Raw genomic sequence first — 72,089 nt, 5'->3', positions numbered from 1 at the left:
TCATTATAAGTGGTTTCATCACTCGACACAATACTTGTATTACTTATGTTTGTAAAACACTGGTTGTTACAAGCTGCTTTATCGTTATTTTTCTCTCTTTTTTTCCATAATCATGTACTTGATTACTGTATTTTTTGCCTGATGTTGCCTGATAAAATTTAAAAGATAAGAAAGGCCTGTTGGTTAATGCACGGCTCGATTCGGAAAAAAGAAACAACTTTGTTATCGGTAGCATTAGTAACATTACCATTGTAGTGTAGTCTTCATAACGATAAAGCCTCTCATCATTTCTCATCAACATCATGATAATTATTACGATCATTACCCCGATATTATGATTATTCTTATCACTTTAGTGGGAAACATGTATCCAATTCAGTGTCAGCAACATTGTCTTTTGATATTTTGCACTGTACAATCGCTTTTTTTTTTTCACGTCCAGATGGGAGTCAGGTCGATATAATTGATGAGTAACTTCCACAACGAAGGTCGTCGTGCAAAGACTTACCGATTGCAATTGTCAACTTTTTGCATCATCCGTGTCGATAACTGGTGGTCACATTAGCCGATCGAACACATATTCCTATATTCCCTGCAACACACAGACACTATATAACATGAGTACACACACACACACACACACACACACACACTACACTTACAGACATGCACATACATTCAAGAACTCACGCGTACACAGAAGTTTGAACAATAACACTTATTTCTATCACTGCTTGAAGGATATTATAGTCAGTAAAAACAATGATAATGAAATAAGGTTCGTTATAAGGCACCCATGAAATAAGGTTCGTTATAAGGTATCCAAATTCCGAAACACACAAATTCCGTATACTAGATCTTCGTTAATCTGAAACTGAAATTCGGTTCGTTAATCCGAAAAATCTGTGGCGTTATTCCGAAAGTTCGTTAATCCTAAAATGAAGAAAAAGGGTGCCTGCTAATGAACCTTCGAAACCATCAAGAACTCTATTGCGTTTTCGGATTAACGAAATTTCGGAATAACGAACCTTATCGTATTTTCGGAATTATGAGCCTTCAGAATAACCAATTTATTTTATTTTCGGACTAACGAACCTTCGAAATAAGGAAACTTCGGAATGACGAACCTTCGGAATAACGAACTGTAACCGCTTAAACAATCATGGAGTAGGTACAAATTTGAGTGAAAAGTTCAAGCATACTGTGATAGTCACATTTTTGAATGGCGCTATATTGCACACTGTCCACATGAGAAAAGAACTAACAAAGATCACGGTCTGGTTTACTTGCAGACAAGACTTGGGTGGATATTTACCGTGCTATGGGGTTCTCTTTACAACAACATATTATTATCATGCAAATTTTTGTCAGTTCATGATACATTTACGAATCTTTTTTTTTTTTTTTTTTTTGCCGGGATGTATTAGATATTTGTGAACAAATATTACTGTCACTCAAAGGGAAATTGCATCCTGATGCATTATATCATTATGCTCTATATGAAAACAGTTTAATCAGTGAAGCAAATTTGTGAACATTTTTGGAAAAATCGGAAACACACACAAAAACGTTATTTTTTTGGGGGTACGCAATTTTCACGATCTTTTTTTTTTTTCATTTTTTCTTAAATCTTCAGCAACAGAACGAATTCATCTGCTGAGGACCTAGGACAGGCAAAAAAAGTCTTATAGTTATCTTAATACCCAGAAAAAATAAATATGTATAGAGACAGTTTTTCTTTGGATAAAAATGAACATTGGTGTTTTTTTATTTCTTTACAAACCGAATGGAGAGTTGGTCAATATTTTTTTCGTAACTTTTTCTTAAGAAAATCCAATTTTCCCCATTTTTTTTTTTGCAGATTTACTTCTCTGATTTTTCTGTTTTCATACAAAGCAACATAATATCAGGCTTGAATTCCCATTTAACGTTTCTTTAGCGTCTCTGTTTTGAACACTGTATGAAATCAACTCTATGTGGGACATTGATCACCACTGATTAGATACTTCTGCTTATTATAAATCTAGGCCAGGGGAAATGATCTTTTTCATATAGTTCACAACAATGAAATATGGACGTAATCCCCTTGTTTGTTTTATATTGTATGTGGATGAATTCACATAATATGAACATCTGTTTCTCGGGAATCGCGGTCTGTAGATCGCTTTGTTTGTTGTCGGGCTTGTTTGTTTGTTTGCTTCAAATCGTATTCGTTTCCAGCGAATATAATTATATTGTATAGTATAGAAAAGATGGCACGAGGTTTGAGCCTTGTGGGCCACCTGTGTCTACAATACACCTCTCTCCTCCCCCCCCTCCCCCTCCTGAGATGTGCTGTTTAGACATGGGGAGGAAATTGAACCTTGCGGCCGATGCGTGTGTAGCCATTTCACCCATTCCATACTGAATTCTGAAATCCCCATAGACTTAATACACAGGCTACCAGGTTCTCGCATGGAACGGGTTAATATGGTTCTCCCTCTCTTTCCCTACCCCCCCCCCCCCTCTCTCTCTCTCTCTCTCTCTCTCTCTCTCTCAATGTAAAGAGTCATTTCTAAATTTGTACTCGTGACTTTCCACTTCCACGATCCTCAAACAGTGAGACAGTGAAACAGCCGAATTTCAAAAGAACTGACTAACATGAAATATATTTCTAGAAATTAATTTTGAAATACCCGTGCACCCAGCTAGTTGGTTTTGAGCACGAACTAAATTTAGCCCTCTTACTGTATTAATAGACCTTATAGGCTGTCATCCATGGCGGGCGATAGTATGAGCAATTGATACTGTTTTGTGTGAACTGTGTTATACGAAATCAGCTCCTGGTTAATTGCTATTGTTAATAAGCATTAAAAAGTGAGTCACTGGTATGTTCGGATGACTCACTGGAGAAAAGCAGTAGCATGCGATAACATATTTGACACCAGATTTATCATATGATTATTTCCAGCTATATTTTTGTTTCAAGGTCTAACTTAACTGTATATTTTATGAGTCACAATACGTGACAGGCCAATATTTCGATATGTGAATATGATAGAAAGTCTTCTGAAGATTTAATTTTCAGTGTTAATTTAATGAACCCTTGCCTTTCCTATAAAATAACGGAAGTTTGGATGTAATAGACAAATCATAGTTATGATACTTTTGTCGACGTATGGCTAGAATAAATGTCTTTTTAAAAAATCCATTATATGACATATTATCATATAATTCGCACAATTACTATTGATTCTTAGTCCCTCCAAGGTCCTGCTTAAAGTGCGTCTTAGTTTTAATACATTAAATCCGAGTGTTGTCTATGCTTTATTTCTCCTGTCCAGTTCATTGGACATCTTAAGGCCACCGCACATCACCACGACTTTGCCACGATTTACCGGTTGTATGACCGACCTGAAAACCGGCGATGTGACGTTACTGGTCAGCCTTGCCAGTTTCCAGTAGTGCTATTGGGTCGCAATTTATACCAGTCGTAGAGATCTGACATATCGAATCTATACGACCGGTCGTGGACTTTCAGCCAATCACCCCTCAGTATAGATGTACTTACTCCAGTGCAGTCGTGAGCCTAGCTATGTAGTCTGATCGCATAGGTGTGTGCGTGGCCGTATGACCCGGCTTGCCTACGACCGGTTGGATTATCACAAGCTCAAGTTCAAGTTCAACTTTATTTCCATTCCCATTGTATAAACAAAGAAAATAATATACAATACATTAACAGAACATACATTGTATTTGTGACAATTTCAAAGAAAACGTACATGTGATCACGAGTACCAACAGGAATTCCTTTTCTAAGGTATATACAAATACATAATGCAAAGACCAGAATGGAAATGGAGGGTCCCACTAAATAGCAAAGCTTGTGGGGTATGGGACCCTCGGCAAATACATACACAAAATGAAAGAAACCAATGTCAACTGACATTAAATTAACTTAGGAAGGAACAAAAGAAAAAAAAGGGGAAGAAAAAAAAAGACAGGGGAAAATGAGACTATGGTACAAGACGCGCCATCGTGGACACAAGCATGACTGGTCTTCATGATGATCACATGGACAATCACATTGTTTATCATGACATGATTAAGAATGTATGTTGATATTCTCATTAACATGTGTGTGTGTGTGTGTGAGTGTGTGTGTGTGTGTGTGTGTGTGTGTGTGTGCACGTGTGCATAAGTGCACATTTGCACATGCAAAATTTATATTACATTATAATTATTGTGTGTGTGTGTGTGTGTGAGGTGTATTATTGATTTTTTCATACACATTATTTTCTTCAAGATATAAAAGTTAGAAAATTACCCTCCGTTTGTTTCCCATTATGGCCGACAAAAAAAAGCCTCTTCTGCCCAAGAATGACCAGACCCTCGGATGGTCTGTGGTTTTAAATAGCGATATAGGCTCCTTTCGCATTCCTCCTTGGCGCCCGTCCTCTTTACCCACCAGCGAAGATTTCAACCTGTACAGCATTTACGTAGGTCCCTCTTTATGTTAGGCTCTGTGCCTTTTTTTTTCACTTCGTGGAGATGTTATGAAATAAAGCTATGCGTTGACTGTCTCTTAAAATAAGTTGCATAGAAATGCTTGATATCTTGATAATCCTAAACTCTTCCTGTAAGTCATATAATAAAATCCTTTTGCTCAGCTTAGTGAGCGTTAGGGGCTTCACGAAGATATGAAAAAAAGAAATGAATTGACGATCAGTGAAGAACTTGTGAACTGCTTAACGTCAATTGATTTTGTCCCGATCATCTCCAAGCCACGTAGGAACAACTCAACCAAATCAATGCTATGAACTCAGCACAGACATATTATTGCCGCATACAGGTAGTCGACTCACTTCCATGCTGCTTAGCTAACCTATCGCAAAATAAGCGTTTCACGCCAAAGACTTCGTTACCGCCACAGTGATTTCCGAGTTCCCAACTGCAACCTCGTGAAACATTAATTTCCTGTCTATAGGTATGTGTGTGAGATTTGTACACATTTGACTCATTGGCACAGATTGTCGTGACCATGGGAATGCGTGTCTTCTTAGGCTATGCGTGTGTGTGTGTATGTGTGTGTGTGTGTGCGTACGTGCGTATAGGGGGGGGGGGGAGGGTGCATGTTGGCATTGTGTGGGGATGTGTGTGTGCATGTGTGTATGTTGTCTCGCAAATGGCCTTGTTTGTTTTGTTGTTGTTGTTTTTTTCATAGAGAAACGGTGAAATATGCCCTGTTTTGTGTCTTAAGCAAATGATCTTTATGTTCCCGTTTCGCGGACTTGTGCGAGAATATGTGCTAAAAAAAAGCGGATTTCGTTTCCTTGATTTTAGAGAGTTACAATGTGAAATTTGATATTAGTTTACACAATGGTGGTGATAATGCATTTTGTTATTTATGTAGTGTAAGTTTGACGTTATTGTGTACAATGTTTGTGTAAAAAGCAGTTTGTTTTTGTATGATGTTTTGATTCTGTGAACATTTCTGTCTCTGTGATATGGAATGGTACGAAATTCGAATGAAGAATTATCAAAAAAAAAGTATAGGAATTGTACACGTTGATATTGGGAAGATGTGTGAGTGTGTGTGTGTGTGTGTGTGTGTGTGTGTGTGTGTGCGTGTGCTTGTGTGCGTGTATATTATAGGAAATGTTCGTTAATACTGAATAGAAATGTGTGTGTGTGTGTGTGTGTGTGTGTGTGTGTGTGTATGGTTTGATTTTTTTTTTTGGGCAGGTTTATTGATATTCATGTTTGTGTCTTCCCGATTCGCGGCAAAACGATGCCTATTTTCTCTCCAAAATAAGATGTCAATCGATTAATCATTGCCGGTCTTGGAAAGCAGATATCCTCTCCGTAATATTTTCTTCATTCTTGTCCTTCTTTTGTGCCAGGGTTATATCTTGTGCATATAGGTATCAGCATGAAATTAGTGCACATTATTCTGACTATTTGGCACAGAAAGGGTTAACTGACTGGAAGTATGGGTTGGGCGATAGTCGAGCTGGTTCTTGAACGATGCAACATGAAGACTTGTTGACCGCAGATTTGGAGGTATTCGTGTAAATCATCAAATAAACATAATGCAGGATATGAAATAAAGATCACTGGTTACGGTGCCTGACCCATTGCTTTATCGCGATTTTCCCAAAATTTGACCTCTACGTAATGCCAGTGATGACACGCTTGATACACTCATACAGTTTTAAAAATACATTTGGAATAATCGCCAAAGAAAGCATTTACATAAATCTTGAAACTTTATGTTTCTAAGAAGACCGATCTGACATACAAACAGACAGACACGCTCACAAATATTTGAACACATCTGGACTGTACATGTAACACACACACACACACACACACACACACACACACGTACTGGTAGTTTCCAACTCAAACAGATATAGTTCAAGCCGTACGTCGAGTGCACACTGTGCGCCATTCCACGAGAAGGGAAGTTCTTAAAAAAAAAAAAAAAAAAAAAAAAAATCAGCGGATTTGAAAACATGATCAGCAAGCAAGGCAAAAACTCGCAGGCAGCCAGGGTCCACCGGAGGAAATTCCTCGGCAAATATTGAATGTTTGTCAAAGTCAAGACGTCACGAAAGCTGTTTGTTTGTCTCCTCCAGGTAATCCAGGAAAAATAGCTTTATGATAGCAAAAACATCCGATCTGAGCCAGCTTTTGTTTGCCGATCAGATCTCGTCGATTACTCGCGACCCGCGGGCGCACTGGTCCTTCACCCGTTGACATGGTTTCGGCTCCGAGCAACTCGGAGGAAATTGTTGAATGAGGCGAGAAAATGGGGAATGCCTTCAAATCAGAGGAAGACATTGTACCACGGAGCACAGGCTAGTGAAGGAAAATATCATAGTACTTGCGCATTCTCCGCATAAAAGAGATTAGAGCCACAAAAATTTGAAACTGAGGCATGAATGCAGCGTGTATCATAATCGAAGACGGAGCCATTTCATATGTGAGAGACAAAATACAGAGATATATTCCAAGTTTTTGGAGAGTCATTGCATGTTAATGAACGGTATGAATAAAAAAAAAAATGCATGTTAAAGTATTTTCTTATATTCTTCCTCCTGTTCATAGTAAGTGTGAAGAATGATTGTTATTAGGACCTATTCTATCTGCACTAGTCTGCGTGGAAAATACGCAGTTAAGTTATATTGGGAAATACATGTATATTGTGATTGACTTGAATAAAATTAATGATATCAGTTAGCTTTTTCATACAGATGACAGAGTCGCATTGTATGAAAATTATTAGAAATATATATTTTACTCTGAGTTTTATTGAAAATATACAATTCCTTGGCAACAGGTTTATATTCCGTGTCGAAGAGGTGTATTGATTTCAATGATTTATCAAATCCCAAGTGTAAATGTTGCGTCAGTTGATTTAAGTTCTAACGAGCTTGAACAAACAAAATAGCGTATCTGTCACGCAAATGTAAATGATTATATAGATCTCGTACGATAGGATCACTGTCACTGTATTGGGTCTGCTGGATACACACGCGTCTTCACGACTTTACAATCTTCCTTTCAGAATTGAAATATTTTGATGATGTTGTTTTAGACCACACTAGTTTTCAGCTATGTCTAAGAAACCTTATACAATGTATGGTAAAAGTACTGTCATATTGTAATCGAAGAAATAACAACTGGATATTGACCATGAACATAGGGAAATTTTTAAATTACAAGTCGTGTAACCCATGCCAAACATCATTGTGAAGTTCCTTCATGATGTTACCCTTTGAGTCCTCAGGAGGATATTAAATGAATAATTGAAGATTAGGAACGTGAGATTATTCGTCTCCCTTTTTACCCCAACTTTTTAGAATTTAGTAACGTGATTTTCCTCGAATGAAAATAGATGATGTCCGAATACAAAGATACTGTGAAGCACATAAGTGCATGGGGAACCTGTCGAGCATCGGGCAGGGATTATGCGGGAAAGGGCTTCTTCTGAGAGGGGTAGTGACAGTCAAAATTCAATAGCGATGGGTAACGAACCAAGGTGGCAACCACGATTCCGAGCTATTGATGGTATCAATTACGGACCCCTGTTCCTCCCGCCCACACCCCCTTTTATTCGTCTCTTTCAATGGCAGGCTTACTACCTTCCCATTGATCTATTGGTTCCGGTACAAGGGCTGGCTTACACTTACAACAAATGTTCGGTTAATTGGACCCAGTCAGAATCCTTACATACCCCTATTGTCCAGTTAAGGATAGAAATACCTTGGGACGGAAATCTTGAGGAACACTTTCCTGAGGTTCTGTTAGACCGAGGCCCTCCTCCACGGCTTCCTGTTTAATAAGCCAGTTCGGAGTCAGCTCATGTGCACATGGGTATACAAATGACCTTTAGTTTTTTCTCAGTTGGTTAGCCACTTAACTCGTTTACAAAGTGACATAATGCATACGCTTTCCCTACGTAACAATTTATAGAATTCATCAATCCCATTCAAACAAAAGATGGAATTGCGCCGATCAGGTGACCAGAATGGTCCGTCAATAAATTATCACTTGTGATAGGATCTATTTCATTATTTTGCATCGAATGATTTAACAATCTTGTATTTTTCTGTAGTCTATCGATATTACCAAACACCAACTTCGCTGTCAGACGGATGTGCTGGCAATCAGCATTGATAAGGATTACTTAAATGATCATTAGGCCCTACATCACAGATGCGTATCTCACTGAATTTAATAACCAGCATGCCTTGTTGGTACAAATGACCTTTTTCTGCTCATGCGCAAAGTGGAACCCCGACCTGGCCTATTGACAATGTTGCTAGTAAATATGTTCAGGGCTCGAGAGGAACCAGATGTCTGAGAAACTGGCTCACTCCTATTCAGTTTCCTAAGTTACGCAATACCTCACGTTTTTGCCGAAGGATGTTATCAAAACAAACTATTAAAAATGTTGAAAAAGCATATACAGTAAAAAATATTTCATTGAATGTTGGTATTTTGAATCTAGTGCGATCATTTATCTTACGTGTTGATGCAGATTGTTTGGGCCGAACGTTTTGTCTTTCACATAGATTCAAAGATACTTCTTTCATTCAGGTGGTTTCATGTGCTTTGATTTATCTCATATCGTTCGTCGTTTCTTTCTTCTTATTTTTCTTGACATTGAACTCTATGTAATTTTAAGAAGATTTATCATTTTGTGTTTATAGCTTCATCATTTTGTGGCGTACATTAGTGTTTTGTATTCAGGCATCCATACACAACGTGTACGATTTTAGTATTTGACTACAAACTGCATTTCAATTTGTGTTCTTTGTATCATTAATATCTTTATTATTTTCACAAGCTGTGCTTCCTTATTCCATGTGGGATCCCTTCCCCACCCCCCCCCCCCAAAAAAAAAAGAAAAATTTAAATCAAAAAAAAAAAATCAGATTTTCTGGCATCATTAGTCTGATCAGTGAAGACTATAACATTGTCGTGAATTTTCGCCGTGGCGTCCCGAAAAAACAAGACCACCAATTTAAAGCCTTTTATTTCAACACAAAGGATGACTGGATGCGAAACACCAACAAATCCGCAATACCCATCGATCTTTCTATACATAATCTCCTTCAGTGCTCAGACCCTTTAAAAAAGCTGTATATCCGACCAAGGACTTAGAAAGAGGGCTACATTGATTGCAGTGTATCCATAATACCTTGGTAAGACTGGTGGTGACACTAACAATTCTCCGATGTTAATGGAGCAGAAAGAGAAGGCCGTTCTCGGAAAAAAAGGACAAGTCGGTCGGATAACCGACTAATAAAAGACAACACTAACAACACACATCCGTTTTCGCCCTGTCAATGATATTATACATACGTAAGCATATATTAGTATGGATATTTACATGAATATACCTCTACATCTAAAAAAAATAAAATAAAATACACCGATAATAGGTTTATGTTTCGACAGATATGTGTTTGTGCATTCGCATACATTCTCTTTAAATAATACAGACAACTGACGTTTAGATATATAAGATAGACATAGACAGACATACACATAACTGGAGCGACCGTGTATGCACTTTTGATAGTCAACCATATTGCATGATTTATAATTGACCCATTATGTGCAAATCAGTTAAATGTGCACAAATTTCACACGCAAACCTATGCACAGGTTATTAATGTGACACACAGAGGATTAAGAAATATAATGGTAGATGTTCTGCTCTATCTCGCGACCGCCTTTTTTAATGTTTTTTTTAAAAGATATCATGCATATCATGATATAATCATATTCATACAGCCACATTTATAATCATGTTTTAAACTTTTTGATATAGAGTTCATAGATACAAGTCACTACAGTGCTCGAAAATCTACATCATTCTTGGTTAAAAAAATGAAAAAACAAAACAAAAAACAACCACGACAGCACAACATTCTTGTCATGATTCATTTCCGATTTTGTCATTTCAATTCATTATTATTGATATAAGTTTTAGCACAGATTATTTGAATGAAAATCTTGATTTTTGTTCCCCCCTTTAACACCACACAAACAAACACAACTTCTCTTAACAAGAGCACCCACATGTGCATGTACTCATACATCACACATACACACACAAGCACATACTACAGTACATGCCAACCCGCTGTCGATTTCAAGAATACACACACACACACACACACACACACACACACGCAAATTAATACATTAAGAGCGGCATTATGTTCGAAAAGTGTCATTTCGTTTATTGAAACAGTGTCATAATAATATTGCTTAGATAAATAATCAGGTGACATCATACGTTTATTCGAAATGCATGTTTGCGGCATACGGCACTCTCTAAGAATACAGAAAAACATCTGCAAAGACATCCGCAAAAACATCTGCAAAGACGCCAAACCATATGCTACGTATACTGCTCCTTGAATGGTGTATTCTCTTCAGTGACAACCATTCCAAGTTTCTATGATGAGGTCTTTCATGGAGGACATTGCCATCAAATTCGCATATAATGTTGAAGTAAACCTAAGAATACTCCTTTACCTCTTTTTTTTTATTTTTTTTTTTTTAGCCGCTTCAATACTATTGCCATTGTTGTAAAAATAATCAAATCATACTTTCTATGAGAGGGAACCTATTTAGCTGAAAGCGAAAAACACAAGAGTAGCATTCATTTGTATATCAAAAAACGTTGCGGTTGTTTGTTTTCAGTGACAGAAAAAAACAACAACTAAATAATATCCACTTCCATTATAAAATTTCTGCTCAAAGGATGGTACATTATTCTATGCAAAACACGCTGTGGTAAGAATATAGATTGTATCAACTTCCGTTATCAAATTTCTGCTCGAAGGATGGTACATTATTGTATCTTTCAAAGCACGCAGATTCAGTCTTGACGAAGTGAAGCGAAAAGATGGAGGTGAAAATCCGCGGAGCCCAAATATTGTGTTCAATGCGCCTTTCTCAAGTATGGTGCAAAACAAAATCAATTTTTTGTTTTATATAGCGATTCTCTCATCGAACGTAAAAGTCAGTAGGAGACCATCACCTTATCAAACAGCGACATCACAACGTACCGTCAATGACACAGATTTTAAAATTTGGAGTTTAAACCTTGGAGAGGGGGAAGAAAAGGGGGAATTTTAAAGGGACATTGCATGGAGTAGTAAAACGGTTTAAATGCGACTTCCTGTCCCCATTGTCATGGGGAAGAATTGTTTCTGCATGGTAGAATTCTCTCATTCTTCGAGGTGATCATGCGAGGTAAATGAAGTCCGCTTCGCAGCTTTGATGTGGCGGTTAGCCACAAGTGGTAGGTATAGGGTAAGTATCCGCTAGCCTGCATTGGTGGTAGTCCAAGCAGTATTACATACAGTGTAGCTTACAATGTGTATAGACATGTGTATGTGTAGCTTACAAGGTGTACAGACAGTGTGCCACACAGACAGTTGCAATTTTCTCGACCAACTATAGACATTATGCTTTTCATATTACAGTTTGCTGCACTATAATGATGTCAGTTGGAATCAATTCCTAGCCTTAAATTCTGCCCTATTTTTCCCATCTGTTAAGCCTTTTTGCATCCATGTATTGTCATAAGGCGCTTTATTGTAAGCTCGGTCTAGTGCTAGAAAAGTGACTGACAATTGATTTTTATTTTGATTTCATATAGTTCAGCGCATAAATAAAGATTTTCAATATTGAAAACAAGGAGATATACTTATGAAAGGTACAAACGCACTTACTTATTCTATAATTGTCATCTATTTCTATCATTAAAATCTACTGCTTTCTCCAAATGCTTAATCCAAACTATAAATGTTCAGAAAAACTAATGAAACTGGTCTTTAATGAAAATGTAATAGTAAAATTCTATCAAGAGCTTATTGTAGATTACAAACATTTGAAGATTTTTTTAAGCCTACATTTCGAGATTTTCAACATGATTATATAGACCCGAAAGAAAACCAATGAAATCAATAAGTCTTTCATATATTTTTTTAACAAAATAATGTTTGACACGTTATCGGGAGTGTAAAAATGCTGATAAAATTTAGTCAAACTGTCTAAAGAATAATTGTCAAACAAAACATTTTCTTTTAACCTGTGAGGAATAGACGCATTTACCGCCGATCTTCAAAACGTATGTATATAATATGCAATGATAACAACAAGTTAGGAGGCTTGTGATGGTGTAGACATAGGCCAAGCAAAGGCGCAGATGATTCCTTTTCACAAAATAAGTGAGCCAGATACGTGCGTGTTTGGAAATTTATGGAAAATGTCCTCATTTTACATCTTGATAAACGCCTTCATCATCTCTTTGTAACAATGTCACCGCACGAGTTTGCAAGTCTGAAGGGTTGGTAAAGTTTTGGTTGAAATGAAGGATTCAGATTTTAAATTTTTGCGAGAGACCTAGAAACCACTTGACTTATATACGAAAATATTAAAGAGCATATACACTTCAGGCACTGTCAGGGGAATTAAAAATTTATTTGATGAAAATGGGTTTTGAAATGGCTGACATATCCAAAAACAAAGTAAAACAGAGTGATTGTGGTAAAAGATGGGGTCTATATTTTATTAGAACCTCTTTATTTTGGATATCTAGGCCATTTCAAAACCAATTTTCATCCAGTAAACTTTGAATTCCTCTTGGAATTGTTTTTTTTTTTTTCATATTTCATGACAGGCTTCTTACTGTCTCACAAAAAAAAAAAAAGTTGGAAACCTGAAATCATCATCTCAACCAGAACTATACCATCTCTTCAACCAAAAATAGAGAAAGGTTATGAGGTGTTGTGAAAGAGGAAATCCAGTCCAAAAACAAGTTAATCTCATGAAAAGGAGTAAAATCTTACGAATTCAATGATAAAAATTTGACTAAAATCGGATGAAAAATAAGCAGGTTATGAAATTTTGAAAATTGGCTTATTTCTGCAATAACAGTGATTGTACAGTGGATATGAATATGCTGCATGCAAGTTAATGAGCTGACCATGTCATAACCTTATAATTTTCCATTGATCGTGTACAAAAAATGACGAAAATTCAATGTTTCTGTCATTGAAGTCTGAAAAATTATGTTATTCCTGGTTGAATAACTTCAGAATAGTGATCAGTCAGATGTATCTGGATTTGATCCTCGGGTTTATTGCGTTTGAATAAAAAACTGGAAATTTCAAAATTTTATGTACAAACTATGTGGCTAGTTGTGAGGGTATGACATGCTTACTTTGCCATTTACGTATTCATATTGATCGTCCATGAACTGTTTCCCGAAACATTAGCGAGATTTCAAAATGTCATACTTACCTTATTTTTCACCCGATTTCAATCAAGATTCTACCGTTTATTAAAATTTTACTCTTTCTTATCAGACTAAATTAAATTTGGACTGGATTTCGTTTAAGTTAAAATGCCGAAAGTGAGGAAGGCCTGGGAGGACATACAAGTTTGTTTTCATTCCACATTTAATGAAAGAACGTGAAATGTTCAATTCTATTTTCAATTCAAATATCCATTCAGGGTTTATATCAATGGAATATTCTCTTACTGTAACTGATAAATTCGCTTGTTTTTGCCCTCTTAAAGATCACAATAATATCGGACTTTGGGGAAACAAATCATATATAATTTACTATACCTGCCATTGAAACGAAGTGAGAATTGAAACGAATGATAATGTTTTTAAGCAAGGATCGTTGATCACAGGCTTGGATAATTATAGTAATTGCTTACAACTCTACGAAGTTTTTTGTTGTTGCTGCTGCAAGAGAGAGAATGAACTGAACGTGTCCTACACATGTTCAGTTTTGGACCATTTCATTTTAACCACCTAATGACCACTATATAGGATACAATCATATCTGTATTATAGATTTAGTTTGTTTTGTGATTTCAGCTTTGTTTTCATGAGGCATGGCATAATTCTTTTATGTTATGATACCAAATCTCCCAAAAAAACAAACAAACAAGAGAGCAGAACACATTAAACCCATAATTTTTTTTTTTTATTTTAGAATTGAATTAGATATTTAGTACTCTTAACTATAAACTGATGACACTGACACGTGGCAGAACTAGAGAATATTACCACCTCTGATATTTGTTATGTTACAAAAATCTTGCATTAAAAGACTTACACTATAATTAGTAGATGGATAAAAAAGCATGGATAATGGACCGATTGATAATAGATATGTAAATGTGCACCCTTACTCACAAAACTTTTGAAATAATAATACAGACTACAGCGTGGGTATAATTTACGGACCAAGTATTCAAACCGGTTGATGTTCATGATTCCGAAAATGAAATAAGGTTCGTTATTTCGAAGATCCGTCATTCCGAAACACACAAATTCCGTATATCGATGAAATAGGGTTTGTTAATCCGAATGATAGCGTTATTCCGAAGATTTGTTTTTCTCAAATTCCGTTGATCCCAATATGAAATAAGATTCGTTATTCCAAAGGTTCGTAATCCGAAATTCTTCCAAAAGGTTTTCCAGTCCAATAATGAAACAAGGTTCGTTAATCCTAAAATGACAAAAAAAAAAATGCGTACTAGTTAACCTTTGGTATTACGAACTGGATACCATTTTCGGAATATGAACCTTAGGAATAACGATCCTTTTTTTTTTTTTTCATTTTCGGATTAACGAATCTTTGGATTAGCAAACCTTGTTCCAATTTCTGAAATACGGACCTTCGGAAGAATGAATCCTATTTCACTTTCGGAATTACGAACCTTTGGAATAACGAAACTTTGGAATAAGACTCCAGAACCTTTGGAATAACGGACCAACAAAAACCATATCGTTGGATCTGTGATCAAATTACGGAACTTGGGGAAATATCTGTTTTTCCCTGCTTATCATGTTCAGGGGAGAGGTCTTGTATGGATGACTAAGACACCCGTTGCCATATTTTGATATTCAAACGAAGTTTGGGGCTTTTTATGTCGATGGCTGGATTTCAATGTTTGTCTCATTAAGTGTTCTCACTATACGTACATCCAAGCGTCTTTTGCAAGAACAATTTTTCAAACACTTCAAGCACTTCTCCAGGTTAAAAGTACAATGTACAGGGAAGAACAGGTGGTGTGCAATTGATTATTGTTGTGGTACCAATCATATTGACGATGGTATTTCTCTGTTTATTGCTTTGGTTGTTTGCTAGCTCTGTATGTCAATGAGTGGCCGAATCCACTGGTTCATTTGATTGCCAGGGCATGTCCTGTAAAACGATTGACATTGATCTGTGTTTGCAAAATAAGTTTGATTGACAAGCCTGTCTATTGATGAAAGGAAAAGAAAAAAAGAAAAAAGAAAAAAATAGCTAGAGACCATTGAAACATTGAATGAAATCTGACAAACCACTAGGGCATTATTTAACTTGTGTCTATTGTTGTAATATAGATGAAGTCCCTTTGTATAGTACCTCAAAATATTTCCTCCCATACAGATGTGTCATGTAAATGATCATATTGCTGTTATCCTTTACAGATGGTATCGTGATGTCCGTTTTCATATGATGATAGAATATAAGCGAAGCTTTCAATATATCAGCTCTGTATTGTAAAAAGAACTGCTATATTGAAAGTAAGTAGGCTATACATGTATAAAGCCATATAATCTTCGGTGATTTCGGTCTATTCGCTTAAGCGATACAAATCATCTTTTTAATTCCATACCCTAGATCTTGATGCGGTATTGTTTATACAAGTCCTGGGTGTCTTTTTTTTTCGTTACGTCACACTTTATTTGTATCCAATTCTATATGAATGTTCTGCTTCATTTCATTCTGTCATAACAACTTTCTGTGCAAGAGAGAGTTAGATGTTGATTCTGAAAGCTAGATGTGCTGTACGACATATTACGGGTTCATGTAGGTCAACACTCAATCAGTTCCTGAATCATGTAAATGTGTTTGCATATATTTGTGTTGTGATGGTTAGCAGTGTGGTTGGTCTAGAGCGGATTCGAAGGCAATTATGGAAGAGGAAAAAGACATCATTTCATTAAATCTTGATTTAATAAGGACAGAATACCAAACATCTCAAGGTTTTTCTAAATATTCATGATCAATTCATATCAAAACATGAATCAATGTAGCTTCGTATTTGGTTTCGCGCATAATGTTCTCCATCGACTCAATAATAGCAACAAAATTAATATGCCATTCAGTAATTAAGAAAATGCAAACATCATGCAAAACAACAACAAACGCAGTTAACACAATTACATATTTCTTCATATAATAATAATTTTCGTTCATTAGCCTTAATATGATGATTACGGAAGTAATGTGCGTAAACAAAGACAGTATCCTGGATCAATGAAAACCAATAGCATATCTCTCTCTCTCTCCCTTTGTAAATATCCTGTTAAATTATCTAACCCTTCCATTGCAGGGCTACACTGTGCCTTCAGTAATGTACAATTACGTCTGGTCATTTGAATATGCTGGGGTTAAACACGATGGTTAATCAGTCTTTGATATACGGTGAAAAATGAAGCCTTTTTAAAGTCAGAATCGAAACATCTGTCTGTCCGTGGCGACTAATCATCACAAATGTATCGGAGATTCCTCGGGATCGAGCGATGATATCGATTTGACCGGCGTCATCATGTAACACGCAGGGGTACGTCAGTTGCTGTGTATAGCCACGCAAAGCTCAACGGTTCTCGCTACGCTTCGTGGAGGGGATGCCCTGGTGGCACCGACCCTTCTCAAACCTTTGCTTCATAGCAGTGATGAATTTTGCAGTTACATACGATAGAGATCACAGCAATATTTTATCACATACGCATTAGGTATGCTGAAGCCATGTTACATTCATTTTGTTATACAGGCCAGCGGCCCGTTGCATAAAAGTTACTATTATGGTAACTTTGCCATCCAATGGTAACTACCATGGCAATAATACTCAACAGCCAATCACAATCAAGATTTCCATGGAAGTTACCATTGGATGGCAAAGTTACCATAATAGTAACTTTCATGCAACGGGCCCCAGATGAGTCATACACACACGCATACACACCCACACACACATAAAAGCTATATGCATGGTGCGCCATATTGTGGACCTCTGCACTATAAAAAGTAGTTATTATTATTACATTTTGGAGGAGTTATCAAATTGTTTTGTTTTCGAGATATACCACCAGGTGCAAGAATACCAGTTGACACTGACCTATACACTAGAGCTAGAGCAAAGCGACAGAAAATCAATTTGTGACCTCTACAGAAAAACAGAAACAAACAAGAACTTTGTTTCGACTGACGAAAAAAAAAAATCAACTCTAAATAGACTGATGCATTTGAAGCGTTTCCAATTATTTCGTTATAACAATCATGTTGTTTGTTGTAAAGTTTCATTGGTCAGCAAAACGGGGGTTAATCCGTTTTAACGGGATCATCTCTAATTGTCTGAATGCAACTGTCGTCTGGTTAGCCAAAGACAAGAGAAAAGAAAATCTTTCAACTAGTGGGGTCGTTGAACCAATTTGACTGGTCCTCGATTGGTATTTTTAGGAACAATTCTATTCGAGAGCAGTAACTGATGCATGTGGACTACACGAAGGCTGTACAGTGCCAAGTGACTGGAAAAAAACAACAACACAAAAAAATCCGGCATACCGAGAATATGTCTTCACGTCAGACTAGTCTACATCTAATCAAGATTCAGAGTACTTCATTTCCATTGGGGTTTTTTTTTTTTCTCGGTTGAAAACAGAGTATCTGAAATATATGGGTCGATGTGAGCATGTACCAGGGTTGACAATAAATAACATAGTGCCTAACATTCAAATCCTCCAACAATATTTATCATCCCCATTATAGATGAAAGCTGTTGGTGATTTGTCAGAATCAAAAGAGGGTAGCTAACGAGCTTTCACAGAAATACATATACATAATATGATATATCATTTGTGAAAGCTGTTTGGTTCTATTTTCTTGTGCAATTTTCATCAGAACCACTAACATTTTTCTTCCCTCATTTCCACTGTGAACCAACAAATCATCCATCTCTCTCTATATATTGTTATTGTATAGTCCAATGGCCGATACCTCAGGCTAACCACCCTACGGCCCATGCCCAAGCTAACCTCAGCTGAAGACCATTCCCAAGAGAAGCAGTATTCTATCTAATGTCTCATGATCGGTCATGTACCCGTAGGAAAAAAAAAATGAAAACAAAAATGTAGAACGTCATGCAGAAGGAAATCGAATAAGCAGTTAGGAATGGATTACAAATGAGTTATTTCATTTACTTTATATCCACTCGATATTAATTGAGGCGACCAATGAATCGTTAAAAAGAGCTGGTATTGGAGCCATGGTGTTGGCGGAAGAGGAGACTCCACTGGGGGTGCAATTGACGTCAACTGACAAATGACATACCTGGGAATTAGCCTCCCATCAAGACTTGTTCAATCTATCCTGGACTTTGCTACAGTCTTGCGAGCCCAGAAAGAGGTCAATAATTACAAATCCTGTGATCATGATTTTTCTCGATAGGAATACTTTGCAAGACAGGCAGCTCCTTACCAATTTGACCGGTACTTAGAAAGTTTGCATGATGAAGTGGCTCCTCAGCGAGTGGTTGTAAGAGCCAGCTCCAAGGTCTTTTCCAACTCGAAACGTAAATGGCGATCATTACGGGGACGTCGATGGAGGCATAGTGGCGTAAGCCGATATTCGGAAACAATTAATTGCAGGGAGTGCATACCGTTTCGCCACTAGGTCAGAAGAATGATATGGCCAAGTAGGTGATACGCTCTGTGCTGTCGGGAAAGAGACAGGAAGATAAAGAATGCTTGAGTATGTGAAAGGTTACGAGGAAGGAAACAATATGGGTGGTACAATATTGGACACTTTTTGAAAAATGAGCAGGTGCTTGAACATTTTCTAACAAATGAGGTAGTGCTTGATTTATCCACAATGTACCATGCATTTGCTTATCAGTGAACTCATCAGGTTTTGTTTTTCTCAGATCATAGACTTAAAAACCCTACGTACATGCATTTAATTTGTTAATTACCACTTGCCTTGGCATATCTTGCAGTGTATACTAACAAACGTATACCCAAGTTCATTTGTAACTTCATATTTCATGTTTTGTAGAAGTTTGTAGAAATTGAATAAATTGTAATTGCAAAAATTGAAATTTGAAAGTCTGAAAATTTGAAACAGTCATAACATTGAAGCCTAATGAACGTCGTCTCTATGCTGAGTATTATGAGCCAAACTCAGTACATTGGGCAATGAGTGTCAGTCGGTGTAAAGACCTGCATTGTTGTATTTTGCCTGCAAAATTGGATATAATGCATTCAAAATCAAATTCCACGAGAGCCAGAGAGGAATCAACATACCGGTAATATAGAGTGAACATCTTTTGAGAAGGAGCAAAATGAGAGGCATGTTGTTACTGTTTTCCATTACAATACAGGTAAAAATGAAACATTCTTCCGGATAAACGTCTTATTGCTAGCTCTGTTGGTTTCCGGTGCGCCACATAGATTCTTTTATTGGAAGAGCGTAGTCCAGAAAAGATGAGCAAGATAGCTACCCGAAGAGCAACATATAGACGTAAGCGGGGTTTTCACCACATGAGAGAAATCCATCGACCATTAAAGTTGGCGAAGTAACGTACACCTGGGCAACCGGGTGTGCAAGTTGACTTAAGTCGGTGCATTTGATATAGATCAATTCCTTGTAGCAGTCCAAAACAATCTGGTGCAACCAAAACACAGCCAACGACTGACATTGTGAACACATCTGTGCTTGCTGCTTTCGAAATAGAAGAAGAGCGATAAGAAATGAATAACAAAAAATAACCTTATGTCAGATAAAGCTGCTTCATGTTATTGTGTACAAACTTCAGTCCCGATGTTAAAGGGTGTGTACAGTTCTGGTCAAGGTGAGGATTTAGCTTTTAACGTTTTGCGAGATATTCAGAAAGCACTCGATGAGATGTCAAAGAGCATGCAATTCTAAGGGGTATCAAAAGTTAATTTGATGAAAATCGGTTTTGAAATGGCTGAGATATCCAAAAACAAGGTCAAACAAAGAGATCCTAACAAAAGGCTTGGCCTGTCGCCTTTTCTCATTATCACTTTGTTTTGATATCTCAGCCATTTGAAAACCAATTTTCATCAAATAAACGTTGAATCCTTCTTAAAATTACATGCTCTTTCATATTTCATATAATGTTTCTCATTATCTCACTTAGGAATGTTCAAAACATGAACCCCCACCTCAACCAGTACTGTACAGTCCTAAACTTGCAGATGAGTCTAATTATTGCGTCTGAATCAACAACATCGTACCATAACGCGTTGCACATGATTGAGTTGTTACCTGGAAAATAAATACAGATATATATTTAACCAGCAAATAGGAGGCCATTGTCAAAGCTAATTTGGTTTTCGTATATAATTTTCAAAACATCTATTGTTCAAGTCGTTTTAATGATTACAGAATCAACAAAGAATTGATTGTTTTCTTTCCAGGGGGCTGTATTATAGAAAATGAGTCATATCATCACAGTCAGATGTAGCATGATTGAAACTTGCAGAGATGACACCAAGTAATTTTAAAATATTTTGCTCGAGACTAACACAGGTGATCACGAGATTTAGTTGCTTAAACGCCGGAGACGGAATGCGATCTAAGGAAACAAATAACACCTACTATTGTCACAAATGTTGTTTTAAACGTTCTATACATTTGGAGATGTAGATTTCGTCGGTTGATCAGTCAATACCCGCTTTTAAGTTTACTAGGATGATTAATAAACTCTTCTAATTTTGGGGTGCCCCATTTTTTTCCCTCCAAAACAAGAAGTCGTCCGTGTGCACCCAAACGTTGAACGCGCAGACCGATTCGGCGCCTTTTACTTATCAGTCCGTGAAATGACTGGAATACTAGCAAGGTGATTGCCTGAAAATCAGAGAACGGGAGAACAGAGTTCTTTGATTCGTTCTTTAAATTGAAAGAAAGAATGAAGGAAGAAAGAACACTTTACAGTACAGTCATTCCAGTCGCATGTTTTCAATTCTAGTCGTCTTTTTGTAAAGTTCTTTCAAGAAGAAAGAACACTTTACATTATAGAGTCATTCCATTCTTCTCTTTTCAATACTAGCGTTTATTGCAAGAAACGGAACTAACGGAAGGGGTGGAGGCGTTTATAAGTTATGCATCATCATTCATGTTATGAGGAAGCAAAAGCATAGAGTTGATTAAGTATTTAGTGCATCAAAGCAAAAGTCGAAGACTCACGGTCTCTTGATCGACTAAAGCCGTTTACTAACCTTTAAAGGGTGTGTACAGTTCTGGTCGAGGTGAGGATTTAGCTTTTAACGTTTTGCGAGATATTCAGAAACCACTCTATGAGATGTCAAAGAGCATGCAGTTCTAAGGGGTATCAAAAGTTTATTCGATGAAAATCGGTTTTGAAATGGCTGAGATATCCAAAAAGGTGAAACAAAGAGATCCTAATAAAGTTGTGACATGTCGCCTTTTATTATTAGCACTTTTTGGGATATCTCAGCCATTTGAAAACCAATTTTCATCAAATAAACGTTGAATCCTTCTTAAAATTACATGCTCTTTCATAATATGATTATTTCATAAGAGGCTTTTCGTTATCTCACTTAGGAATGTTCAAAACATGAATCCCCATCTCAACCAGTACTGTACAGTCCCTTTAACAGCAAATAGTTCTTGTTACCTGAGCATAATTTGTGTCACTGGTGGTGCTTTTCTAATACTTAGTAATCGTGTTAACAGTCGATCATAAAGACATTAAAACCTTAAGAACCTGATAAGAACCTGAATTTCAAAGTGACATTAATACGAGGCACTTAAGTGTGGTTGGTTGTGAGAAACGGTTCGGTTTGTACCATCCTATAACCTCAATGTGCAATTGATCCGAGGCAAGTTGATGTGGGGTGCGTGGTAACTGTTCAGTTTGTCGGTTCGGTCCTCAGTTTTAACTTTAGGGAGGAAGTTATGAGGAAACTATCCACCAGTGTGTTAACATCACACGAGTCGATCAGTAGTGCATGGGCATATTTGTGGCTTGCTTTATGCAATCTGACCCATACGAACTCACCTGCTTTTCGTTTTGCTTTGATCTCTTCTTGTTTTGTTTTGTTTTTCATACTAGTATTATGCATTCTGACCCATACTAACTCACCTGTTTGGGGGTGTTTGGTATTTATTTGTTTGTTTGAGTGTTTCTTTTTGTAAGAGCATACAGAGCGTGATCCTAAAGCTTAACTATTATAGAAATCTCGCGAGAATTTGCTCCCTTTACCATGAAATCGTTCCAGTTCTTAAATCGATTCAGAAAAGTCGGCCAGGACACAAAGACAGGATTCCAACAGGCTGACGAGAGTTATATGCGATGATAATACTGAATGTAGCTACATCAAAATATAATCAGAACCTTATTCAGGTAATCTACGATAGAATTAGAATTAGAAGATTACTCTTCATGTAAACCGTGCATCTAACATCGTTTGCTTTGAATGTTGAATGTATTATCTCTCCTACGACTGCAAAAAAATTGGACAAAATTGATAAACATTGTGAGACCTTGTGATGTGTTTTTGAGTTCCCTCATGGGTCCTGAGTCTGTTTGTTGATTACAGGAGCTGCAGATCCCGTGGTTCTGCCTAGCCACACATGACGAACCCCGATCATCCAGGGGCGGTGTTGATCATTTCTGGGGATTTTTCTGTTTTCTAGACAAGTCCCATAAACATGACCTTCACAAACAACAACGAAAAGAACAACAATAGATAAGATACTCCTATCAAAAGGTGCATGGTATATGATTTACGCCAATTTGACATTTGCCCATGCAGTATAGCCAGAGTTCTAGGGATAGCCGAGGAATCTAAAATTTATTCCAAACCCTTCGAACGTCTATCTCTGCCAAAGCGACCTTACCGGCGAACTCTCGCCCCTTTGTACCCGTTTCCGAATCCGAAATGATCAAAAATCAACAGCAATGTACCAAAACTTCCACTATACCATCATACCATGCGTGTAGTGGCTGGCTTTGTCTCCGATTGTGTGTTCAACTTCTTTCAGTCGGCTGAAAAGCCCAGATCTCGTCGAATATGGGGGTGAATTCTAGGAGTCATTTTTATCCGTCTCCTTGTCGCATGGCCGCCGGCCTGTGAAAAAGTCACTTATATTATACACCCGCAAGATCGTATCGAGTTGTTGTGATCACGTTCAAGCCACGATAACATCCAGATGTGTGTATGCTCGGTATTATCACAGTAAACAAAATGAACCAAAATGAACCATAATGAACACTGTGGGTAACGTCACGGTTTATAACCGCCGGGATAAGGCCTTTTAAAAGCAACACCTACGTTTCATCAGGGTCTCGTACAAATCTCAAAACTACAAACATTGTGTATCATGACTTCAATTTAGGTTACCCTATGGCACCTTATGCTCGCGTAGACATTTTTCCTCCAAATAAATCCTGACAACGCAGTATGTAAAGGTCGATAGACGATTAACCTCAATATGGTCGTAGGTCTTACAAAGATCAGTACAGCACCATGTCCTAAAAAGTGTTATTTTATCGCGGTTAGCAGGCGTTCGTGGGCCGCGAGATGAACACACCAGATGAACATAGTACGTACGGACTCCTGTGATGAAAAAGGGAAATGAGACCATTAATTGTGTTCAAACCAGAAATGATTTACTAGTACACACACACACACACACACACACACACACACACACACACACAGAGGCACGATATTGAACGGTTTTTCATTTGATCTCTTGTGTCATTATTATTTTACCTGGGTCAAGCGGCCTGTATTATATGAGTGGTTCTCTGGCATTTGCAAGTTTGTGTTAACAGAGAATTTATCTCATTTACAAAAAAAAAAAAAGAAAGAAAAAGAGTTGCTGAAATTGAAATAAGTCTAAATGAACCTGTCGAGGGGAGCAAAGTTCAGTCGATATTGAACGATATTGACTATTGTTAGGAATGTCGTTATCGTTTAAATGTTAATATGTTATCATGTGACTGTGACTCATTGCCCAGTTTTGCAATGAAAAAAAAAAATAGGATGATGATTTGCATATAGGTCAGGTGACTATACAGTGTCGCTCGATCTCTTGATGATCCCTGCTGGTAAAGAACACAGTGCCCCGCAGTGTGAGAAACACAGTGTGAACACAATGTGAACACATTGTAAACACAGTGTGAAGAGATGTTAAATTCGAGCGCTTTAACAGTGTGAACACATAGTGAACATCAATTCACAGTTTGACGCAGAACATCACCATGTGAACACTCTGTGAAAACAAAACCATAGTGTGAAATCATCTCCACACTGTGAAATTCGAGCGTTTTCACAAAGTCGACTATGTGACCACACTGTGAATACACTGTGGAACACTGTGTTCTTTTCAATAAGGATGTGAACAAAGTCAAATATTCCTCAAAGAGAGGGCCGAGAGGGCATTAAATATGACTTCCGCGATCTTGAACACTGTAGAATTTAGTAAATTATATTTATGATATTCCTCGAACAGAACCATACAGATATTAATTCTTCATTGGGAAAAAAAAACAAAAACAAGAGGAATGAGAAGCACCACGCCAGAAATGTTGCGGTCACGTGACAACCGAGTTTAAGAATATCTTTACTTAATGCTGTCCCCATGAAGGTCTTGTTGATGTTTTCTCTCTTTCATTTCTCTTTGATGTGTGTGTGCACGCATGCTTGTCCTGGTATTTGTAATTGCGTGCGTGCAGTGTGTGTATGTGTGAGTGAGTGACTATGTGCAATTTAAAGGAGACCTCCGGATGATTTTCAGATTTGTACATTTAAACAGCTATAGATTAGTTATACTGAGGACAGAGTTTCAGAATTTGTGATAATTGTGATAAAGATGATAACTTTAGTGAACTGACACGAGAGATGGAACTTGTTGTGCTTTCTTTGAGACTGATAGGACACGTGCCAGGGGAAAAAAAATGTTGTTGTTTTTTTTTTTGTACAACAGGAGAAAAATACAGTCAATAATGTTTATTTTTATTCGGGAAGAAACAATCCTTTAGTAAAGGACGTCCTTGAAAATAACACGCAAACGGGTATTCAACTGAAAAGGCAGAACAATGATCAAATGTCAGTAGAAGCTTATGGCAAAAGCAAAAACACAACAGCTATACAATCTTATACAGCTTTTTTAGGGGTAAAAAAATATAATGAACAAAAATGATGAGTAATGTTTGAAGTTACGTCTCTTCGAAAAATCACTTGAGCGTACCCATCGGTCGCAATAACATTATGTACTCTGTCCCGCTTCAGTTTTCAAGCGAGAATGCTGAACAAATAAACACTAATTCAGTGCTGCTCGCAAAATTGATGTTGCACGGATTCGAAGCAAACCTGCGTTTGTCCAAAAGAAAAAAAAAATCATATATGACGAGTATTATGAAATACAATCAACGGGCAAATCTGTCCACTTTTGGCAGTGTTACGGAATGGTTCCTGACAGGGTCCGGCCTGGCAACAGAGTTATTGTGATCCTGTCATGCCTAGGCACCTTGGTTATCGCAAGAATCCGAAAGTGAAATGACCGAAAATAGATTTATTTGTGTTCAGTTTTCTGTCGAAGGAGTATTTTTTTACGCCAACATTCGCACACAAGAATGAAATAGTGTGATTAATGAGAACAATGATTTGTATACAGTATTTCAGAACTTAAAACGGTATTATTGTTACGCTGATTTAATTGCTTTGACGGGGAAAAACAACAACTTGTTTTGATCAAGCATCATGAAGACGATTGGCTGTGCTACAAAGTGACATTATGTCCATTGCGTGGTTCTGGAGTGTAGAACTAGATTATCAGAAATTCCAAAGATACGCTCAGGAATGAGAAATTATATTTTATGTTCCATATTCCACATTTCATACAATTTACATTCCATTTGATACATGGAGAGAAGTACAACACAAAATACTCAATTTGAGATGGAGATAAACAAATATAATACGAGAGGCAAATGTGAATACTAGTAGTGTGTAATACGAGGAACCTAAAAAAGGTAGAAGCTTGTTGAATGTATGCTCCATATAGACACATTTCTTAGTTTAGTACAATGTATCAATGACGAAAATGGCGATACATACGATAACACAAAATGTTTTTAATGTAATAAAGTAACGTCAAGCACAAAGATGATACGCAGTTTTCATAATAAAACCTCAGGTAACAAAGCTTAGTAACAATTTGGTCAAGCAAGTTTACTCACGCGAGCGAGACTTCATCATGAGTACGTGGAAGATGATATATCTAGTGATCAGGGTAGAAGAATTAAACGTATATGATTTTAGGAAATGGAGAAAACTTGATTGGAACAGAACAGGGTCTTATATATTCCAATATGAAGGGCCTGTATGAGGAATTGTCTTGAGAGCTAAAGCTATATAGACGAAAAGGATAGAATCCACTGTGTCTTGTAGGTTAAGAATGAATATCTCTGTTTTTAACAAACATTGAGAAAATATGCACGTATGTACGTAAATATTGCAACGTGGTACAAATACAAATCTGAAATGTTGAACAATTTACTGGAAACAAACAATTCATTTACATGATCCAAGAAATGTGCACGTTTTATCATCAGCAAGGCTTTTCTGAATCAAAAATAAAGAAATAATTTTAGTCTTTGAACAATTTCCCCAAAGCAAATTAGTATTTAAAGCATGGTTATGATAGAATTTACCACAAAGAATGCAATACTAACTTTGGGAAACGGTATTTCGGTTTATGAATAATGCCAGCATTCTTATAGACAACAATTTGACATAAACAATCAATATGGACTTTCCATGAAAGATTATTATCAATATAAATATCGAAGAAAAATATGGGATCTATCTGGTTTAACTACAATCCATTCACTATTACTGGACGTGGGATTGACTTTATTGTATTACTAACATCCAGAAGAGTATTTTTTTTTAGATTAAAGGGATGGTATAGTATTGGTCAAGATGAGGATTCAGCCTTTAACTTTTTGTGAGATACTTGGAAACCATTTTATGAAACCTTAAAGAAGATACAATTCTAGGGGGAAAATAATGTTTACTTGATGAAAATTAGTTTCGAAATGACTGAGATATCCAAAATCAAAGTAAAAGATAGCGATCCTAATATAAGGTGAGTCTCATCCTTTCATAGGGATCGCTTTGCCATTTCAAAAGCAATTTTCATCAAATAACCTTTGAACTTCCCTTAGAATTATTATGCTCTTAATTCCATACTTCATAAGAGGTTTTTCATTATCTATCCAAAAAAAAAAATCATAAAGAAAATTTTGAAACCTGAAGCCCTTTCTCGACCGAAATTGTAGCATTCCTTCAAGAGAAAATTTGTTCGCCTCAACTAATCCACTCCAATCTATTCAAGATTTATTCAGATTATCTCAACTAAATAATTTTACAGACTTATATTTTCATAAGGACCTGATGATAACCGTTACTGTACATATAGGGAGAAATGAATCAAACTTCACGTTATTGTAAAGAAAAAAAAAATAAGGAATTTGATTAAATGATTATGAAAATTTGTTACTAGTGGAAAAGGATTTGTATAGATTGAAGGATTTGAATATATCAGAACTGATGGAAGATAGCAAACAATGCAGGGTAGAAAGAGATAATTCACATGCGTTTATTAATTGTGATGTAAACCTTTTTCATATTCAACAACAATATTTGAATTCTTAATTACGATGTTGATCTTCAAATAAGAAGAATGCATTTACTTAAAGCTCATAAAAAGAATGAGAAATAGCTGTTTTTTACAATTGATTTTTGTTGCGTTTAATGATATATATATATATATATATATATATATATATATATATATATACATACATACATATATGCGTTGAAGAAATAAAACGGGAAAAACCTGTCATGAGATTTATTTTGCAATACTTATTCGAAAGAAAAACTCGTAAAAGACTTAAAGAAGACTTGAATAACAAGAGAGATGAAATGGCAAATAAATGTTAGGATAGAAACACAGTTCGTTTCATTAACCATCATTATTTCCAAACAACACAAAGATTTTGAACAAATACTTTCATAAAGATTATGCACTTGCTCAGTTTTTTTTTTCACTGTCAAAATTAATGTATGTGTATGTTACATAATTTGTTTTTGCTATCAATAACTGCATAATATAAGTATTTTTCCATCAGTCTCCGTTCTTTGATATTCCTTTCTGTTACCTTATCACCATCATCTGTAAATGAGACATGTTGTGAGTTTTAGATTATTCTTAGATTCTACGGGAGGATATATGACGAAGTGAGCAAGTTATATCAAAATTACACGTGATAATAGGCCTGCGTGACCAAACTTTACAGGTATAATATATAAGATTTTTAGTCGATTGAGAGCCATCCCAAACAAAGAATCGAAGATAGACCAGCAGAGTGTCTGATTTTTAGCCCAAACACTAATATACACTCTAACAAAATTCAATGAAATGGCACGTCAACATTTTAAATGTCATCACTCTTCCAATCTTACATATGTTTAATGTTAGAATTAACATAGAAAATGTTAAACTTCACTCTCAAAATATTGAGCTACCTTTTCAGAAATGGTAAATATAACATTTTGAGTGTTAAGTTTAACATTTACAGAAAGGTTGGAGGAGTAATATTTAAAATGTTGATTTTTCACTTCATTTTTTCAGAGATTATTTTCAAGTGATTATTGCACAAACAGATGCAAGAATGTATTATTGTTTTCATTCCATATTTTTTGTCTTTAAAGATTGAAAATTGAAAACCACGGCAACTTTGTAGGATAAGATGGTCATCACATGGTAGCAAACTTTGCTTTATGCCACAGACTGTCTTTTTTATAGGCCTATATCTAAAGTTAGCCTATATATTCCTTTAAATTAGCAATTACTTATTAACCAATTGCCGGCATAGATTATTTCAACTGCCTTTTAGAGAAGGTGAGTCAAATTGCATTTTCATAATGCTAAATAATAGAGACATTACAATCTGTGGAATTCCTTTATCACAAACTATTGAAACTTTTTTATCCAAGGATGGCAGCACATGCGATTAATCATGCAGAGCCCAAGAAATTCTGAACTTCACTGACGTGTGATATATCTGCAGCTTCTATAAACCCACCACTTACTTAGGGTAAATTCCCCTTAGTAAGTGTAGCTGCTCGAATTTTTGTCCTTATGTTACATCTCCTCTCCTTTTTTTTTTAAACACACACACACACACACAAGTATCAAATTCACTGTCCCATGGTAGTAAGTTTTGACACAGTGTGGATTAGATGGTTCACTCAGGTAAATTAAACGACGTCGGAGTCATCTAGTGTAGAGAGTCTTTTGTTGAAAAAAATCCGCACAATTTTGCTATTAAGCTTTTGTGCTTAATAAGCGTGGGTGTGTCAGATTGCTAGGGACACTCGCTCCAGTGTACTGGACAATAACATTAGGCTGTTGACCACCCGCAAAATGATCAAGAGTTCTCGATGACTAGAAGAGGAGTTCGCTTCCCGTCGTTACAATTTCGACAAAAGAATGTTTCTTTTCCTTTTTATGCCATTTTGTTTTGTATAGCAGGGGGCAGTAAATGCACAGATGCAGCAAATCGGTGAAGGGTGCGTCACAATTCACTCCGACGTGACACCCCTATAATGACAAAGTTTCTCTCGACTCGCGGAACTGTCCAAGGAATGCCTCGAACTGGGTTGTACACTGGCTTCGCTGCACGGATGGTGCGTGCGAATCGGCTTGGAAACCCCCGAATTGTTATTACCGCTGCTCCGGACTACTAGTACATAATATGCTCGCTAAGTGAGTATTGTGTGCGAGGTTGATTGAACAAAAATGGCGCAAATTCCGCTCTCTCACTTAGCCATGACTATTGATTACCCTCCTCCACTTATTGCATCATAATTAAGGGATGGAATTTATGTCAATGAGGGGAAATGACCATTTGACCTCCCTCTTAGATAAAACGGGTGAAAAATTGTTCTCAGTAAACAAGGGTATATGTATATCTCCCGGGCGGACTCCCATTAACAGCTCACACAAAACAACTCTTTCAAAAGGAACAGCATCCGCTTGGTACAATGGTTCCGTTGATAAGACAGGCTTTGCATTGTCATCTTTTCCTCAACAGATATTAGTCCTTGTAAATCGAAGCTTCCATATAAAATCGCCACACAGGGGGAAGGAATAAAAAAAGGGAGATTCTCTTCAACAGTGATTTTCTGTGACCATCATGAATTCAAAAACTTTCTTTGCATACCTATTTGTAAAACGTCTCATCTTTAGCGAACCCTTACCTTTGCCTGTTTACTGATAGGGATTCCATTCAAATGTGCCTTTGCTAGCTCCTGTTAGCAGTTTTTAGCTGTTGTTGCTTTGATGATATAAAGTCATTGTCCAACCCAGCCATTTTCAAATGAAATGCTGTAATCATTTCCAATCTTTCTTCCTAATACTACAGTTCAATGAAAATTTATTGTAGGCCATCGTTTGTGTGATTATATCCAGACATGCCAGAATGAAATAGGCAGCTCTTGTGGTTGATTCATTATTTCTTTGTGTCAACTATTAAACTCAGATACTCATTTCCCTAATTTTCTTGGCTATACTGATTTTCTCTTATTTGTTCAGTCTTGAATCCAGTCCTTGCAAATCTGTATTTATTAAATAATTTCCGATTAAGTAAAATGACACGGAACCCGAAAATTGTCACGCAGAGCTTTTTCAATATGAACCTTCCGTCTATTTCACCACCAACATGTTTATATCAGTCAAAGTTTAGAAGTTCTGTTTAATGTCTCAAGAGATGAATTGCATGCATAGGCTGGTGATGTCCTTTAAAGTTGTTACAATTTCTAGGTTTAACACAGGTGCCATTTAAGTCATTGGTTCTTCTCTATAATTTGTTTTGGTATTACAGAGTTTATGTATTAATGTCTTGTTGCATGTGCTTTTAAGTGAAATCGTAATATTACATATTTTCGTTTATCTGTAAGTTTGATGTTGATCGGGTGCTAAGTAAACCATATCATTATACGTATTGTGTGAATCTTAGACTCTTTACGCGCTGCAGAACGTTTTCGTAATTATGTTCGGGTTGTGGTTTTTTTTTTTCCGTAATAGTCAGGATAAGACTAAAAGTCTAAAATGTTGTAAACGTGTTTGTGTGGGACTATGTGTCTGAAGTTGTATGTGGTATGTGGTATTTCGTATGAAGTAAGGTGTGAGAGGATTACTCGAATATGAATTGATATCAATTAGTGGTTTGAATATCATATAAAACGTTCCATAAGGATATCAATAAGGATAGTGCAAGAGATATAGGTAGGGCAATGACATCGACTAAAATAAAGAAAATAAAAAGAAAAGGGTTCGCTAAGGTTCATAGACAGCGCTTAGGTTATGTTAGAGCATTGTACAAAGGGAAAAAAGAAGCGAGATATTCGAGAGGTAGCATGTTATACTTGGTAGGATAAAGAAATAGAAAAGAAAGTAGGGCGCTAGGAATTCATGTTTGAGGAAGATGAGCGGTGTTTAACGAAAATATTTTTGTTGCAGGGTGGAATTTATGACTTAGTTAATGGGGAAAGTAAAAGCGCTTGTATTACAATTAGGTCTTATTTCATAAACATGAAAGAGGTAAAAGGAGCAGCATGATATGTGTGCGAGAATAGGAGAGCTAGGCAGGTGCAAGGGTTTTGATGTGGAAATGAAAGCGGATTTGCTGTAGGATAGATGTCAACATTTAAAATGGAATAAATTTATAGGTTATGATTGGGTACTGGTTTAAATAGTAGGAGGGGCTTATGGGATAAGGTTAAGGGAAGGGTTGTGCTGGGGAAGATATATGTAGATGGAAAGGGTGAGATTACCAAAGACGGACTTAGAGAAAAGGATGGAACTTGGAAAAGCGTAAAAGATTTTGGTGCAGTCACGTCGATTCTGAGTGAATGCATGTGTTCTCTGTGGATTGGACCAGCACGGATAAAGTTGGCGTGTGAACATTAATTTCACGACTTAGTGAATTTTGGAAGAGAGCAGAATTGAATCCTACAGCAGGGTATAGACATTTGGACGAAAGGGGATAGAGAAATTGAGGGTGTATTGCATGTACCAACGCGAATTGGTGGCAACCGCTGTCCCCATCAACGAGTGCCATCACTTGGAGTACCCACATAATTATCATAATATCATACATTTCCGTATACTATTATACCAATTATATTCATGTCTACTTAACAGTAATTTTCTTATATTGTTTTATATTTTGTATTTGTTAAATATGCTGCCAAATATGTCCTGGAGCTGTTATGTCGAAATAATGTATAATTCATTGTGTTCATTTATTCCATATGGCTTATTTCATTTTATGCTCAAGACTTTTATCCCACCCATATTTGCATGCAGACAATAAAGCTGAAGAAGACCGTCGATATATCCTATATTCAGCTGGATTTGTCACGATTATATATAATTATATATATATATATATATATATATATATATATATATATATATATATACAATTGTACATATATATATATATATATATATATATATATATATATATACATATATATATATATACAATTGTATATATATATATATATATATATATATATATATATATATATACATATATATATATACAATTATATATATATATATATATATATATATATATATATATATATATACATATATATATATATACAATTGTATATATATATATATATATATATATATATATATATATGCATACATACATATTATGTCAGATATGACGAAAGAGAGGATGGTGCGTATAGCTTGGAATTATTATTCCTCTTACTGTTACCCTTTTTTTTTTCTTTTGGAAAAAGAACACGAGTTGAAATATTGGTCTCCGTTGGGAATCGAATATATACGTTATATAATTATATCAGTTATGTGTTACAGGGCAAGTGGGTGTTCCCGTAGAGTGTTCTAAGCAGTGATGTGATGTACCAGGGGGGCATTTCATGAAGGAACTTGTCGGATAAAATGTCCGACAAGTCAATTATATCCGACAAGTTTTGAGAAATCAGCCAATCAGACTAAAGAATTTCTCAAAACTTGTCGGATATGATTGACTTGTCAGATATTTTATCCGACAAGTTCCTTCATGAAATGCCCCCCAGAAGACCTGTCTGATGGTGAACAAAATAAATCAAGGGTTACATTAGTCTCAGGAATTATACCAGGCGTTCCTAACGGAAGTATTTCAACGATTGATATTATCATCGACTGAAAAGACACGCGACCCGCAAATATAGGAAAACCGTGCGTCGCCGGGTTTACATTTCACGCGAAGCGATAACCATCAGAAATTCTACGGCGAACTAGTCTTACCCCCTACTGAGTATATTTGACGTAGGCATTACATTCTTCCACCAGCCACATGCTTCTGCTTAGCACATTTCTGTTTTTAATCCTGCCATTTCTGGGATGTGATTTGATCAAGGAGGTACTACAACCTCATAAGCTCGCCTATGATGGTACACCTCCTTGATTTGATTACATCTCTGGCATGTGGTAGTCATGTGTAGGCTGTCCTTTAATCCTATATCTTTAACATTACGTTTATTGTCACAAAATTGTTACTGATGAGTCAATGGCTTTGTATGTTTACTTCGAATGTATCAGGTATATAATTGAACATGAGAATGCAATCACCTGAATCAGTGTGCGTGTGTTCCTCAATCAATTTCATTATTGAAAAATATACTGCGGTTTTTAAAGTCTGTCAACATGCATGCGTTTAAAATTTATACGTTTAGAGGGAATAAGAAATAGGAGATATCATCATGCACTGTTTCTTGAGTGTGTGTACATTATTGTGTGTGTGTGTGTGTGTGTGTGTGTGTATGTGTGTGTGTGTGTGTGTGTCTGTGTGTGTGTGTGTGTGTACGTAGGCCTACATATGTGCCTGGCTTGGGTTGTATAGCTTTTCCCTGGAATCTGAAGAAAAAAAAGTTTTAAGAATAATGTAACGTCATTAATACAGATTACATTGTTATAGCAAACTTATATAATTATATAGGCGTCGTAAGTTTTATTTGAAACTATTTTGACAAATGCACTCAAACAAAATAAAGGCACATGAATTGAATTGAATTGAATTGAATTGAATTGAATTGAATTGAACTGAATTGAATTGAACTGAATTGAACTGAACTGAATTAAACTGATGGAAATTGATCATTGTGAGAGGCTTTGTCTCTGTATCATTGCGACTTACATTGTCATTTATAAAGTGTCATTCTGCAATGCAACTTAATGCATAATGATTTTCTCGGATGCTTTGGTCGATAATGTCGATTTGATTATCACGATTATTGTAAGGCGCCACGAAAGAATCGAACGTTATCTACTATAGGTTGCACTGCTTATAGGTATTGTAGTCACCGGTAGTGTATATCAACCGGGATAACAACAATTCCTTTTTATTGTTTATGTGTTTTCCCTTCTACATGTATTTGAAATCAAACATTGCACTGCTACTGCATTATAGCAAAGATTGCTATAATTTGGACAGAGCTAATCACGGTTGACCCAAATTCTTGAAGCTGTTTTAATTGCGCCAGTCAAGCTCCTGAGATCGCAGGTCAGGGTGTAAATCCTAATCTTAGTTTTTTTTTATTTGATATTGACTCATGAACACTCACAACGGTATGGTATAGTCAAAACATAGATCTATGCGTAGGTGAGAGACAATCTATAGGAGCAGAGAGGTGTAATTGACCGATGAAAACAAAATCCAGCCGATATGATAAAAAAAAAATCAAATAACGCTGCACTGAACGCTTTCTTCAAGATATGGTTCTTAAAAACGTCTTTGCTGCTTTTTAACGCTGCCAGTAAAGAAATCGGTGACGTTTTTAATCGGTCCAACCCACGATGAATCATCTATGACGGTGTGAATTTTAGAAGTGAAGCAAGGGCTCAAAAATGCACTTTTAAGAAGCATTTCTGGCGTATGATATACATCAATTCCAATTCGTGTGACTCACTACCATAGTACTCTGTACCCCCTCAATATAGTTATTAGGTGTCACTCCAATTGTGCTGCATGGAAGGACTGCATGTATGTGTAAGGTTGTCTCGGGTGTAAATCCTAATCTTAGTTTTTTTATTTGATATTGACTCATGAACACTCACAACGGTATGGTATAGTCAAAACATAGATCTATGCGTACGTGAGAGACAATCTAGGAGCAGAGAGGTGTAATTGACCGATGAAAACAGAATCCAGCCGATATGATAAAAAAAAAATCAAATAACGCTGCAGATATACACCTGCATGTCTCATATGACCAAACCACAACTTCATCTTCATTCGATTGTTCCGAGGACAGTGACATCCTGTTCAATGTATTTAACACCTTCACTACGTGTGATATGCTGTGCATGTGAAGAACGTTTAGAACTAAAAGGAGAGCACTGAACGCTTTCTTCAAGATATGGTTCTTAAAAACGTCTTTGCTGCTTTTTAACGCTGCCAGTAAAGAAACCGGTGATGTTTTTAATCGGTCCAACCCACGATGAATCATCTATGACGGTGTGAATTTTAGAAGTGAAGCAAGGGCTCAAAAATGCACTTTAAAGAAGCATTTCTGGCGTATTATACACCAATTACGCTAACATAGCGAAACTTATTGGAACCTTTAGGACCCCTTTTTCATGGCGACAGATGAAGACAAAATGCGCTTGGAAAGATGACCCATGAAGTCTAACTGCTATACATAACATCGCAGAGATGTGATGAGGTTCGTGTGCATCAACTCGTACGTATATTGATCTCTCGTTGATATTGAATTGAATCGAAATGAATTTGGGAGAAATCTTTCTGCGTTTCGAACAAATTGAAATGAAAATTCGGGAGGGAGAGCAATACTAGAAACTGGAGATGACCCTTCTAGAGTTCAATTATATATGTAATATTATCTATTTTTGTCATAATAATCTTGTTTATGTATACTTTCATGTGAAATTGGTGATTTTGTCGTAATGATTTCATTTGTACAAGTGGAGAAATAAAAAAAAAAACGAACCTAAACTGAAACTTAAACCTGTACTTATCTGACATCTTCTGGCTTATCAAACCATGTAATGTGGACGCTATAAGATTCTAGAAAGAAATAATTCTCGCTGCCTGTATCTCATGTTTAATGATCTCCAGTTCTGCTAATAACACACTCTATTGTGTATATTCCAGGGTTTCGAGTTTGGTTTGGTTTGTTTGTTCATTTCAAATGCCGTTATATTCTAAAACATCTTCATTTTCTGTTTACATCATTTAAAATCTAAATCTGCTCAGGTAGAGGGTGTACTTGAGGTCATTGACATCAGCACTCGTGATTTAGACTTGCCCTACTGTATGGCTGAGAGGACTAAGTTGTCTTCCTGTCGGCTCCTTAAGGTGCCAACTTTTCCAGGGAAGAGAGAATAAGAGAGAGAGAGAGAGAGAGAGAGAGAGAGAGAGAGAGGAGAAAAAAAAAATCTTTCACAATATTTTTCAGGCACGCTCTTTTCTTTCGGGCTCATTTCACGCGCTCTTGCGCGCACGGTTCCGCCTGCTCCTCGTTATTCTCGCTTCATGACCATGATGACTAAAAAACTACGGGCTGTTTTGGAGTAGAGAGAAAAAAAAAAAAAACATCATTGTTACTTCCCCACTGGAGACTTCGTGAGTGGAGCAGGTTAACCCACTGAAGACGAGTTCTGAGTATACTCGGGGAGGTGTCTACGGGAAATGCATGTTTTTGTAAAATCAGCTCGTCCTCAATGGGTTAAAAGAAGACAGGGCTTCGTGTGACTCACTACCATAGTACTCTGTACCCCCTCAATATAGTTATGAGGTGTCACTCCAATTGTGCTGCATGGAAGGACTGCATGTATGTGTAAGGTTGTCTCGATGAATGGAAGTTGATAGCAAACAGCCAAGATCCACTAGTATTTAGCAGTTAAACAGGACTGTTGCTATGATGTTTGTGAATGAAACGATCAGACTACTAAGTCTTAAGGGACCTTAAGGGACGGACCTTAGATGCTCTCAAGAGGGATGTGTAGCGGAAACGTATTGATCCACTGAGCGCGCCTGAAAGGAGTGGCGAGAGAGGGAGAGAGAGCGGCGGACGCTACCTCTTTGCTAGCCGGGAGACGGCCGCCAGTTTCCGAAGGAGAACACGCGTGGGATGCCAGTTCTCATGTTCTTCTCCACCGAGTGGAGGAGCGGACAAACTTTATCAGTTTACGGAAGCGCCGATCTGCGTTTTGATTGGTCCGTGACTTCGCACACAGTAGACCAGTAAGAAGGCCTTGTTTTTCTCTTCACCCTACCGGCACGGTGTAATTGTTAACTATTGTGCGCCGCTTACCAAGGTGGAAATAAGCGGCCGCCACGCATTATTGGTTCCCCAACAGGCCGTAAATACAGCCGTTTCCGGTAAACGGGTATACCCATCTGGTTTCCCCCCTTTTCGCTGAATACTTTTCAGTTCAGGTGTGCGACTGGAAAGGGCTCATTCTGCTGCGAAATCGTCGTCAGTTCAGTCGTCCCCAAATCATCGCTCCTACACTTAGTGTGCTGATTCTATAAGACGATCTCGAGAGAGGTGGCTTGTATTATCATACTCCGATTTGACGCCAGGTTTAGCAATTCCGACTCCTGTGGCTCTGATGACTCTGCCTTCACCCCTCTGCATAAACCCGACCGACACCGATACTCCAGTGACAGAACCTTTTGATGACACTGTTTTTGCCTCTGAACGCATGTTTTGATCGGCATAGAGAAGGCATCACCCTCGAATTCACGCCACTTCGTCAAGAAATGCTGCTACATCTCTGCTAGACGCTACACGTGCCTCTTGCCCCATTTAGACCTGCAAGTGTGAATTGTGTTTTATTCTGGCGGGAACACAAGCGCTGAATGAGATTCAACAGGCGAACTGTCATAATATACATCAGCAGCTGCATTGTTACACATAACTGGATAAGTGGAGCTTTCTTCAGTTGCCCCTGCTGAGAGATACCTAAGGTGTTGAGTTCAAACATCGCGGCCAACGTGATAGGCAGACACATAGTTGACTGCAATACCACTTGAGCAATCTCCAGTCTTCAGTCGACAATTAAAAGTCAGTAACCTCGATCCAGTGGTAAAAAAAAAAAAGTTGATTGTGATCATTTCGACAGTGCAGGCGGACTTCACAAAAATTTTAGCTCAAAACTTTTGAACGTTCGTCAGAGAGAAGAGAAGGACATCAAATCCTTCTTCTCCGCCAAAGGAGCAAGATATAGTTCCTTACGAGACACCGCTCATTGAAGATCCTAAAACCATATTCATCTCAGACCGGTGCGTCTTACTACTTCGGACAAGTTCTACCGACCTGAGGAATTAGTGCATAGCGGCTGGCCCGTTGATATGTGGCGTTTTTTTACAAGTGGATTCAAAATCATCTTAAACAGGTAAAGACAATTATTTCTACTTATCACCTTTCGAGTAGGAAGATATCACTGGAAGCATAGTGTTGATTTATCAAGCTTGGGGTGGTTCAGCCCACAGCGCTGTAGCTCCTATCTTGTAAACAGAAAACAGATGAGTAGACAAAACGAAAAAGGGAATTCCCTTCCCACTACACATATGCGAAACGAATTTTCTCAGATAACAATGCGACAAAATTAGCGACAATAACGTAGCTAAGAAGCTATTTGTTAACTGCAAAATTTTAGTGGGTTGTTTTTTCCCCCAGACTCATTGTTGTGTAAATATAGTCTGAGACAAATCAATGAAGTACTTGCACGACGAGAAAGATCTAATGTACAGAGACGGTAACCGATGAAATTGTGTTTATTAGACTTAATAGTGCCCCATGGATTAACAGCGACCATGGAGCTACTTCATACTAAGACTACACGTGGTACGTCGTACTTTGATTTGATCCTTGATCTTTGTTATATCATTTACTATGTCATTATTTACGGATATGTGGGATGTTGCAGCTCAGACAGGTCTTTTAAGTCTGTTTTTCCTTCAGAAAATTAAAGAATAAATATTGGAGTGGGGTAGATGGCATAATCATAATGATTTTGCCACGTGAAGTTATACGCAAAGTTCATTTCGAGATTGGGTCAACTCAATGCTTGTAACAACCAATTGGCTTGCGTTATAAATTTCCATTACTCCCTTCAACTCTTTGAACTTCGATGTTTTGCCGGAGTATTAGTTTTCTGCATTTTTTTTTTGTCCAGGCTGGTACAGTTTTATTGATTCGATTGGTCACAGGTTACTTGAAATTAAGTGCCCCTTAACTGGAGCATATCAGTATTGTCTTATGGGATGCGTGGTATAGTTATTTCGCCCTTTCATCTCCAGCCGCTCGCCCTGCAATGAGTTCTAGGTCACCGGAGGTTGAAAAGACAAGTTTACTGCACGACTTAAATTTCTGACTTTCAGTCGTTCTTCTATAGTCTCCAGTACTTGTAATCAAGCAGAAGTAAATGGTTCAACACACCTGTTCGATAATTCACTGAAAGGATTTTCGTTGTTGTTACTGGGGTTTTCTTGGATGCCTGCATGAATTCTGCACGACCCTTATTCCGATTGGCCTTGTCGACCACCACTAATGTCGGAAAAGCATCGAATCAAAAACAACAACAACAACAACTGAAAATACCATCATGGTAAAATTGAAAATTGTCAATTTCTTCGCTAATGATGTACGCTGACATCTCCTCTCTTTGAATGTCAAACGTGAAATGATTAATAGCACCCTCTACTCCTTGGCGTTAGCATGTACTTAATGCAAGTAGCACCAACGTACTTTGTCGATACAGATATTGTATTCATTATTATTGTGTGTATAATCCTTCCGACTGAATGAAAATGTTCCATCTTGTAAGCACGTGAAATTGTTATCACATCACAACCGCATAAGTGAAATGAATTCATGTAACTGCCGAAGCCGACCAAAGACAACTTTTCTCAGTGCTTTAAAGGGTGTGTACAGTTCTGGTTGAGGTGAGGATTTAGCTTTTAACGTCTTGCGAGATATTCAGAAACCACTCTATGAGATGTCAAAGAGCATGCAATTCTAAGGGGTATCGAAAGTTTATTCGATGAAAATCGGTTTTAAAGTGGCTGAGATATCCAAAAACAAGGTGAAACAAAGAGATACTAATAAAGTTGGGGCATGTCGCCTTTTATTATTAGCACTTTTTTGGGATATCTCAGCCATTTGAAAACCAATTTTCATCAAATAAACGTTGAATCCTTCTTAAAATTACATGCTCTTTCATATTTCATAAGAGGCTTTTCATTATCTCACTTAGGAATGTTCAAAACATGAATCCCTACCTAAACCAGTACTGTACAGTCCCTTTAAGATGCATCCTTTGACAAGATGAAATGTTTTACTCCTTACAAGAACAGTTATCCATCTGTCCTGTCGGTATCCACACCACGGCATCCTTAGACTCGCCTTATACCCCCTTTTTCTGCCAAAATTTATTTTCACCCCTCCTCCTTCCCAGTTTGCACTTTCTCGCCGTTAACCCTGGTTTTCTTCCCTCCTGCCTGTCTCCATTTCACAAGCGACTGTAGGCCAAGGATTTTTGGGTCAAGTTAATCCGATTTGGAGTTGAAAATGATTTATGATTACACAGGATTAGAGCAAGCACTTGAAAGAGAATGAGAAGTTGTTTCCGGAAATTTAAGACAGTCTCTCCTTCTCTCTCTCCCTCCCTCCCTCTCCCTCTCACCCCTTCTTCCTCCCCCACCCCTTCTCCTTCTTACTTTCCTCCCCCTTCTCCCCCCCCCCCCCCTCTCCCTCTCTCTCTCTCTCTCTGTTCATATAATTCTCAAGACGGTCTTGGGCTCCGCAAGGTATAGGCTGGATGTTTCGCGTTGTTGACGATCTTTTTTTAGTTTTTTTTTTTTTTTCAGAGTCGTTACGGAGTTCGACCCACACCCCCCTCTCTCTCTCTCTCTTTCTCTCTCTCTCTCTCTCGTTCTGTCTCTCTTCTTCCGATCACCTTACATTCAGAGAATGTGTTGCGGGCATGTTTTCCGTTCAGTCGGTCCATTCACCAACACATACTGTAACATGCGTCAAAGCAGTTTAAAAAGCCTGTGGGCCGTAGGTTGGCTGTGTGACGAACTTCTACTACAATAGATATTTCGAGGGGCATATTGGATGCGTGTTTGTTTATACTCCGAGATTTGCCCGTGCAGAAATCCTTTTAACGATTCGGTACGATCCATACACATAGGAGTGACGAGACCTTTATTTTACTTTGAATGACACTCCATCTTGCGATGCAAACACAAGCACACAAAACTGCTGTCGCGCTTCCAACTAGAGCTTGTATTACTGAAGCCTAATGATAATTGGGGGCGCTGTTGAAAGCAAAATAGTTGGACACCGCATCTAAGTATTGCGTCTTGGAACGCCGCATGTTTAGTTATTAAGTGCCCATAAGATGGATCGGTTCGTGTGTTCATCCTGAATAATGTATCAGTCAATCAATAATCAAGTCAGCCATACTATGTTTAAAAGCACTGAAACAAAATCGGCACGTCGTGAAGAGCTTAGCTATATCCGACAGATATCAGAAAACTTGTGGTAAATGTGAATGGACTTTATGTCACCGCGTTATAAAACATATTTTCATGTGAGAAACATAAAAGAGATGTCTCGAGTACAAAGATGTTGCATTGCTTGGTGAGGCATCACTGTTTTTCATTTTTACCATATAAGGAAAAAAATAGTCACTATTCTCTTCAAGTTGTATTAGGAATAAGAGCATTATATAGTCCATATATGTATGTATATATACATATTCTGCTTACATGCGAGGAACTTTAACTTTCCTGTGTCATACCTCAAGAGTGACGTTACTTGGAGAAATAACTACTCGGGGAAAAAAAAAAATAAGATGGGATTTTTTTTTTTTTTTTTTTTTTTGGGGGGGGGTATTCTGCTTACATGCAAGGAACTTCAACTTTCCTGTGTCATATCTCAAGAGTGACGTTCCTTGGAGAAATAACTACTCGGGGGGGGGGGGGGAATAAGATGGGATTCACTTTAACGGTTTCTCCACGTAATATTCATAATCAATCATCGGCGATCGGTAAGGTGTTTCAATACAAATGAAATTAGATGGCTAGCCATATTTAGTCTGTAATCTGGGAAACATGGACCTGTTTTATTATCTTGACTAATCATAAAATGCCTGTAACGATGACGCATGTAATACATTCAGTGTGAAATGCCACGTGGCTCTGATATATCTCCTATACAAATGTCATATTTCCACAGGATATTCGAGTTGCACATAATTATTTTACCCCGTGAATTATTAAAGTGATGACGGTAGGAGCCAGTTTGTTTCTCCATTCTGATAACTTGCATCTTTCTAGGCTATTTTACCCCTAATGTGGATGCATTATTTATATAGTCAGTTCCGTCAGAGGAATAACCGTTTTTTTTATCAGCCATGCCTACTGAGACTAACGACGATCAGAATCGTCTCGCTGACCACCGGGCTCACACATGCACGAAATTTACCGTATACAAGCAAAGTTAGTAAAGACAATAAGGTATAATACCTTCGCTTCTCGACCCGGGGTTATCAAAAAGTGACAGCATATAACCGCCAAACCTTCACAGGAGTTACATGTGTCTAATGTTAATTATAATGATGACTGATAATTATATAGGGCTGTTAGCATGCATATTCCTAGCCAATTGTTATTTTGCTGACGACGATGGCTCCACAATAATCCAACACAACACAGCATTGTGTTTGTGCAGATGGTCACGCGCGACTTCGCGTTTTGTGATCGTCCGTCACGCTAGCGCCCCCTTGTTTTCAAGGTGTGTGCGCGCGTGACAATTCAGACTAATAAATTTCATAGTGTTTGGCGCGGTGACGAACTCCTCGCGATTCACTCGCGTGTCAAGTCAAACTTGTTTACGAGTACGCTATGAGGTTGTTGTTATTGCCAAAGTCTGCGCCTAAACAGACAACACACTGACGACTGTGGATTCTACAAGTCTCCCCTTTTTTGTGCGAAAGAAGAAAATTTACGTGCAAGGTAAGTTCGTCTGAAAAAAAAAATCTAAATCATACCTTAAGTGTGATATGAGTGACTGTGATATATTGTGACAATAATTATTGCTTGGTGTTTATTGTTGAAGTTCTCGGTTGCGAACAGTGACGATCATTTTCTTCCTGATCGGAGATACCACAGCACTCGGAGGCATATACTGTGGCTGGTGACATTGTAGTTTGATGACCTTGGATAATTAGACACAATAATACAGTGGTTTCTCCTCAAAGAGGAGTGCGGTTTCTGGGTCTGTCCGCAAAAAGGTGCATTACGCACGCCCAAGAGACACGGTCTGTCATTTTACCAATCTGGATGGCGAATATCTATGTAATGGTCACCCTACACTTTGTTTTCACCGGATGTGTGCACGCACCGTCAAATCTAACTCCAGTAAATAGATTGGTAGATTGCGACGCACTGTATTGAAAATGTTGAATGATCAACTTCTGAACCATTGTTTGTGATTTCCTTCATTCTTTTTTTTTCACATCTTGCTTTCGTACAGCCCGAGTTACTTCAAATTATCCAAATGGTCATGTAATGCGTGACCTCACATGGATTGTTTATCTCACAGACATTTAGAGAAAGGTTTGATCTTATACAGGAACCACCGCTTTGCCGTTGAACGCATAAAGTAGGTATGAAAAGTGAAGGTTTAATAAGCCAGTTCGAAGTTCCACTTTGCGCATGTGCAGAAAAAGGTCAATTGTACCAGCAGGCATGTTTGTCTTTGAATTCACAACGATATTGTGCTTGCCAGTGCATCCATCTGACAGCAAGCCTGGTATTTTGCAATATCAATAGAAAAAAAAAGTTTGTTACTACATTCCGATGCAAAATCTGGAAATGGATGTTTCCCTAAGTAAAAATTGACGGAACAATAAACCCGGTCACAAATAGACTACGCAAGTTCATTTTTTGTTCGAACAGGATTACTGAATGTCATAAATATTGTTAGCTGATGCATTATGACGCTTTGAAAACGAGTGAAGTGCCTAAACAATTCTGAGGGAAAATGAAAGAGCATTTATACCAATGTGCTCACTCCGAACTGGCTTATTTTGTCATTCTTAGCAATCTGGATGACTGATCTCAGTTCCCATCCAGTCCACCGTTTGAGTCAGAAACTAATGCAGCAGAGATCATGACGAAATGACACCATACGAGGTCATGCGGAGATTCAAATCGTACACATCGTTAATTAGGCCCTGTATTTTATATGAATACACAAATGAAACTCTTGCGGAAAAAAAAAAACCCAAACACTTGTTTCCACGCGTTTAGAAAACATTGACGCCTGATGAAATCATGGAGACGATGACACAACCAGGAGAAAAAGTCATGGTCTCCAGGAATCGTTAGCACGCATCGAAGTTATATAGGGCACTGCACTATAGCCATTCCAGAAAGGTCATGCCACATGTAATGCAAAGCGCGGGAATAGATGTAAAAAAAAAAAAAAAAGAAGAGAGTGAAATCAAAAATAGTTTGTAAGCAAGGAGACATAAAGAGAATGAGAGAGGGAGAGAAGGAGACAAAGAAAGAGAGAGAGGGAGGGAAGAATTGATTTACTGGTTTAAACAGTTGTCCGAGGTGTTAACTTATCACAGTTCTCTGCTTCGCGAAATCCCTCGTAATGTTCAGTTTATTCTTACAATAAGTCAAGAGTTATAAATTAACAAAGGGACAGGAACAAACAGATATTGCAATTGTTGCACGAAATCACTGGTAGACTGAGTATAGGCAGGAGGAAAGTTGACCGTCAGAGAGCACAAACAGCTGTTCTACTCATTGTACCAACATCAGCTCGATTTTCCTGAATTATAAGAAGACGCATGCGCACAAATCTGTATAGACGAGAAGACTTTGTCGTGCACACCACCTTGTGTCTATGGATAACACAAACGGTCAAGATCGAGATGCAGTACACACACACACACACACAAGTCTGGCCCCTCAGCGAAGTCATCCTTGTATCCGTAAGTCATAAACCATCTTCGTTGCCATGGCTACGCATCCGCATTCTCTACCCTCATCAACCACACTGGGAGAAAGTACAGTGACCTAGCCAATAGCGAACAGCCACAAGAGGGGAGAAAAAATTTCATTTCAGCAAAGCGCACGTATCATCTACGGAAGATAGCCGCATTCTCGTACATGAGCCAGAATTATGACCACCGCAAGGAGAGCGCTAGCCGATGTCCCCGTTGCCTGTGTACTGCGGTTTTTGTGTGGACTCGCGCGAGGAAAGGAGCCAATGCACTTTTTCGCCAGCAGTTGAAAAGGCGCCGACGTACGTATTTATCATGCGACCACTGTTTGGAGTAGTCAAGCAGAGATGCTGTGCACGATTTCATTATCGAATTTGTTCGGTTTTTGTTTGTTTGTTTGTTTTAAAGGATATGGCTTCGGAACGCTTTCGCTTGTCGGACTTTTAATTTGTCAAGGAGGTTCATATGACCAAAGTTAATCAGTTTACTGCAAGTGAGCTGTGACCTGGGGCGAAGCAAATAGAAAAAAAAAAAAGAGAGAGAGAACAAGAGAAAAAAAAAACATTGGGCGTTACAAAAACTTTTTATACGTGCATCTTCATACCAAAATCAGTGGAACATAATTCACGAATCATAACTTCAGGAGCGCCTTTTTTGTTGAAGGAAAAAAGAGAATATCAACATGATGATTTTATCGCGAGGGAAGAAAGCATTTTGTGGAATCTACTCCCTATAAAGAATGATAGGCATGCAGCTGACATCACGTGTCCATGATGTGTTGGCTCTTCTGATGTTATTCTCTTGTTATCCAACACGCATGGACAATATCCTTGTGAACATTATTTAGCATGTTGAATGTGTGTGTGTGTGTGTGTGTGTGTTTCCTTGTGAAAATAATGCTGATACTAAATGAAATTCAAATAAAGATCATCATTTAAAAAAAAAAAAATGTGTGTTCGTGTGTCACTGCAACGTGAAGCTTATGGTGTTAAACAGAAGCTTGAGATTAAGCAACGTTAAGTTTCGGGATCACACCAAAGACTAAAGAGTTGATTTGCATTTCAAAACCGACAAGAATGTTTGCATTTTTTTTTATACAATAATTGTGATGAAAACAAACCGAGCAAACTAGGAGTGCCTGGCGTCTAGCAAGAGTTCCAAAACTTAGCAGAACAGGAGAAGCAATATCTATACAAATGAAAAGCTTTATGTGTATGTGTGTGCGTGTGTGGAGTGTCTGTATGTGTATCTGTATGTGTATGTGTATCTGTATATTATGTATCTGTATCTGTATCTGTATCTTTATCTTTATCTGTATCTGTAACCTTCATTCCGTCAGCAATATGTCGAATCCTGACACATCTTGCCAACTTAGGGCAAGATTTTTACAATTGTATGGAGGGGAACGGTGCTATAAACTAATGAAGCTAAAGTTTATTTTTCAAATAGATAAAGATGGAGAATTCGCTACTTCTGCCGGCAGATTATTCCAGGCTACCACCGTAGTTACAAAAATAGGAGTCCTGGAAAGGTTTTTTTTTTCCTCGTGGCTAATCTGTCTAAATGTCTTGTTGTTGAATCTGGTTGATTTTTATTGATAATAAACAACAGAAAAAAGGAAAAATTCCGTCATGTGGCGTTAGAATTTTTGCTCCTAAACTGAGTAGCAAACAATTAGGAAGATCAGAACTGGCACTGTAAATCTATGACTGTTTGATACTATGTTGTAGTCGGTAGTATCGCACTTGGCCAACTCAACCACATAAAACATCATCAAAAGGTACCATTCATTCATGAGCACCGTCAAACACACACAAGCACACCCACACACACACACACAGTGGCGCACACACATACAGGCATAACAGGAACGATACACTTGAAACCTTGGAACTCCGGCTTTTATTCGGAGGTTTCAAAGGTTAAGCTGTAACTTCCGAATTGTCCCCCCCCCCCCTCTCTCTCTCTTCTGCTGTTTGTATATAAACACACACACACACACACACACACACACACACACACACACACAAAGAAAACATGAAGAAAAAATCAGGTAGCTCACAGGCAGCCCAAAAACAGAATGTATCTTGCTCCCGTGGTAGTGAGTCGCGTGACATGTAGCAAGCCCCAAACTATTTGCTCTCCCTGTCGTTTTATCTACCTCCATTTAATTCTGCTCTGATCCTCTCCCTCTTTCCTTCTCTTTCTTTCTCTCCTTCTTTCTTTCTTTCTTTCTTTCTTTCTTTCTTTCTTTCTCTCTCTGTCTGTTGTCAATTAAAGTCCATAAGAATCTCTGTGACATCTGCTTAACTTTCGCTCACCAATCACCCATCTTTAGCCGACAATCTAGATGGTAGAAATCAAAGAATTCAGCGTAGGCCTTTGTTTAAGATTTACATATAGCAAGCCATGACAAATCACGACAAATTAAGAACAGCTATTAACGATGATGCCAACTGACCACTAGTACTCTGTCATACTCAGTTCAGTTTATCTTTTTCTTTCTTCAAGTCGTATTTTGAGCCAAGATCCTTAGATTTTAGGTCATTAACAATTTCTAAATGGGTAGACAAGAAATGTACATTCTGTAATTAAAATATTCACCTCAATGACTAAACACATCAGTTTGGGGTCAAACAGTTTTCCACCATATTAAAGTATCGGATGATGCTATTTCTGTTTAAATTATAAAGCAAGACGTAACCACGCGAGGGGATAGTTTTCTTTTCTCCCTGGATAAGAGAGCAACGTTCCCTTAAAGGGGTATTCCAGACCATTTTCATAAGTTGACGTCATTTAGGTATGAATCGATAGCGTCATGTATAGATTTGTGGAATTTATTGAGTTCCATGAGATAAACTGATACTCTTTAAAATTCCAGTACTATTATCCTGAACAATGATGATGTCATAGGAGACTCATATAATTCAGTAATGTAGCAAAGTAATTCCATTACCATACCACTTGCTTATAACTTAACCTGTACACAGTATTTATGCATGCTATCTTCTTTTGTTCTGCTCCCTTTAGCGTCAAACCATGCATTCTATTATGTGAAACTGCTATTTCCATCTTCGTCATCGTGATTGATTATGAATTTTGAAAAACAGTCTTAGTCCTCATCCAAATCACTGTAAATTCTAAAACTCTGTACCCAGTATAACCAATTTATAGATGTTTAGATTCAAAAGTCTAAAGATCATTTTGGAGGTCTCCTTTAAGTGATGGATTCCGTTGGCCCACTCTTATGATTCCGCCGGTACGTATAGTTGTGATATTCAAACAGGTGCTCGGAGGTATGTGGGTCATGGGAGGATGGATATCTGCATTGCTTTTCCTTCTTGGTACTTTTCCCTCTCATTCCGCGAGTGTACCCATGTGACTACCCTCTTTTGTATCCTTGGCATATGTTACTGATGGAGGGGAAATGCCTGACGTTATAATCTCTTGCGGTCGAGGTGGAGCATCTATACAACCAATTGGAGCACCACGGAAAACGCTGGACCTACTGACGTCTAAACACAATTTCTCTTGATTAGAGTGCTACGATATATCGTTGTTGCTGTTTTGGTTTTTTTTTTAACGAAGCAGACGCTGTTCGAGAAATATCCTATTTTTCAAACGCTGAGCAGTTATCCGCAAATAAGGAATCGCTCTTAACTTGAGCAGCCGTGCGCCGGAAGAAACGTGGACACCTGCTCTCATCGAAGCGGTTATACGCGACCGCGCAACAGGTAAGTCGCCACACTTTAAGTGGCGTCGGCGGCGTCGACCCGGCTAAGGGAGGGGTGTGAGTTTGCATAAGGAGGGACGGGGCTGGGGGTATAGTCTTAGCGTTGAATAATAAATCTCAGGATGGTATTCAGTATTCAAGTTTAAATCTCGCAAAGAATGTTGTTGACTCGTGTTCACAATAACATTCTCATTTTAATTCACAGTTACAATCTGAACATGTACAGAAAAGGATCATTGCATAGACCTTGTTTTGAAATTGATTCGTAACTAAGGTATTTGGAAGAACTGGATAGGTCTTCGTGAATACTGTGTTATGAATATTCATGAGGGTGAACTAGGTGCATATCAGAATGTACAGGTTAATATTGTCACTTTCTGCTTGACCGTTTTCAACTGCTCTTTTTTTTTTCCAAATTCGTTAGGCACTTCACTCGTTTTCATAGCTTCATAATGCCATAGCCTTGCCTGATGAAACAATTCATGGAATTCATGTTCTATAACATTATTGTGAACTTGCGTAGACCAGGTGATCACTGACTGATTGAACTACCCGTTAATTAAGCTGGGGAAGCATCCTTTTTTGTGTGTGAATTGAATGCATTAAACTTTTTCTTGTACTATTACCAAATACTAGGCTTGAATGTACACGGTGATGCTGTCATGGGGGATTGTGGATGTGTGTCGTGTCAGCCTGTCTTTGTATTTTGTGGAGCATGTATGGGAGGATTATGTGAACATGTTGGGAGAGAGAAAAAAAAAGTCGGAATGTAGCGAGTAATTGATATATATGACGAACATTTGGTTTCCTGGTGCTTTTTTCTTTTCCTCAGGTTTTTTTTTTTTGCATGATTTCGTGTTGAAAAGGAACGTCCTCACGTGGTCCGCACCAGCGCGTGCGCACACACGCAAACACACACTCACACACACGCACACATTAAATGATTTTCATCCGCTTTATTTTTCATAAGCTTTTAACGACTCTATCAATGTTCATGCAGTCATTCCACCATGCATTCCAAATCCCAAACAATGCGAATGTACGCGCCATCGATTTCCCTTCAGTGGTTGTGCAATAACTTTCGATCTGCTGACGTTTGTTTTTGGCGGTTCTTTTTTTATTATCATTTTTCAAATCCATTCACCATAATGACTATATCCTTACCCGTAATCACATTTTTCTCAGGTGAGCAATTCAGTACATGTATTGTATTTCTCATTACAATTCCTTTCTCGCATGAATGTACCATTTCAAACATATGAATGAGGAAGTCAATCCGACGAAAATCTTTCATTCATAATAGTGACGATATATAGTGAATAAGATATAACCGATCAAGTGATAGAATCGGACGACCGATCGCACAGATTGGACTGCTTGTCGTCTGCAAAACCAGTCAATGTGGCATCCCGCCCTGACTCCAAACTGACCTCCCTGATCACATGACTGTGACTAAATCTGACTGGTGGTCCCGCCTTCTGGTTTTGTCCACCAAAATACCACTTGCTGGTCAACCATGAAGAGTCTGAGGTTGAATTCTTTCACAGCGCTTGCCTCATTATAATTCATCAAAGACATCACAATTTACAGAATTGCTTGAAGACAAAGATTTTTTTTCCGTCAGCGTTACCATTTCATCATCCCCTCACCTTTTTTACCTAACTTCCTCTATTCAAGGTTAGGTATGGGCGTTGCTGAGAGGGAAACCTAATTTCATAGGACAGTTTCACCCTACCTGTCGAAAAGTTTCTCACTATTTCGTCATTGTTACATTTCTAGTTGTAAACGGAGTATCGCTATCAGTAAAGACAATTTGCCCAAAAATCTGATTTCCCGCTCACGCTTAAACTGAAAAAAAGGGCAGATATTATTAACATATCGTCGCTGCTCTCTCTTTCGTAAGAATAAAGTGTAGAGAACATTTTTCTGTCAAAAGTAAACACATACACATAACACACGCACGTAATACTTCACCATACAAACGCAAACACACCAACACACTTAGCTTTGGTGAGCATCCTGTTTGTGGCATTCCTTCGGATTACAATGTGGTTCAACAAAATAACGGTACGGAGGAAGTTTCGGATCAATAAACATTGGAACACACTATTACGTGCCATGCTGCGACAGAACGAATAGGGAAAAGCACACACAGTATAGAACAAAGTATTTCAAAGTAAAATGTCTAAAATAGAGTGGCAATCCTTTTTTATGTAACGCAACGATTGTTCGATTGGATGACAAAAAAAAAAAGTCTGTCAATTTGAACCTGAGAAGAAAATGTGTCACTTGTCCGTGATGCGTTTTGGGTATTATCTGAATGCTTTATCAGCTTAGTTTTACCGTTATCAAAATTATGACTTGATCATAACTTGCAGGTTGAAGGGTTAGAACGTCTAAAAAAAAAACAAAAAAAAAAAACAAGGTAAAAAAAAAACCAATGTAAACCATACGCACACTCACATCCATACACACATTGAATACGGGTAAGGATGTTAGTCGAATAAAGTCGGTTACAAAAATAAGTCCATGAGGTAGGTTAGAAAAATAAACTGGGCGGTGGCAAAAAGAAAATGGATGATCGATAGAGCTGAAGAGCTCGATCAAGGCTTCAATCATATCGGGCGGTAGATAAGACACGGTTCGTCATATTATTCGATCTGAGTGTAAACAAACCAAACCATAATGGTCGCATCGACAGGTTAAAAAAACGCTGTTGGATTCGACGGGGGTCTGACCCGGGCACACGTTGTGCGAAGGCTATAGGCTTTTAGGCGGCGCCCCAATCACCCTACACGCGTGCCTGTTTAATATATTTGGAAACGGCGTGAGGGGGTGATAGAACGGCAGTAGTAATATCCACGTGTTAGCACTGCGATGTGTGAAGAAGGCCTTCCAGATATCTTCTCGCTGGGAAGAAGTTCTGAAACGCCATCAACTTCTTTCTGTCCGTGATCATTGATTACATTCAGATCTACTGTCGTGAGCAGAAAGGTGAGTTGAAGCTCAAATCAGAATGCTATTCGGGAGGGATTTATTTTTTTTCGATGCAATGTACGCGGGACGCTTTGCTAATTATACTGATCTCTGTGTGGCCTACTACCGTGGGGTTTTGGAAAACAAACATAAACGTAGCCGCGTATTTTTTCAGGACAGTGTTAATGAGGGGTATAAGGCATAGGTTGTGGGACTTTTAACACTCCCGCATTGAGCATACTAGTACACTGCGAAGTTAATAACTCAGAATTCCGTCGGCTCTCGCGCGTTTCGTTTCCTGTGATGACTTGGCACGAATGTTTTACACCTTCGACATTTCGATGAATGAATTCAGTGTGCCAACGCAATCATTTACGTGTTCAGGATAAGAATTCGTTACCTTGAATATAACACGTGATTCTTTTTATCCTCTACCTTCGATCTATCTCGCTATCTCTCTATCTATCTATCCGTCTGTCTCATGTTTTGTGTCGTATCACATAATACCTGGTAATTTGATTTCTATGTTATTTTGCTCTGTGTATATCGCGTGAAAAGGTATTATGTATATCCAGGGTCCTGGGCACGTGTCAGACGAGCGAGGGTTGTTAACAGAGCGTACTTTGCAGTAGGGGTGTCGTGCTAGTCCCGTAAGCTTATTGACAATACTGCGATTGATTTTAGCATGTCATGCCCCCTTGTGAAAAGGTCTGGCAAACGTTTTATGAGCTTTCCTAAACTCGTTCGGATGAAAGAGACCCCGTGGAGCATCAAGTTGCGACAGAGTGAGTTAGGGAATGGTAAGAGGGGTAAGGGAGGGGAATTCAACTGTTTATGTCGAATCAGACAACTTTTGACTTTTGATAGATGCTTATCTAAACGCTTTTTGTCGATGATGACTTAATCAGCTAGGTAAAATCCCTCGCAGGACTTCGTTTGATATTCTGCCTCAAGTTTGGTCCTGGGGCGTATTGAAGACGTCTTCATGTCATTCACTTTGAGCGATTACCCTGCGGAGACCTAGCAAAGTATTTGGGCGGGAACAGCCCCGTGTCGGCTTTAACGCCTGCTGGAGTGACACGGCAGGCCGATGGAGAACGAGTGGGTAAATTAGTGCAAACGAAGAAAGGACTGGGAAAACACCAAAAATGACTTTGGCAAATATGTGCATTGTGTGAGTTTGATTGATAGGTTTTGAGTATAAAATCAAGTCAATCGCGGCACACAATGTGCGTGTGTGCTCAGGTTTGTTATTCGTGAGATGTGTATTTCATTTTTCTTTTTTTTTTTTCATTGTGCCTACTTGGCCTGGCTGCATTCCGCATCACAGTCCGTCAGAAATGTGGCGCCGAGTATAGTGGCGCTCGAAAAGGGTAAAACTTGTTGGCAGCAAGAGGCCGACATCCAACAACCCTCTTTTTACTTCATTAGTTGTCTCACTAAATGAGTCGATTAAAAACACACACAGAGAGAAGAAGTGCCAGACGTCACTGTCGTGCAAAGGCGGTGACGAGCGGATTGGCACGGACCTAAACGAAGCAAGTTTTGCAGAGAGGTGAATGAAAGTCCACACGTCGTACTATGCTGTATCATCGTAAGATAACATGCTTCGCATTACACGGTAGAGTTTATCTTTCACTCCTCTTCCCGGCGAAGAAGCGAGCGCTAAACATCGAGCATGCACCTGCTGCCGAGAGCTCAGCCTCCTGTATTCGTCGCCACTCACCCTCTCCAAGTTTAAAGTGGTCATAATCGCAATCCCCACTCGACCTGCCATAGTCCATTGCCTTCTCGCCCAGATTAGAACAAAGGGATGGAGGGTGGTTGCGACTTGCTTTTGTGTCTCCTTCTTGTTTTCTGTTTTGTCTTTTGCACCTGCGATAGAAGTGAGAGTGGGGAGAGAGAGAAAGGGCGATAGAAAGATGAAAGGGACTCGACCGAAACTTCAGCCTTTCCAAGGGCTTCTCCTTCGCCATGACAAACGTGGTTAACACCTGCATCTCCCTGAATTTGCTCAGTGGATCCATAGTTCATAAACCTCTCGCTCAAACAAAAGGACAGGCGTGTCATCTTAGATATTGCCGATGAGTGGTATCGTTACCAACACCAGACACCTATTTTGGGCCAATTCGAGTCATCGAACTTTCTATTTATAACTCCTTTGAAGATTCCTCATTTCGCAACCTACCATTTTCCCAACCTGGGTGGAAAGACTTTGCTGAATTAGGCAGTGAACTGAAGATGAGGAATTTGAGAGAAACTGGACAATAATAGTGAGTCATCGAGGAGGGGGTCTATGGCGTCGCGGATGTGCTCATGGGATCTTGATGCGATACTCCATATGAGAGAGTTTCTGAATATGAAAGTCATCGGCACTGACACTGATATTCCGGGTCATTGTTTCTTGATTTGTCCTGTTTTTTACGTATTCTCTGTGTATTCTATAATCACAAACAGCCCCTTTGACGTAGATTCTCCTTTAACACAATGTCTGTCAACAACCGATGAAATTACGCAGAACATCGGAATGGAAGGCATTTAGAAGCTTGAGATATACCGTGACATCTTTTCTCCCTTCTGATAGGAAGAACATGGGATGGAAGGTTGATCACGTGCCAAGATGGCGAAAAGACACTCATCTTATTCATGGCACCAGACAAAGGTGTTGATGATCGCTGTCACCATGTGATTGATCGTTTTGCGATTAAGGACGCGATGCTTTCGGGAAAAGTCTATCTGTGAGATGAGTGGTTTATCTCTTTGATAGACGTAAGATTCGACCGATTTCCAGAGAAGCGGCTCTCGAATCCTTTCACAATGTCAGGGGTGCAGATGGCGTATTGCCAAGACACTCTTGCGCCTTGATATCTATTGCATTGTCGTCACGTGTCCGGTGTTTTCGAATTTGGCAGCAGCCCGCGAAAGGGGAACGATCGCTCTCGTTAGATATGATGCCCTCAATTCGAACCCGGGTATTGTTACTGATGCAGTCACTGTCTGGGCCCCATTTCATGAAATATCTTAGGATAGAAATTCTTGCTGGATTGACAACTTCCATCAGCAGCAACAGCCAATCGGGAAGCTGGATTCTTGACGTTACCATGACGATTGTCATTCCAGCAAGAATTGCTATCCTAACATTTTTTTTTTAAATGAAATGGGGCCCTGGTCGACCACGTGATCTATATTGATATAGGCGAATAATGGTAAATGAAGAAGACAGAAGTGATATGCCCCATCGGGTCTTTAGATTGTATTATCTCTCTTCGCATTGACAGATTCCCTGTCCAAGTTGATATCAACCACATGTCAACCATGAATTATTGACATGCCGTAGAAGGGATATGAAGGTGCTCGTAGGGCATTTTTTTTTTTTACTTGGAATACCAGGAAGTTACCGTCGTCATAGAGTGTATTGACCTACTGCACTTGTTCACTATCAAGGCTCGGCATTGTACTCTTGATGCACGCTATGGCATAGCTGACCAGATAAATGATGTACACCACGAAAGAGTTAATTGGTAATATAATAATTTTTATATATTTTATCTTATTAATTCACACACACACGAAACAACAAAGCAAACTTCGGAGGTCGGGAAAATACTGCTCGATTAGTTTGTTATCACTGATTTTGTCATATTATAGTTAAATTGTCGTTAGTCCATTATGGCTTTTTTCATTTAATGTTCAAGTGGACAAATAAAAAAAAATAACTGAAACTAATTGAAAAAGATACTCCGTGTGGACGCAATACAAATTAGAAAAAAAAAAAAGAAACAGATCAGAGAAAACTTGAGGGGGGAATAATTTCCTGTCACCTGTCCGTTTTTACCCATATTTTCGACGATCAGCTGTTTCAACTTCATCAATTTCACTCAGAAATTGCTCGCTCCCTGAAGGTCAGGGCCCCGTTTCAGAAAACTTGTTATCAATAACAAAATACGATAGTTGTTATAAGCTACTGAAATCCTTGCATCTGATTGGCCAAGAGCAAATTTGTCACAGAGATGTGTCAGTTGTTACTGATGGCGAGTTTTATGAAACGGGACACTGGTTATTTCCCCTTTAACCCTTTTCAGACACTTTAGACAGTTTATACACCTCTATGGGGTTTTCTGTACCAAACGGCACTCAAAGTACACCAAAGGCTAATCATTCCAGACTGATTGCATGTCGTGCTTCCAGATTATGTTCCTCTTTGTTGTAAACAGAACAGTAATGTTTCTGTTCTTTCAAAGTGCGGGGACTTGAAAATGTGACATAGAATTCTATAACCTCACTGGAAGGTGTACATCAGTTGTTGTCGACTCTTCTATTCTCACCGTACTAGGCGTACTTCTTTAAAATTGCGTTTGAAACAACGAAACAAAATTTTCTATTATGGACTGAACAAAACAATGTAGAGATGTTTGTGATCAGACGGAGAGAGAGATTTATGGTTAAAAACAATAACAACAGAAATGTTCAGGCCTATGATTAACCCTCACAAATGAAAAATAACAACAACAAACAGATTCCAGTTGGTGAAGGGTTTGTGTGCCAAACTGCACGGGCGCAATTATACGTCCCATTGGCCATCCATAACGCCATGTTATCATCTTGTTGAGATTCACGAGGTTTGGCCTTCTTTTCATCGTGCAGGTTTGTTCTCACCCGTCAATCAAAAAGTGACATTTGCAAGCTTTGAACAAGACGTCAAAACCCCTCTGTTGACATTATCGACGTTGTTTTTTGAATCAATCAAACAAAAAATAACTATTGAGGAGCAACGGAGAGTAATTCGAGGCGCATAAGAGTGGTAGCCCCGGGGAGGCGACACGTGCGTGGCGGTCTTAATCGGATCCCTTGCTTTGTGTGCAGGTGTGGAGTGGCGTGCGTGTGTGTATGAAGGGGCCGAAGGCCGTTGTTGATGGCACAAAAGAGCCAGGTGTCCGTCAGTTCACTGTGTATGTTGTGTGTGTGTGTGTGCGTGTGTGTGTGCTCGTAGCCCGATAATTTCTTTGGCTAAGATGTATAAAAAACGGGAGGGGGGCAGGGAAGAATGTGTTTGAGGGCTACGTGTCTTCCTGTATATCTCGTATGAATGTGTGTGTAAATATCTAGCTAGGGTTTGTGCATGCTTATATATGCACATGATATTTGCGTTTGGCTCTTTTTATGGTGCTGTTTTGTTTTTTTGTTTTTTTGACAAAGTCTCTCTTTTTTTGGGTAAAGTGTGTCTGCAAAGCATACGTAATAGAGATTGGCATGTATGTGTCTGTACGTGTGTGCGCGCGTGCCCTGAGGAATTTGGCATTACATAAAAAAACAACAACGTGTGCTATAGATGTGGCAACCGATTGGCCTTGACAAGCCAAGGGCCCTGTAGCGTGAAAAGACACAATCAAACATAACTCAGGTATCAGCCAATCAGAACTGAGTATTCAGGGACTTATGTTTGATTTCTGTCTTAGGGAGTACATTACGTTGGATCTCAACTTTCATGCAACAGGACCCTTGAAATGATAGAATCATAAAATGATGATTATTTGGGTTCATTGTTATCAATCTTTCAGCATCAGGAGGTCTCGGGCTGGAATCCCGATGGAATCACATTTTCATTGCTCAGTTTTCCACTAAATGTATTTTGTTTTAGCCCAAAATCAAGGAGTCAATGACGGTTTTTGAAGCTGTACTTAATCAGTCTACCAACGGTAGCAGGGGGGGGGGGGTAACTATACACAGCCCAGTCGCTGTACATGGTACGTCGCGACAGGTCTGTACGAGCGCGACCACCAACCACTAGGAGAGCGACGTAATCGTATCACGATAGCTTTGAATTTTGATACTTAACATCATTTTTGTCACCTCAAACTCATCGAGTATACTCTTCAATATTTACTCTACATCTGATGCTATCAGTATTCAAATGTACGCAATGAAACTTACCGAAATTGATCATCATATCCAGCATGTCCACACGGTACACAATCTTTCACGCCAGGCCTAACTATACACAGCCCAGTCGCTGTACATGGTACGTCGCGACGTACCATGTACAGCGACTGGGCTGTGTATAGTTAGGGGGGGGGGGGGAGCAAAGGGCAAGAAGGACATTCCTGCAGAGAGAATGAAGATGGGGTGGGGGGGGGAAGCATATTATGCCAAGGTTAAATCTATTAGTCTCCTCTCCTCTCCTCTGTTTCTCCATCTCTCCATCCCCTCCCCTCTAAATCCGTCTTTTTTTCATTTTGTCTAATTATTGACATGATTGAAGTTCTGTTATTGAAATTTTGCTCATCTTTATTTAATGGATATTCAAATTCCTTTCATTTTCCCGCGTAAGCATGAAGATCATCGTATTTTTCCATGCTCTCTTGTAACGATGCTGACGCAGCTAACAAGAAATGGTAGAAAACCATTCCTAATAAGTTAAAATCATAATCATACAGCAATATATATTATAAGTGATGAATATGCGCCGACCAGGGAGGAGTGAGGATTATTCGCGTTGTTGATGATATGACCGCTTAAAAAGAACAATTCCTCTCTTCTTATTTCCACATTGTTTCTTCGTAAACAGAGTCTAAATTCCTCCATCATTTTTTTTTTTTTTTTTTTTTGGGGGGGGGGGGATCGAGGGGCGTGGGATGGAGGTGTTGAATCCTGGCAAAAAGTCATCTCTTTTAGCCCTCACTATATCAATGCATTTGCCGACGACTCTGACACTGCACGTCCATTGAACTTGATTGTTTTGACGGGGCGATAATCATCTTCATATATATTTATTGTTATGTTTCGTCTGTCGGTTTCTCAATCTCGTCTATTTTTTTTTTTTCGTTTCTGTTCTTTTTTGTCATTGTGGACGTGTGTATAGTTGTGCTTGGTTTGTGTCGGCTTTGGTAGCTGTGAATTTGGCCTTTATCAAAGATCACAACATTCTGCTAAACGAAGAGTGAAAAAAAAAACCAAGAATATCTCAAATAGTGTCATAATTATTATTGTCACCCCCTTAGAAAATTCCCACATGATTTGCGAGAAGCCTTATTACTTTTCAAGCTATATATGGTTCATCGAACAAAAACAAAGAGAGTACAAACAACAGACCGATGACAAAGAGAACCTCATACGGTTCTGATGACTTAGTTTTGCGGATTAAAAAAAAAAAGAAGAACTAATTTTGTTTATTAAGAATAAGTTATTAATTCTATTTTGCACCGACATTATTCCTTCGTGTAGTTATTTTTTCATAAGATACAATAATCAATATCCAATTCCTACCTGTGTTTCCGTCAAAAGTCCCTTGTGTTATGTACTTTTTTCTCCTATTGTCGGCTCCTTCCTTTGCCACCCGTCACATGCACAGAATAATATCATCATGCCAACGCTTTATCGGGTCGGCATCCGTAAGGTCTGCAGTGCGGTCTACGCCGAGCGAATTTTCATTCATCGCGAGATATGATAATGCATATTCATACTATATCCTATTGCTCCGGTGTTCCATGGAAACAGGACATATGAAAAAAAAACACAACAACAACAAATACGAGGAAGGCAAAGTACTTTTTCGACGAAAGTACATTGACCTTCCAGAGTACTTTTCCCGCAGGAGTACCTTGGCGATTTTGTACTTTACGCGAATCGTCTTCATTTGTGTATCTTTTATTATGTAATCAATATTACGTAGGCAATGTGCGTTTCGTATCTTTTTAAATGACCGCCGTCATCTTAATGCGAGACGACATCTTCTTTTGGAGGCTTTCTTTGTTTTAATTGGTTCTTTCAAGACGGCACACTTTTAAGAGACCGAGCCGATTCGGGCGGTTCCTTGGCATACCTATATGGTTACTGTACTCTTTTGAGCTTGACAATTTAAAGGTTCGTCCTGTCTTAAACCCATGACATGTTTTAACCATACTCTTGTCCTGCACTTTTTACCCCCATACCCTCCCCCCATTGATTAGTTAACTTCCACTGAGAAGGGAAAAGTGCAATGATAGCTTATAAGACCAGGCAGAATCGAGAACTTGTCACTTCAGTCCACAGTACCCCTCCTCGCAACACGTTCTCCATCCAGAGACAGACTTGTACTCTCACCGTGAAGGATTATACTCTAAGAACCAACATACAGGAGCAAGCAGGTCTGCAAGTCGAATCGGGACGAGTTCTGTTCCACTTAGCTTTGGTTCCAATAGTATTTGGCTTTATATTTCGCAATGTGGACTTGCCTTGAAAGATTTTTCATACAGAAACTCGCAGAGGCATTAAATTTTCGTATTCGACACTGGAGTTTACACTGAATGCTGACAAGTGGCATGATAACTCGCCTGAGCCCCCGTAGACAATCTTAGTGATGACGAGTGTTAGCGCTTTTCCAATCTTTATGCTCAAAGGAAAACGAGCTTGCTTTGTCCTTTTTTTTTCCTTGTTTGGTATTGTATTTGCGATGATCCTGAACTCCATTTCAAATGAATGAGTAATCATTTTTTTCTCCCCCCCCCCCCCCACTCTCATACTTACCTCCCAGAATGCATTGCCAGATGCGGGTAACCATTTGCTGCCTCCTGCTCGTCATCTCCATGACAACGGGAAACTCTCTCCCCAAGGACGCCACCGCCTTAAACGTCGGGCCCGTCAAAGAGGCAGAAGATATGGACAAGGTCGAGACGAAACGGGACTTGGGACCCCTCTTCGATTTCGCCTCCGTTGACGATGAGTACAGTAACAGGTGAGAAAATTGGGCCTTGAATTTGATATGTTCGGATGATATCTGAGTGTGTTTTATATGTGTGCTTGTGTGTGTGTGTGTGTGTGTGTGTGTGTGCAAGTTTGTGGGTGCCTCCGTCCGTGTGCCTTTGTATCATCAAATCAAAAAAAAAATGCGAATGTGTATATTTGTGATAGTTGAATGTTCTTATTATGTACAGAGTCCGCGCTTCCTCGTAACTAAGTCAACCTTGTCCTAACTTTTGTCATAGCATCACGGACGAGTCGATTCCCAGCTGTCCCGAGATCTTCTTCATGACCGACGTCGACGGCGACGGGTGCGTGACGGAGGCTGAATACCGCCACGTCAACCCGAACATGACGGACGAGGAGGTAGAAATCATCTTCCAGACGTACGATCCCGACGCCGACGGCATCTACATCGAAGACATCTGCAACCTCTCCGACGTCACGACGGGGCAGCTACCGGAACCAATCAAAGGTAACCACCGTGTGATGACTCCGGTCATGTTTCCCGTGACGATATCCAAGAGATCATTTTTTCCAACTTTGTTTCAAGTGCTCAGTGCATTGTTAATCTCATTGCTCTATACAGCTTTCTGTGTCATATCATTATCTTTTTACATAACTTTTCCATTCAATTTTGTTTTGCCTATTAAATCAGCTTTAGATAGTGACTGCGAAAAGTCCGATATTATGTAAATCTGACATTCCCTTGAGAACGGCGAGAACATGCTTGCGGAAACGTCGGGATTGGGTAGGCCCTTTTTGAGGGCCACACACATACCCTAGAAAGAATACCTGGTGCACCGTTAAGCCTTCTACCACCCAAATCTGACATAGATTTAATCTTTATCGCGATGCAATATGACAAAATTGACACGAATAGGTAGAATACACAATGGAACTTGTAGTATAAACTACTTGGCTAGAGGGAGAGAGAGACGTGGGTAATATGTATAGACGAGGATGCATTATCAGAGCGGTTCTACGCGACTCCATTTATTGCGACAGGTGACTTCAGTTTGGAAACGATTTGTAACCTTAGGTGATCGATAAAGATATGTCCTCGAAACGACAGCAAGGGTCACTACACTCTGTCGTTACTCTTGACTGAATTGTTACGCTATATACTACCTTATACAACTGATCATTCTCAGTAAGCCTGTAGTGTATCGTTCTGTGTGCCACTCCTGTTAAAGGGGTGGATTAGTTTCGGTTGAGATGGGGCTTCAGGATTCCAACATTTTTTACGATAATTTTTTTGAGATACTGATGAGAAAGCTCTTATGAAATATGGAAGACCATATAATTCTAAGAAGAATTCAAAGTTTATTTGATGAAAGCTGATTTTGAAATGGCTGAGATATCCAACACAAAGCTATCCTGATAAAAGGTGGGACCCATCCTTTATTATAGGATTGCTTTGTTCTACTTTGTTTTTTGTTGTTTTTTTTTTTTTGATATCTCAGCCATTGCAAAACCTCTATTCATCTGATAAACTTTGAATTCTTCTTAGAATTGTATGCTCTGTAATATTTCATAAAGGGGTTTCTAAGTATCTCGCAAAAAGTTAGAAGCTGAATCTTCATCTCAATTAATACTATATCATTCCTTTAATATCTGGTCTGGAGGTGAGGGGGGAAAAAGTTCAGTGTGAAGATGGCGGGCAGGTGGCAGTTTGGCATCTCGCGTACAAGTGGTCATTAAAAAGCAGACGTGACGGCTGCGAAACGAAATCTCAATCAAAATAGGACGTTTGACAGGAAATGAGATACAATGGCACAATGATATTGAAAAGAAAAAAAAATGATCCCAAGGAAAAAAGAGAAAGAGATATAAGGGGGAGGTGGTAGAAAGGAGAAAAGCGACGAGCTTTTGGCAAACGTTGGCCAGAAAACGTCTCTTTCTCAACATCACGTTCCGGTTCAGCATGGTGTGTGCCTTCTTCAAATCTTCGGCTACCCCGTATCACCCTCGATTCACGTCGACGACAAACGCCTCTCTCACACCGAGTGGATGTGCAGGTGGTTCAAGCAGGGAGGTGGAAAAAGACAAGCCAATACTAGTAGAGGCACAGAAACGCAAAGTGAACCCAGTAGAGATATCTGTCATTTTTTACTTCCGAACTGGAAGGCCCAGCGAGACAAACGAACAAAAATGTTCAAATAAGCTCTTAATCCATCCTTTTGCAATCAAAACAAATTCCACGAGTCATGGGAAGTCACAAGTGCCCAGATAAAAGTTTAAGGACGATCGAGAGAGAGAGAGAGAGAGAGAGAGAGAGAGAGAGAGAGAGAGAGAGAGGACGCATGCCATAAACTTGTTCAGATTTCAAACGTTGAAAGCCACACCTTTATACAACTTGCGTAATAGGAAAAAATGATTATCTTTCTTGGTACCACGCGAGGATTCTTGTCACATTATAGTATCAGCAGAGTCGGAACTGCGGCGTCAGTAACTCCTCACAGGCCTTTATTTTTGTTTGCAACATTCCTGGGGGCGAAAAAAAATCTTTGTTTGTTTTGGGGGAAATGTCTACAACTGTGCCAATACTTTCCTTTAAGCGGTTCCTTAGTGATAGTATAAGGTGATCTAAAATTGCACGACTATAATTGCACCCGGTAGCCTTTTCCCTGGTTGTGATCGAGTTGAAAATGGAACATGTTGTCTTGTTTATAATTTTCTTCAATTCATCTGCTATTTGTAAGCCAAATCTCTCTCTAACATGTAACAGTTAGATTGAGTTAATCAACTTTTGTTTTCAATGATGAAATAAAAAACAACAACAATCCAGTCCCTATAGTTTGATTCTGTAGGTGGCTTGTTGTGTGGGAACAAAAGGGCTCGTGTTGTTTCGATGAGACCAATCCGTAAACACTGAAGCCGAAGGCGAGTTCTAGGAGGCTCACTGCCACACATTATTTTGCCCACCAGAAGTACGTAAGCAAAGTACGCACGACCCCTAACTCCCAGCGGCCTCTTAAATACTTCCGATTCCATTGTTGGTAGGAAAATAAAGACCGGTCTGTTGAGGTGCTACAATAGTTTCAAACGGGGCGACACAATGGGCGCGAATGTAAACTTTAATTGTAAGTGGCTTAGGAGAGAGAGAGAGAGTAAAGGAAGTTGGTTAAGGAAATCGTAAAAGGGAGACAGGAGGTTTTACGAAGGCTGAAAGGCGGCAACTTTCATCCGACGAAAACGTGGGGTTAGGGAATGGTTCGTGACAATAAAGGAGATAAAGCGCTTTCACTCTCATTCTCCTTCAATTGTTGCTGTTGACTCGAGCGCATGCGCATGTGAGATTCTCGTGTGTAGTGCTGGGGAAGGAAAGAATGGCCCTGTGTTTGTTAACAAACGCTATTTACGCAAAGGGGTTTTCGTTTTGTGAAAACCACGTGAAATTTTTTAGTCTTCCTGAAAAAAAAAGGAGGGGATTAATCAATTCCGTTTGAAAGAGTCCATCAAGTCCTAGAGTGGAATTGACGAAGCGTCGTTCATGCTTGCTTAATCACGTGGAATTAAGTAAAAAGCAGTGTGCAAAGAAAACCTAAGATATCAGCGAGTCTCCGCAAGCCGTGATTTAAAAGGCGTTGTGTTATGTCAACAAAGTGTACTCGTAGTAGACATAATGTGTAACGCATTTCACGCAAATTTAGGTCACGTGCGTTATGCACGTAAGGATTATTACAGAGGGAATTTCCTGTCCGTTCCAACACGGCAAGACTATTACAAAAAGGGGAAAAAAGAAGAAAAACATCAACGTTATTTTTTGTGCTGTTTATTACTGTATGAATACAATGCGATGAAAAAATAAAGCATTAGCTAGGTTGACAATAACAAATAGTGTAGATACAAAGTGAGTAATTTCAGTCATTCTCACACTTGGACCAGCTGTCAAGTTTGATTATCGCATCTTTTCGGAGGACATGGGTTAAGTGACTATCATGTGACTATACTATAGCAATCCAAGTCTTGTTGAATGCATTTACTGTAGCCACAATCATAGTACACAAACAATACCATCAGTAAAATGGGGTCCACATTCGCAGCAGTATAGTAACCCCGGCCATCAAACAACAATATGCACATCTTTATGGGTGATACGACGTAAATTTTCTTTGAAAGTATGGAAGCATGAATGTAGCATTAGAAGACAAATCCTTTCTAGTTGATTTCGCCCCCCCCCCCTTGTGAAATAGAACTCGAACAAAACATTACGAAAAGGGAAGATGTGTGTATTAAATGATGTGAGATACATACAACCATGAAGCATTCCTTAACACGTGCAAGTGGGTGAATATTTCGAAATTTTTAGAGTAAGGAAAGCTCTGAGGTTCTTTTTTTAATCATACTGTGACCGTCATGTTAGAAATAAAGCGTATAAATAGCAATTAATGCAGCATACTGATAATAGCAACCAATGTTAATAATAAACGTTTTTTCTGGAAAAAAAAAAATACCGAGTCAGAGCCTCTTACAATGAAACCGGCTTGCGTTGACGTCTTTGAGGTATGATATAACCCTGCTTCAAACCCACAACGACTGAGGGGGAAAAATCACAAACAAAAAATATTTGCTCCTCGTCACAGGCTGCTAGTGATTACCATGGCAACACTCGGCTCGCAGAAGGAAAACATGTTCCGGTCCCATGCACAGAACGCTGAAATAAACTGAAAGGTCGCGACATCAGTATATTATTGTCGTCACCTGGAAATTGATATTCTTAAGAGGGAAGTAGAACGTCTCCATTAACTCGATGCGTTTCTTCCCCTTTTTATCAATCAATTCTTGGGACACCTCCATGTTCTACACGGGCACGGGTTGGTATAGTTTTGGTTGAGCTGAGGCTTCAGGTTTCCAAAACTTTTTGTGTGAGTTAATGAGAAATCTCTTATGAAATATGAAAGAGCATGTAATTCTAAGAGGGATTCAAAGTTTATTTGATGAAGACTGGTTTTGAAATGGCGGAGGTATCAAAAAAAAAAAAAAATGGGTGGATCCTAATAAAATGCGGGACTCAGTTTTTATTAGGATCGCTTTGTTTTACTTTGTTTTTTGATATCTCGACCATTTCAAAACCAAATTTCATCTAATAAACTTTAAATTCCTCTTAGAATCACATGCTCCTTAACATTCCATTGAGTGGTTTTAAGTATCTCTCAAAAAAGTTAAAAGCTGAATCCTCACCTGAACCAATACTATACAAGGCATTTAAGATAGAGGAAATAGTTTAACATGCTATGTGAAGTCACCTCCCTCTCTTTAACTGCAAAATAAGTCATACTTTTCAGTTAATCTGACATGGAAAAATCCTAGTCCATCTTTGTAAGCTCTCGGTGGCCTATCAGAACCACACCGTAATGTACAGAGACTAATTCGCAAACAACCACGATCGTGACACCGATACAGAATATTGGAATGATATTAAAACTCTAGAAATTCCACTTGGAGATTCTAGCCATAGTGGATTTCCGGGACTTTGGTTCACAGTTTCTTTCACCTCTGTAGAACCTAGCTGCCACATCTTATTTGATGATGGATGCAATCGTGTTTGTCCTCGTTGACATATTGCACGTCACCGGGGCATAATATCGTATTTTCCCCTTCCGATTTTGCGCGCAGAAACCGCGATCAAAGCAGCAGCGGTTGTAATTATTCATTTTTTGTTGACTTTCCTTTCTATTGCTATGCGCTTGCTTATTCTGACCTTCCCTTTCGCATCATTGTCTGTTTTGTTTGGTTAACAATACCTTGGTCTTTGCACTATCCTCACGTAAATTTGCACTGATATCTGGTTCCGTGCCAACACAACAGTATCTCATCTTTTTTCTCTCACTCACTCTATGAGACTCACCCCGCTACCCCAGGTAACCCATTTGCCCTCAAGAAGTGATATTTAGGAATAGAGTTTATACACCGCACATCTGGTTTCGATGGGCGATGGCTTAATACTTTCATGCTATCCAGAGTTATTGAGAGGAGGGGGTGATGTGGCCCCTCTGCAATCAAATTTCAAAGGCTATAGAGTCAAGGGTGAACTAATCGGGACATTTCTGCAAGCAATAAAGTATATGAATCATGCTCGTCTATATTATATACTACTTACACTACCCCATGTCGTGCCGTAATATTTTAGATGTGACTCTATTATCCTCCAAGTGTCATCTCTCGGAAAGGGATATATATAATTTTTTTTTTTTTAACGAACAAAGCAATGTAGATGACTGAACGTGAAGCAGACATCTGTATGTTAAGCAGGCAAAAGTGTACAGTGAATTTTGATATGCAAGATGCCTCGCCGATACCATGGCCAAGTTGTCGTCCGTATGTAATTGGGAGGAAGATGACAGCGATGCCCCACCCTCTTCTTTCTCCCTCCCTCTTCCTCTTTGATAAATTTAATACTCATATATTCTGCATAGCACGACTTATTGTACATCCAGACAGTTCTCAGATCAAATTGAATCACGTACATGCAGAACTTAGGTATCTCAAATGCTATGGATGGCAAAATGTATCAAAGAGTACTCAGGGTATTTTGCAAGTTTGTTTGTTTGATGTTTTTTTTAACAAATCTATGTACAAACCCGCGTCATATAGGATAGAGTAAATTGATTATTTAAGGCGCTAAAGGCGATGAAGAATTGTTTGAACCTGAAATGTAATATGCCACAATAATATGCCACAATCACTGCAAGAATGTTTACTGTGTTCGATACTGACTGGCTTAGTGTGCAGCAGAACCACGTGGGAGTGTTTTCCTACTTTTGTGACTGCGAAACTCTGGTACAATGTACCACAATGGCAATATCATAATCGTAGAGGGCGTAATCACCATGTCTCGAACAGTCGCGTGCCGGACGGCACGGCACCACTGGTCTCGAATATGGTGTCCGTGAGAAGAAAAATTAATAGTTGTTTGGTCTATTCGGGTGACGCCTGACTTCATGGCGGAATGTTCGCTCGTTGACTTCTGCAGCACATGAAAACAAGAAATGATTCCATTGCTATTATTAAAATCATTATTATCATTGTCATAATATCATCTAACTGTTATCTTTATCTTCATTACTTTTTGTGTTCTTACAGTAGACTGCAAAGCCCCGGCGATAAAGGTGTGCGACCAAGAATTCTACCTGGTGGTGGACAAGGAGGTTGAGGCGGAGGAAGAGGAAGGGGAGACAGGAGACAAATTCTGCCAGGCCTTGGAAGTAAGTCACAACATCACCGTAGTGCCATTCATTTTCCCCGTCCCCGCCCTCTGGCGATCTAGCGAGCCCTATTGCTGTCTGTGAATCGTTTTCTTCGTGTTTTCCCCAAAATAGTACGCCCTCTACTCAATACTTCTTTTTAATCCTAATTTTGATGACACTTAATTCCATCCGTGTGGTCGGCTAGATAATGAATCTACAGAACGATATCAATGGCTTGTAAGAGTGGAGCTATAGTTAGTCGTGCCAGATTCAAGTTTTGCTGTTGTTTGAATTAAACAAGCAATAAACCAAAATTCTAGGAACAACGACAATAAATGTTTGGCACGTGATGCTTCATATTATAAGTAAAATTGGATTGAATAATGAGCTGTGCTATTCTCAATAATTATACACGTCGTTACCTCCTCCTCTAACATGCACCATCCCTCCCCCTCTTCCCACACACTCACTTTCCGACACTTTCACAAGCGCTCTTCAATAAACTAATCATCTTTCAACTTCTCCCGTTCTCTGTTGCAGGCCCACATTGAGTGCGTACAGAGGAAGATCAGGGGCTGCGACCTGGAGAGCTACCTCAAGAATCTGACGGAGATGCGATCGGGTCTCTGCCCGGACATGGACCCCGAGAGTAGCGTGGAAACCTTCACCGGAATCCCGTCGACTGGAGTGAGACAGGTTCGCTCCGCAAGACACGGTAAATATACTTTCCAGAGAATTTTTTCTGCGTGTTAGCTGAATAAAGTGTACGAGAATGCCAAGATTGTTTCGAAAATCCTTTACACTGTGGAGATACGGTTTACAACTCGTTTGCCCTTTGTGTAACACTTTTGATGATTATCAAATGACTTAGGTTAATTCATCATTGGATGTAAGATTCGGAGAAGGTTGTTATACGACCGCGATAATAACATTAATGTGCGTAGTATTATCGTCCATAGGTATGACCTGTCATCTTTTCAACGATGATTAATGCCCCTCTCTAAAAACAAAATAGTAAGTGGCACAAATTCTCTGATGCGAGTTATCTTGGCATGCCATGGCAAAAATCCTACAAGAGACATGAACGCTGATCAGAAAATATTCTACAGAAATACTATGTGTTTTTAAAGTAGTGTAATGATAAAAAACTTATGTCTTTAAGTGAACTACTATAATTTTCCTCCAAACCCACTTGGCATACATCATAAATGATGCACGGCTGTTCTTTTTTTTTTTTCCACCAGGTCACCGATCACGACTTGGCAATAGCCTGCGAGACGCCAACGTTGATGCGAGCACCCTGGCGCGGTCGTCGCACTCATGCCTGAGGTCGAGAATGCACCCGTGCAACACGAACTTTATCTCGTCGCTGCGGGAAGGGAACTTGGACCCCTGCGAGACCCTGATCAGCTACCGGCGGTGCGCGCGGAAGTCGACGCGCAAGTGTCCGGACAAGACCACGGCCATCCGAATCAAAGATGGTATTAAATCTATCACGAGAGCGCACAGACGCGCCAAGCTGTGCCAGTAAAGAGCTTCGCGCGCTCACATCACAGCAGACGACAAGGGACTCCGAGCATTGATTGAAAAGAGCGTGAAAACTGTTGTCGTTTTCTCTGTTTTTCCTCCCTTCAAGACTTTTGAGGGAGAAATGATTGACGGTGTGGACCAAAAAAAAAAGCGAAACCCATTTTGGAGTTTGTCAGACGGCTTCTGAAGAAAAAATATGAGAGGAAGAAACACTCTGTTTGAAAAAGAACGTCATCCAACTTTGTCGGCATGAGGTAGACGAACGAATAATGAGACTATTCCTGATCCTGCCCAACGATGCTGAAACATAAAAAAAGAGCGCTTATTTTAGGAGCATTCGTGACGAAAATGATATTGATCGTGAGGCGGCACTGATCACAAACTAACGGCGAGTCATAGACGGGAGCAAGTGTTACCTCAGACGTAGCATATAGCCTCTTAGCAACAGTATTCACCACGATCCGCACACTGCTGATGGTGCATGATCTGACGCAGAATTCACCGAGTTAACGCAGTTTTTAGAACAGCTTGTATCTAGTCTTCGGTCAAGTCTCTTCGAAGGCGGATTTCTTAACAAAATATCAAACATCATCTGGAGTATCGTAGAGATAATTAATGCTTTTTGCCGAGGGAGGTTCTGCTGATTTTTGTTTGTTTGTTTGTTTGTTTGTTTGTTTGTTTGTTTGATTCATTTCAGAATTGAGTAAGGTTCAATGCTTGTCAAATTTTTTTCCAGACAGCGATCTTGAAGATAAGATGTATCAATCAGAGATTTTTGGGTAAAAATGCCCTGAATTACGGTTATGTGATAACCTGGCAAGTTTCATGACAACTACTTCACCATTTGCTGTTAACCTACCTCAAGGATTGTTTTCTTGTCATTATTTCTTTTGTGTTCAACTCCAGTACTTCTGGCGATATCAATCTGGCAAAGATCTTGCTCCTTTGTCAATTGTTTTCGGGGAAAATGTTTGGAAAATGAGGATTATACCAAAATATTATTGTCGGATTTGTTTTTTGTTTCCGTTATGTTTTTCTCCGGCTCACAAGCTCGCTGCCAGTTCTGCTACGGAGAAACCGATATCAGATAACAGCGATAACACATCATCTACGCGACTTAAATTTCATCTCTTTCAGAGAATACATCTTAAAAGTCGAGATCGGAACGAAAAACCTCCACCAAATTTGTAAATCCAACGCTCAAAATGCAGGGTGCCCTCAACGGAAAGGGCCTTTTGTGAGTGATGCGTATTATGCCATCCAGCTACCCTTACACTACTCCTTCACTGATCGTATGTCACACTACACACTTTACAAACGATCAAACATTCACAGAAATACGGGAATGCAGGTAACTCGACTGAACCCTGACCTTTGACCTTTTGATCAGCAGCGAATATTCAATTCTATTGCAGGTGATACACATTATTAGTATTAACTGTAGATGCGAGAATGACATCGTGTATTTCGTATACACTATAGGCAACCTTGCAGAAAAAAAAATCCATCAAATCGATGGAATATTGGAAGTAATTCGATACGGTCATTGTATTTATTGATATATATATTGATATCACGATGTGTCCGAAATTGATTCATCTGTGTATATAATGTAATTATATCAATTTCGTCAGTATATTCGAATACAGATCGATTTACTCCATAGGAATGAATATGTATTATGCTATCATGTAGCGGAGAACTGCGTTCACACAAGTCTAACTGGAGTATTCAGAGGAATGCAGATGGTGTTTTATAACATTGTAAATATATTTATATGTTAAGTATGAGTTTATCATGTAAGTTTACCAGCTCTTTACTGCCATTCCCTGCACGTGTGATATACTAACGTTTCAGGAGAAATTAAACGAAACAGCCATTGTCGATCGAAGCGGCTAGACGACTAGAGATTGCCAATAACAAACTGCACCATTTTTCTCATTCTGTTTTGTTTTCTTCTTTTATTGTCCAACGAATATCACTGCCAACGTAAGTCATTCAATTTGGTGCTAAGATTAAGTCAAAGTCCATGTTATAAAATTGGAATAGTATACTTCGTCACATAGTTATTTGATCCCAAGATACAAAGTTCTGTTTTAAAGGGAATTTTGTTTTAACTTTGTCGACAAAATTATGATTGTAGAAGAAGACTGCAATGACTAAGTTTTGTAAGCGGGTATTGTCAAAAAGTTAAACACTGTG

At 38.8% G+C, this 72,089-nt stretch overlaps 1 protein-coding gene across 1 annotated transcript; it reads left to right on the top strand.

The window, feature by feature from the left end:
* Positions 1-49,348: 49,348 nt before the first annotated feature.
* On the top strand, positions 49,349-70,387 carry LOC140233163 (uncharacterized). Its single transcript, XM_072313280.1, has 6 exons — positions 49,349-49,474; positions 60,959-61,159; positions 61,410-61,639; positions 68,254-68,375; positions 68,898-69,072; positions 69,602-70,387. Exons 2-6 carry the CDS (start codon positions 60,960-60,962, stop codon positions 69,886-69,888), a joined length of 1,014 nt encoding a protein of 337 aa, XP_072169381.1. The 5' UTR covers positions 49,349-49,474; position 60,959; the 3' UTR covers positions 69,889-70,387.
* Positions 70,388-72,089: the final 1,702 nt, after the last annotated feature.

The sequence above is a fragment of the Diadema setosum genome, chromosome 9 (genome assembly GCF_964275005.1).
Source record: "Diadema setosum chromosome 9, eeDiaSeto1, whole genome shotgun sequence".
NCBI lineage: Eukaryota > Metazoa > Echinodermata > Echinoidea > Diadematoida > Diadematidae > Diadema > Diadema setosum.
This window is presented reverse-complemented; position numbering and strand designations above follow the sequence as displayed.

What these genes read in the sequence shown, in the direction of transcription:
- LOC140233163 (XM_072313280.1), top strand. Translation starts at nt 60,960, where the DNA reads ATGCATTGCCAGATGCGGGTAACCATTTGCTGCCTCCTGCTCGTCATC. An exon ending in GACGATGAGTACAGTAACAG is followed by an intron (nt 61,160 to 61,409) that starts GTGAGAAAATTG and finishes CTTTTGTCATAG; the next exon opens with CATCACGGACGAGTCGATTC. An exon ending in AATTCTGCCAGGCCTTGGAA is followed by an intron (nt 68,376 to 68,897) that starts GTAAGTCACAAC and finishes TCTCTGTTGCAG; the next exon opens with GCCCACATTGAGTGCGTACA.